Here is a 72,089-nt window from a genome sequence, read left to right as displayed (position 1 = left end):
CACCTGCAGAAGTACCATAACAGGCACTTAGAAGATCTGAGGACAGCGGTCAACTCAGAGTCACAAAGGAGGGTCCCACAACGTCGGAGTCCAACTCAGTGAGTTGGGCAATGTAGGACAGAGTGCTGGGGATCCAGGCTAGGCTGTGCACAAAGGAAGTCTTGGAAAAGTGCACAGAAGCCGGAGCAGCTGCAGATCACACAGTACACAGGTTTGCTGTCTGGCGTGGGGAGGCAAGGACTTACTTCCTCCAAATTTGGACAGAAGGGCCACTGGACTGTGGGAGACACTTGGACCCAGTTTCTGTGCTCCAGGGACCACGCTTGTCAGGATGAGAGGGGACCTAGAGGACCGGTGATTCAGAAGTTTGGTGCCTGCGTTAGCAGGGGAAGATTCCATCAACCAAGGTGAGAATTCTTCTTGGCTTCTAGTGCAGGGTGAAGGCAGACAGCCGTCAGAGCATGCATCACCAGGAAACAGTCGAGAAAGCTGTCCGGATGAGGCGCTACAATGTTGCTGGTAGTCTTCTTGCTACTTTGTTGCGGTTTTGCAGGCGTCCTGGAGCAGTCAGCGGTCGAATCTTGGCAGAAGTCCAAGAGGGAACTGCAGAGGAACTCTGGTGAGCTCTTGCATTTGTTATCTGGTGAGATGCTCACAGGAGAGACCCTAAATAGCCCACAGAGGAGGATTGGCTACTGAGAAAGGTAAGCACCTATCAGGAGGGGTCTCTGACGTCACCTGCTGGCACTGGCCACTCAGAGCTGTCCATTGTGCCGTCACACGTCTGCATCCAAGATGGCAGAGGTCTGGGACACACAGGAGGAGCTCTTAACACCTCCCCTGGGAGGTGCTGGTCAGGGGAGTGGTCACTCCCCTTTCCTTTGTCCAGTTTCACACCAGAGCAGGGCTGGGGGATCCCTGAACCGGTGTAGACTGGCTTATGCAGAGAGGGCACCATCTATGCCCATCAAAGCATTTCCCAAGGCTGGGGATGGCTACTCCTCCCCAGCCCTTCACACCTATTTCCAAAGGGAGAGGGTGTAACGCCCTCTCTCAGAGGAAATCCTTTGTTCTGCTTTCCTGGGACCAGGCTGCCCAGGCCCCAGGGGGGGCAGAAACCTGTCAGTGGGGTTGGCAACAGCAGTAGCTGCAGTGGAGACCCCGGAAAGCAAGTTTGGCAGTACCCGGGTTCTGTGCTAGAGACCCGGGGATGCATGGAATTGTCACCCCAATACCAGAATGGTATTGGGGGGACAATGCCATGATCCTAGACATGTTACATGGCCATGTTTGGAGTTACCATGAGGAAGCTACATATAAGAATTGACCTATATGTAGTGCACGCATGTAATGGCGTCCCAAACTCCGGGGAATTTGCCCTGAACAGTGTGGGGGCACCTTGGCTAGTGCCAGGGTGCCCACACACTAAGTAACTTTGCACCTAACCTTCACCAAGTGAGGGTTAGACATATAGGTGACTTATAAGTTACTTATGTGCAGTGAAAAATGACTGTGAAATAACGTGGACGTTATTTCACTCAGGCTACAGTGGCAGTCCTGTGTAAGAATTGTCTGAGCTCCCTATGGGTGGCAAAAGAAATGCTGCAGCCCATAGGGATCTCCTGGAACCCCAACACCCTGGGTACCTAGGAATTATAAGGGTGTTCCAGTGTGCCAATGAGAATTGGTAAAATTAGTCACTAGCCTGCAGTGACAAGTTTAAAAAGCAGAGAGAGCATAAACACTGAGGTTCTGGTTAGCAGAGCCTCAGTGATACAGTTAGGCACCACACAGGGAACACATACAGGCCACAAACGTATGAGCACTGGGGTCCTGGCTAGCAGGATCTCAGTGACACATATCAAACACACTGACAACATAGGGTTTCCACTATGAGCACTGGGCCCTGGCTAGCAGGATCCCAGTGAGACAGTAAAAACACCCTGACATATACTCACAAACAGGCCAAAAGTGGGGGTAACTAGGCTAGAAAGAGGCTACCTTCCTACAGCATGGCCATGCCCACGGTAGGCAGCCCCCCCTCTTTTAAAAACAAACAAACAAACAGAATCCCTGGAAACTAGTGGTCTTTCTACCCACTGCGGGCCCTATCAGGTGTAAATACCCTATCTGCCCCCCGGGGGAGAAGGGGCAGAAAGACTTTGGTCCCCATTTATGTGGGGTGGGGCCATGGCCATGGCGATGGTGGGCAGCCCTCCCCTTTTATAAAAAAAAATATCCCTGGTGTCTAGTGGGCTTTCTGCCTCGCTGAGGGCAAATTGGGGGTAGTAACTCCCAATCTGCCCCCAGCGGGGGTGGAAAGATTGTGCCTATTTTTGTGGGGGCATTTCCTTGCCAATTCTGGGCAATCCCCAACCATAGACATTTAAAAAAATGTGTATCCCTAGTGCCTACTGGGCTTTCTGCCCACCTCAGGGGGAAGATAGGGGGGTATTTACCCTATCTGTCCTTACGGGGGGCAGGAAGACTTTATGGGGGGTGGGGCATGGCCGTGCCATGATAGGCAGCACCCTCCCCTCTTTAAAAAAAATCCCTTGTGTCTAGTGGGCTTTCTGCCCCCCTGGGAATAATAGCCCCTGTTTGCCCCCCAGGGGGGCAGAAAGACGCTGCTTATTTTTGGGGGGGCAGGGCATTGCCGTGCCCTTCTAGGCAACCCCCACACTTTCCTAAATGAAAGTAATTGTCTCTGGTGCCTGGTGGCCCAGGGGGGCAAATTACAGGCTATTGCACCATCTGCCTTCCAATGGGGGGCAGGAAGACTGAATTAATGCCCAAAACAATTAAGGAGGAGCAAAACCATTGCCCAAGTGGCTGCTCCACCCTCTCTCTGATGTCTAGTGGTGGATCCCTACTGGGGATCGCCCTCCTGAGGTAATCCCAAGCAGGGATCCACGAGGGAAAGGAACCTTTGGAAAGGGGGAACGAATAATCTATCAGTTCTAACCTGAGAAGAGGTAATAAAAGCAGTTTGAATTAAAGTTTTTTGGTAACAAATGTGTGGCTGATAGCAATGGCTTTTGTATTGAATGGGCCCTGAAAAACAGCTTTGCAAACAGGAACGACTAGGTTCCTGGAGTGACTGTGGTGCTGTATATGTCTGGTTTATGTGCCATGGTGCTGCACAAGTTGTGACTCTCTGCATTATTGAATGTCCATGGTGATTTACACAAGAGAATACATGGATTATGACATGACAATGTTGTTTCCTAATTTTGCTAATACATTAGTGTATTGAATACTTTAAAAACTAATGTTTTGGTATGGCAGTTACATTGTACATACTGGGAAATACCAATTCTGGCATTATGCTTTTTGCTTTTCATACCATGGTAGTGTGAAGACTGGCACCAGTTTGATTCTTGACAATTGAGACCTCTGACTGAGGCCCCCTGTTAACCAAAAAGCACATTGGTCAAGTCCTCCGAGTTATCCAAAAGGCAAGATCAATGGTATCAGTGGTTGAAAACTTTGAGATGTCTCCTGGGGGGTATCAAACAAGTCGGGGAAAGGAGACATGTGCATTAATGGGGCTGTTCACAACACTAAATTACACTTATGAGTAAGACACAAGTTCAAGTTTATCATAGACTTTTAATTCTTACACATCTCCAACACCAGAAAAAGGGAGTGGAGCCAAACTTATGAGTGTAAGTTACTACTTTGGCAGTCGGTTCAGCAGCACACATTGCCACCCACTGCAATCTAATCCAATAGAATGTAATGGAGGTAGGGACTTAAACTAAAACCCCACTGGAAATAACTATAAATTCAGTTAAATTATATAAAATACTAAAGAAAATATATATAATAATAAAACATATTTATTGCTTGGCTATAAAATATTTTAACAACCTCTTTTGAATGTAAAAATTAATGTAGGAGTGCATTATAATAAAATATAATTAAGTTACATTAATTAATACTAATTATTTATTTTAATAATAATTAATAATCCATATTACAAACAGTGCTTTTTACTTTAAGTGGAGGTTTACGTTTTAACCTAGAATTCAGTTAAATAATTCTAAATTCATTTAATTTGCTATAATTAAATTAATTAAAGGTATATTTCAAAATTAAGTTAATACTACTGTTGCAATTTTTGTATTTTCTTATACATTTAAAATAAAATATACATTATGAGTTTACCATAAAATGTAATATATTAATATTTTTAGTAACTTTTCCAATGTGTAATAAACATTTTTAGTTTTCCCTATACTTTATCATGCAGAAAGTTCCACTCCAACCTCAGAGTCTCCATAAGGTAAAGTGAATGGAAAATGGAAAAAGTTTACTAGAACTCAAAAATAATTTGTAATTTTTTATGTTAAATATAATTGCAAATTGATTCTATATATATAAACACCCACAGAACTACAAACCTAAGTATGAATTTAAGCTTTTATTAATTTAAATATGTTAAATTAAATTACAATTATTTTTCGGAAGTATAAATTAAAGACTATGGGGGTCATTACAACATTGGCGGTATAAGGCGCTTACTGCCGTGCAGAAGACCGCCAATACACCATCGCGGCCGCGGTAGACCGCCACAGCTATTATGACACACATCACGGAATCCGCCGAAATTCAGACACCCACACAATACCGCCACACCAAAGGTCAGCGATAAACATGCGGAAACAAATCCTCCACCTCCACGCCAACAGAAACACGCCCATGCCATTACGACCCACGAATCCACGTGGCGGTCTTTCAACCGCAGTATTCCATTGGCGGTACACACCGCCGCGCTCAAAATACACACACAGCACCAAAACACCGCCACATTGGACAATTACATATACACACACCTGATACACATACACACACCACTCCCACACACCCAACACAATATAAAACACACACCCACATCACCCACAAACCTCTACTACCACAATTCACGAACGAAGGCCAGAGAGATGGCACAGAACAGACAACCCCATCACACAGAGGCACACAACACCATCACCCACGCAACATCCAAGCACAAAACACCACATACCACTACACTCACCACACTCATCAACACATACACCACCCCACACATCACACACACCACCCCATGTCACGCCAAAGACACCCCCGCTTCTCTGAGGAGGAGCTCAGGGTCATGGTGGAGGAAATCATCCGAGTAGAGACACAGCTATTTGGTTCACAGGTACAGCACACATCCATAGTCAGGAAGATGGAGCTATGGCAAAGAATAGCGGACAGGATCAACGCTGTGGGACAACATCCAAGAAATAGGGAGGACATCAGGAAGAGGTGGAACGACCTACGGGGGAAGGTGCATTCAACGGTATCCAGGCACCGCATCGCGGTACAGCGGACTGGCGGCGGACCCCCACCTCCTCCCCCTCAACTAACAACATGGGAGGAGCAAGTCTTGTCCATCTTGCATCCTGAGGGCCTCGGAGGAGTCGTTGGAGGAACGGACACTGGTAAGTCAAATCTTAACCATCATAACCCCCACCCTACCTGCATGATATCACACACCCCCACCATCACACCCTCCCCTATCACCCCAAATCCTCACCTATCTACCCATGACACCAACCACCCATCCCAACCCCAAGACCTGCATGACATAACTAAGCATGGACACCCATCACCAAAGCATGCCCACTGCACAGACCCAGAACACCCCCCAATCATCAGCACACAAGCCCCCCACAGGAATGCCTGGACTGGGGTTCACGAACACCCAACCATTGCACACCATGAAACACACACATGCAATAATCATGTACTTATACCCCCGCAGGAACCCGAAGGAACGTCACGACACCAGAGGGTCCAGACAACACCACTCCACCCCCAGAAGAGGCCCACAGTGACGACAGCAGCTCTGCCCCACTGGATCTTGATGACCAGCCTGGACCATCGTGGGCCTCAGGACAGTCGGTTCCCCTTGCCCAGCCACAGCCCAACACTGAGCTTACACCCTCTGGTAACACCAGCACAGCACCCACCCAGCGGGCCCAAACCTCCCTGCCCAGGACAGGTCAATCAGCGGTGTGTCCACCACTACAGGGCACCTAGGGTAACCCACCACCCCAACAACAACAGGGACCTGGGGGCAGTGGTAGTGGGCACACGGTCCAGGGGACGGAGGCACAGGAACACAGGGGAACTGGGAGGGCTGCTGTGCGACAGAGGGAGGACAGGCCAAGGGAACCAACTCTTAACGAGGCCCTCTCCTCCATCATGGGAGCATACCACCACTCCCAGGAGACGATGGCCACAGTCCTGGACAAGTTGCAGGAGACCCTGCGTCTGCAGGAGGAACAATATTTGGGGTTCAGGGAGGAGCTCAGAACCATCGGCTCCACCCTGGGCACCATCGTAGGGGTGCTGACGGACATTCAAAAGATCTTGAGGGACACCGTGGCACTCCAAGGGGCCCCTGACACTAGCGACGACGATGAAATGCCCACCACCTCCGCCGGCGCTAGTGGACAGGACCAACACACCAGCAACCCATCCCCTGCAGACGGACAACCACCACGCAAGAGGGCCCTGAGATCCAGGAACAGGACAGAGCAAGATGGCAAGACCCCTGCTAGGAAATAAGACCACCCTGATTGTCCCCCCACTGTCCCACTTTGTTACCCTGCCCAAATCGGAACTGACCCAGCTCCACTTCCAATGCCCAGATGTGCAATGTACCTGTGAGACTAATAGACTGGACTCTGCCATGGACATTCCTCCACCATCACCCATCACCCATCACCATTTTACAACCCACCCTCATTTTTTTGCACTTAACCAAACACCCTTGAAACACTAAAAAAAAATGGAGTCAGTCTTTGATTTGTAAATCTGTATTATCAATGACAGTTTTATAATGGGATACCCATTGGAAGGCTAACATACCTATGTCACACATCACAAGCCCTTCAAGGATGCAAACAGTTGACACGTAGGTTACCACATTTGTGAAAATGAAATGGAAGGGGACAACTCAGTTAACAAATAGTGAGTGAAATGTCGGTACAGGATAGAGGTAGATGTGTGAAAGTTAATGTAATGGTAAAAAAGAAAATGTTCTCACCTGTGTCTCACTGGAAATATTGCTGTATGACTGACTCCCTGTTGTCGTTTTTGTCTTCCTCAGCTTCATCCTCATCACTGTCCACAGGCTCCACAGCTGCTACAACACCGTCATCTGGATCATCCTCCTGCAGAAAAGGCACCTGGCGTCTCAATGCCAAGTTATGGAGCATGGAGCAGGCGATGATGATGTTGCACACCTTCTTCGGTGAGTAGAATAGGGATCCACCTGTCATATGGAGGCACCTGAACCTGGCCTTAAGAAGGCCGAAGGTGCGCTCGATAACCCTCCTAGTCCGCCCCTGGGCCTCATTGTACCGTTCCTCTGCCCTGGTCCTGGGATTCCACACTGGGGTCAATAGCCAGGAAAGGTTGGGGTAACCAGAGTCCCCCAATAGCCATACATGGTGCCTCTGGAGTACACCCATCATATCAGGGATGCTGCTATTCCGCAGGATGTAGGCGTCATGCACAGAGCCAGGGAACATAGCATTTACCTGCGAGATGTACTGGTCTGCCAAACAGACCATCTGGACATTCATGGAAGGATAACTCTTCCTGTTCCTGTAGACCTGTTCACTCCTGCGGGGGGGACCAGAGCTACATGGGTCCCATCAATGGCACCTATGACGTTGGGGATATGTCCAAGGGCATAGAAGTCACCTTTCACTGTAGGCAAATCCTCCACCTCAGGGAAAATGATGTATCTCCTTACGTGTTTCAGCAGGGCAGCCAACACTCTGGACAACACGTTGGAAAACATAGGCTGGGACATCCCTGATGCCATGGCCACTGTTGTCTGAAAATACCCACTTGCAAGGAAATGGAGCACTGACAGCACCTGCACGTCAGGGGGGATTCCAGTCGGATGGCGGATTGGTGACATCAGGTCTGGCTCTGACTGTGTACATAGTTCCTGGATTGTGGCACGGTCAAACCTGTAGGTCACGATTAAATGTCTCTCTTCCATTGTCAACAGGTCCACCAGCGGTCGGTACACCGGAGGATTCCGCCGTCCCAGCTGACGGTGCCTACGAAGGACAACAGCGAAGAAACAGTCACTCTTCCTCCAGGTATGTAGCCACAGTCACACACAAGAGTACACCAGACAATAAACCCTTCCTGTATGTGTGTTGAGTGTAGGCCTCAGTATGTGTGACGCAGTTGAAAATGAATCCATGTGGGCCCCTGAAATGGCAGCTGCCTGACCTCTAAACTGGGACAATGGGATTGTGGGGTAACAGCGCTGGCGTTGCACACCGTCGCGGTAGGCGGTCGTAGAGCGCGGCGCAATGCTGCATTGGTTAACATTATGGGTCCCAGGAGCCAATGAACAGGTGCGCCGGCGGTGATGCTGCGCCCCGCCGCGGACGTCACCGCCGCGTACGTCACCGCCGTTTTCTATCTGTTGAATCACTAGATACCTGACCTTCGACAGGAGAGGACCTACACTGCTAGTGCTGCTGTGACCTCGGTCTGGAAGCGACGATGGCTGCTGCGTCTGGAGAAAGAGCCCCTGCCTTCACTGCACAGGAGTTGGAGAAACTTGTGGATGGGGTCCTCCCCCAGTACACGCTAATCTACGGTCCTCCAGACCAACAGGTTAGTACACAGGGAGCACGTTGTAGGGGCTAGGCCTGGGTGGACAGGGCTGGGTGGAAGAGGGAAGGGGGCAGAAGTCATACAACAGTAAAGCATGGAAATAGATGGGCCACATGGTCAGAGTATGGAGGGGGCCACACACATTGATGGTGCAATTGGTAATGACTGTTCCTCTTCCCTTGTGCATGTCATGTCGGTCAGCGCCCACCAGAAGAGGGACATTTGGCGTGCCATCGCCAAGGAGGTCCGGACCCTGGGGGCCCACCAGAGATGGGGCACCCACTGCCGGAAGAGATGGGAGGACATTCGCCGCTGCAGCAAGAAGACGGTGGAGGCTCAGCTGGGGATGGCCTCCCAACGTGGGAGGGGTGCCCGTTGTACCATGACCCCACTGATGTTCCGGATCCTGGCGGTGGCCTACCCGGAGTTGGATGGGCGCTTAAGGACATCACAGCAGACACAAGGGGGTGGGCTGTGGGTGTCCGTAGGCCAGGGTGAGTTAGTTAGGCAAGGCCCCTCCGTAATGTAGGCCATGTGGCACTCTACCCCACCTCAGAAAATTAGCAAGTTGAGGTATAGTTGCCCCTGTGGCATCCATGTGCGCAGATTTCCACCATTGCCATGTAGGCCACATCCATGAAATTGCATGTGCAGAGGGCAGGAGCGCGGCGTTGTGCATGGGGCTGCTGCGTCTGTCTTGTCCTCCAACGGTAGCGGTATGCCATGCACTAAAACTCTCTTTGTTCTGTCTCCCCCCTTTTCCTGCTCTCCCTGTCCTTTTGTACATCAGCATCAACAGGCGGAGGTACAGTGGCACCGGAGCACGAGGGAGCTGCATCCCACATGGCCATGGAGGGCCACACCACAGACTCTGAATACACCAGTGGGACGGAGGGCGAGGGGAGCTTCACGTCGGCCACCGGATCACCAACCAGCAACACAGACTCATCCGCCGATGTGAGCTCCCCTGTGGTGGCAGCACCATCTGTGCGCCCCACTTCTACAGGTACAGCCGCCACCCCCCCTACCAGCACCGCCCTCCCAGCAGCCCCTCAGCGTTCGCCCCGTGCCCGCTCACCCAGGAGGGTGGGCATCACCTTCGCCCCAGGCACCTCAGGCACTGCCCCAGTCACCCCTGCTGCCCTCAGTGAGGAGGCCATTGACTTCCTCAGGTCACTCACTGTTGGGCAGTCTACCATTGTGAATGGCATCCAGGGTGTAGAAAGGGCGTTGCAACACAGTAATGCATTCCTGGAGGGCATTCATTCTGGTCAGGCTGCCCTTCAGCGAACCCTGCAATCTCTGGCCTCAGCACTGATGGCAGCAATTGTCCCTGTGTCCAGCCTCCCCCCTCCAACTTCCTCCACCCAGACCCAATCCCCTGTACCCCAGCCCATCCCAAGCACACCTACAGACCAGCATGCACACAAGTCAACACACACAAGTAGCTCAGGCAAACATAGGCACCACACATCCCACAGGCACTCACACAAGGATCACACCCATACAGACACAGCAACATCCACTGTCTCCACTGTGTCCCCCTCCTCCTCTTCTCCCTCCCAGTCTTGTCTACACACACACCTGCATGCACCACATCTACAGGCACTAGGACTCGCACCAGGACACCCAGCACCACACGCCGCTCACCTGCACTCACCACCTCCACTGCCATTTACACGTCCCCTTTGTCCTCTCCCAGTGTGTCTGTGACGCCCCCTCCCAAAGTACCCAAACGCCGGCAATCACTCACCCAACATCCATCCACCTCACAACAGCCTCCAGTACCTGCACCTGCACCCAAAACAGCTAAAGTGACACCTCCTACAACCACCTCCTCTTCCTCCACTCCCAGACCCCCTCCAGCTACCCATCCCAGTGTTCGTCAGAAACTGTCCCTCTGTCAAATTGACCTTTTTGCCCCCCCCCTCCAATTCATCAGTCCCGTCGTAGCACCTCAGCCAAAAAGCCCCCAGTACCAGTGGTGCGTGTTCCAGGTTTTTGGAGTGCACCGGCCACTAGGGCAGGCAGTAGGACCCGGAGCCAAGGCACTGGCAGCCCACCCCCTGTAAAGGCTCCGAAATTGGAGAGTGGACGACGGGACCGTGTCAAGACTCCTGGTGGGACAACAAGTGAAATGAGATCGAAGGCGATTGGTGAGTCAGCTGTAACTCCAAAAAAGGTGGGGATGGTCCAGAGGAAGTCTGCCCAGCCTGTTGTGAGTGTCACGGCAGAGAAGTGCGCCATCATTTCCGGCGGTCCAGACACAACTGCCAGCACCGTTGTCACTGGTCCAGAGACCACCGCCAGAGTCACAGCCCAGGAGGGCCCAAGTATCGTCACTGGTCCAGACACCACCGCCAGAGTCAGTGCCCAGGAGGGCTCAAGTATCGTCACTGGTCCAGAGACCACCGCCAGAGTCAGTGCCCAGGAGGGCTCAAGTATCGTCACTGGTCCAGAGACCACCGTCAGAGTCAGTGCCCAGGAGGGCTCAAGTATCGTCACTGGTCCAGAGACCTCCGGCAGAGTCAGTGCCCAGGAGGGCCCAAGTATCATCACTGGTCCAGAGACCACCGCCGGAGTCACAGCCCAGGCGGGGCCAGGATGCCACAGCCCCGCTGGGCAATGATGGAACGTCATGCCACACACCAATGTCCAGTGTGGAAATCGTCATGCCACACACCAATGTCCAGTATGGAAATTGTCATGCCACACACCAATGTCCAGTATGGAGATCGTCATGCCACACACCAATGTCCAGTGTGGAAATCGTCAAGCCACACACCAATGTCCAGTATGGAGATCGTCATGCCACACACCAAAGTCCAGTGTGGAAATCGTCATGCCACACACCAATGTCCAGTATGGAAATCGTCACCAATGTCCAGTATGGAGATCGTCATGCCACACACCAATGTCCAGTGTGGAAATCGTCATGCCACACACCAATGTCCAGTATGGAGATCGTCATGCCACACACCAATGGCCGTATCAGAACCCCCATGGCAAAGCCCCGCTGAACAGGGCAAAGACCGCTATGGCAAAGCACCGCTGAACAGTCCTGAACCGCCATGTCAAAGCACCGCTGAACAGGGCAAAGACTGCCATGGCAAAGCACCGCTGAACAGTCCTGAACCGCCATGGCAAAGCACCGCTGAACAGGGCAAAGACCGCCATGGCAAAGCACCGCTGAACAGTCCTGAACCGCCATGTCAAAGCACCGCTGAACAGGGCAAAGACCGCCATGGCAAAGCACCGCTGAACAGTCCTGAACCCCCATGTCAAAGCACCGCTGAACAGGGCAAAGACTGCCATGACAAAGCACCGCTGAACAGTCCTGAACCGCCATGTCAAAGCACCGCTGAACAGGGCAAAGACCGCCATGGCAAAGCACCGCTGAACAGTCCTGAACCGCCATGGCAAAGCACCACTGAACAGGGCAAAGACCGCCATGGCAAAGCACCGCTGAACAGTCCTGAACTGCCATGTCAAAGCACCGCTGAACAGGGCAAAGACCACCATGGCAAAGCACAGCTGAACAGTCCTGAACCCCCATGGCAAAGCACCGCTGAACAGGGCAAAGAAAGCCATGGCAAAGCACCGCTGAACAGGGCAATGCACCGGGTAGGAATGAATGGACCAACACATCAGGCATCCTTATCCCATGTGCAGCTGGGACAGTGACAGGACACTACCTTTTACGGGGAGGCTCAACCAGTCTGGGCACCAGTCACCCCCCAGTACCAGTATGGAGCTGCATCAACTTGTGAGACTGTGGCTTTGCACTCCCCAGGATTGAACAGTGGGCAACCCACCCACTGTAGAGACTTGTGAGACTGTGGCTTTGCACTCCCCAGGATTGAACAGTGGGCAACCCACCCACTGTAGAGACTTGTGAGACTGTGGCTTTGCACTCCCCAGGATGGTCCAGTGGGCAAACCACCCAGTGTAGAGACTTGAGAGACTGTGGCTTTGCAGTCCCCAGGATACATCAATGGGCATGGAGCCCCGTCGTGGATCTGGCTTTGCATTCATGTGGCTGAGGTGCCCACCCTTCCCTTCCCCCTGAGTTGCCTGTAGTGTTTCTATCTGATGCCCCGGCAGTGTTCTCTCTGATTTTGGTCAGGTATCTATTGTGGGCCTCGCCCATGCATTTTTGGACTGTTTGTGCACGGACATTGTTGTGTACATATATGCACTACTTCTCGGATTATATATGTAAATATGAGTGATTTTAGAATACATATATTTGTATATTTTTGTACGACATGTATAGTGGCACATTACAAAGTTTGACCGAAATTCGCATTGTCTTTGCATTCTTCCGGGGGGATTGTGGGTTGTTACTGTTCTTTTTGTGACTGCATTGGTGTGTATGTTGTAATATGCGAGGGTGGGGCCGGGGGTGTTTGGTGGGTGTCCCCCTAACTTTTGCCTTCCCCCTCCCCGTGTCGTAGATGCAGTACTTACTGGTATCTTCTGCGCCTACGTCGCTGTTGGTCGTGAAGGAGCAGAAAGACAAGGGCAGGTAGTATTTGGAGTTCCGGGTCCATGGAGTCGTCGTTCCTCGTGGAATGTGTAGAAGGTGAGCGTTTTCCCATAGCAAAAGCTGTTTCCGCCGTGTTTTTATCCACGGTGAATCTGCCCCGGAAAAGGTGGCGGATTGGCCTGTTGTGATACTGTGGGCGGTACATTGTCTTCCGCCTGTCTGTTGGCGGTGACAGCCGCGCTGCTTGTCTGTACCGCCGTGGCGGGCGGTGTGTTAAAGTGGCTGTCTTTGTTGGCGGTTTCCCCAGGGTCATAATTCCCTTTTTTTGTCCGTCTGAATGTTTGCGGTATTACTGCATCTTTAACACCGTCCGCCAGGGTTGTAATGACCACCTATATTCCTATCTAAAGTAAAACATAATATTTTTTATTTTGCATTAATAAATACTGAAAGTCAGATTCAGTATTAATTAAAAGTAATTTAATTACATTTTGGTACAATTTAATCCTTGATTAAGATTTCAGTTTTACCAAATGGTTTTTAAGATATCTTTGAATAAATAATAAATATGTTTTATTTATATATTTTGTACACTAAACTATCTTTATTTTTATATTTTAAATGATTTTAAATAATTTAATTAAACATTATTCCCTATGACGTTTTATTTTAAATCCCCACCTACAATGATTTACTTGGTAGGATGTGGCTGAACCAGTAGTTGCCCACGTGTGGTGTTGGACTTACTTCAGCTGTGAACTGCAGTAATCTACCATCATTTTGGGTCCCTTTCTGGCTGTTGTAACTTTCGAACAGTTTGTGAACAGCATCAGGTGTACTTTTTTGTAGGTGGGTGCGTCACACTTGCGTCATTTTTTGACACAAAAGCATCATAAACACAAAGGGCCATATTTATACTTTTTGACGCTAAACTGCGCTAACGCAGTTTAGCGTCAAAAGATTTTGCGCCGTCTAACGCCATTCTGAAGCGCCATGCGGGCGCCGTAGTTATGGAATGGCGTTAGCCGGCGCAAGCGGACCGGCGCTGCCTGGTGTGCGTGGAAAAAAACCACGTAGACCAGGCAGCGCCGGCGTAGGGGGAAAATGGCGTATGGGCGTCTTAAAATGGGGCAAGTCAGGTTACGTCGAAAAAATCGTCGTAACCCGACTTGCGCCATGTTTTTTCGACGCCCATCCCCCATCAACATGACTCCTATCATTGTAAAGATAGGAGTCATGCCCCCTTGCCCAATGGCCATGCCAAGGGGACTTCTGTCCCCTGGGCATGGTCATTGGGCATAGTGGCATGTAGGGGGGCACAAATCAGGCCCCCCTATGCCACAAAAAAAAAAAAAAAAAAATACTTACCTGAACTTACCTTAATGTCCATGGGATGGGTCCCTCCGTCCTTGGGTGTCCTCCTGGGGTGGGCAAGGGTGGCAGGGGGGGTCCCTGGGGGCAGGGGAGGGCACTCTGGGCTCATTTTGAGCCCACTTGTCCCTTAACGCCATGCCTGACCCAGGCGTTAAAAAGCGGCGCAAAAGCGCCGTTTTTGGCCACGCCCACTCCCGGGCGTCATTTTTGCCCGGGAGTATAAATACCACGTAAAGGCCTGGGAGTCATTTTTTAAGACGGGAACGCCTCCCTTGCATATCATTAACGCAAGGAAGGGGTTCACGCTAAAAAATGACGCACTCTCCGGGCACTTTGGCGCCCGAAGCGTCTAACGCCATAGTATAAATATGGCGTTAGTTGGCGTTAGTTTAGCGTCGAATTTGCGTCGAAAAAAACGACGCAAATTCGGCGCAAACGGAGTATAAATACGGGCCAAAGTATAATTGAATTTTGTACGTTTGCGCCGCTTTTGCATTAAAAAATGACGCAAATGCAACGCTAAAAAAGAAAGCAGAGGCATACCTGCCACATGCAAGTTTGTGGATAGCATTTTGTGCTATAGCTGTAGAACTATTGCACTAACACAAAACATACCACAAAATGCAATTTGTGAATAGGCCGCACAGCCTGTCGATCATGTGCTCATACTTGTAATTACTGTGTGTGATGAGAGTTTATAGAAAAGAACTCTCAAAGCAAAAACGGATTCAAAAACTTTGTGATAAGATAATATGTAAATGTGTCAAAATATTGCAAAACCATAATTTACTTTTGCTGAAACATTTTTTTTAGCCAAGGTTATACTTTATTTTGTCAAAGCTGCATATGAGGCCTAACACTGCAAACCATGTGCAGGGGTGACCTTTAACCTCAACTGGTGTTAGTTTCCATGAAAACATCTTAAATTAGACACCCCAGGTCGACACCCTGGGAAGGGAGCAGCTGTGGAAAACCTTGACAGATGCTGATATGATTGTTGGTTTTCTATAAGTACTTGGTCTGTTTCCAACCCGCACACAACCGGTCCGTGCAAACATGCGCTCTCTGCTGCTCCTCGCTCTTCTTGGCGCTGCCGGTAAGTTCGATACTGAAGTGGACAAATAGTATTTTTATTATGTCTTGCATAGCCTTCAAAGCCCCGAGCTTCTGTTTATTCACATTTCCAGGGAGTTTCCATTGTCACATGTTCTATGTTTACATTATTTTAAGCCATACCAGTTTAAGTTCAGTTCTAATCTGGTGTCAGAACTTCGATAGTGCATTCTGAGGGAGGGTAACTGATTTACTGTCAGTATGGAGGGCCCGGGTGTAAGGTATGCTCGCCACTGATGCCCACTTTTTTTGAAAAGTTTGAAAAGAAACAATAAAAGCCTGATTTATGAATCTTAGCCATTTTCGCAAACTGAAGAAACAGTTTTATACAATCGAGATTAAGCACTCATTATTTTGAAAAAATGTCGACCTTGTTTTGAAACAGGTTCATATTCATGTAAAGGACTTTGTGCTTGTCGAATACTGGATTAAGCGCTTCGGGGCATCTTTCTATAATGTAAGGCTATTGTCAGAAACGTGTGTTTCATCCCTTTAAGCAGCGGAGCCTGGGTCTTCCTCAAGGACTGAGGTTTATTTAAAGAGACATTACCCACACGGAGGCTCCGGCCCGCAATAGGAGCCCCTTTGCCACAATCTCAGGGTGCAAGTGCAATACACAACTGTTCTGGCTCCATACGAGGCTCAGCTGGCCAGCATGTCCCGGATGAAGTCTCCTTCAGTCCTTCTTCTATTTCTCGTCCCATTGCACTGCCCCTTGCACCAGGGAACATCATGCATTTCATAGCGTGGGGTTTGAATCTGCCTCATACATGACCCTCTTCCAGTTTGCATCCAGCTGGATGCCCACCTCCGTCACCACACCTCTGTATTTCTGAAAGACAATGGGCCTGATTTAAGAAAAGTGACGCTCCCGCCAGTGCAGTGCCACTTTTCTTGCACCCCTTAGCGCCCCCCTGGCGCCACTGTGTGTGCTTATGTGACTATATAGAGGCGCACAGCTGTGGAACAATATCAAATAAAAGGAAGGGCTTGAATGAGGACCCAAAATACTGCCAAAAAACGAGACATTTCCAAGGCTAAGGTTATTACCATTTGAGGGCAGTCCTTTAGGTCCTCATTCAAGCCCTTCCTTTTATTTGATATTGTCCCGCACCTCTACATAGTCACACAACACCTTGGTGGCTTGCAATATCCTTATAAAGCTTGGTTGGGCTTTTCCATCCACCAAAGTCCGACCAGCAGGTTGCTGCTAGTGTGGCCTCCTCCTCATGGCCCCATTAAGAATTTCCCGCTGGGTCAGTGGTCAAAAACTGTGTTTCCACCTGTTGGCCCAGCGGGAAACGGCCTACAGCGTTGTCTCCGGCTCATAATATAGCCAGCGGCAATGCTGTGGTGCATAGGGTGCACTAGCACCCGTTGTGATGTTCACTGTCTGCACAGCAGACAGTGAACATCACGACTGGGCTGGCGGGGGGGCCCCCTGCACCCTGTCTCCACCATGTAATTGCTGGCGGAGAAGGGACTCATAATCCCCAGGCAGCGCTGCCCTGGTGGATTAGGACCATCAGCACCGCCAGACCGACGAAAACTCGTAATCTGGCGGCGCTGGTGGTCCAACCGTGGTGCTACTGCATTGCAGCAGTCCAACCGACACCATGAACCTTGCTTTCTTAAGACCGCCAGGGTCGTTATTGACCCCTTTGGTGTCTAATGTAGTTCTTAGAGGGCTTGATCCATGGCACACAATGGTGCTAGAACAATTTTTAAACTGGGGGTGCCGCCATCAATGTTACATCACTGAATTAAAAGAGATTCTAAAAACCAATGCATCACCCAAACAAGAAGTGTGGCCACATCCAGTCAGCAGGAGAGTGCTAAGTGGGTATTATGTACCCCATGTTGCATTTAGCTGCACATTGTCACAGATATATCAATAAAGCATGGCGTGGTAGCACACTGTCGTTTACAGAAAGCACATTTTCCATTGAAATGACTGCTGCATTTGCATAGACGTACATTTTTATAGATAAAACTATATGGTACACAAATGATAATGTACGGAAATTGGGTTTCAGTGACCATTTGTCATTTGCTCATCACCCATTAAAATGACTTGATTTGTTTTGGTCCTACTGAAATCTTTGTTTACGTCAGATTGCAGAATTAAAAAATAAACGCTTTAATTATGCTTTCCTAACTTTATTTATTTTGGAATATTTGTACTGTTCACAACAAACTGGCACAGCACAGTGCTGCGCCAAAATCAGCAGTGCTGCGTTGCACCAGTTTTGAAAAGCAGGGATGCGTTGTATTTAATAGAATACGGCACATACCTGTGTTTACCCCTGCACCGGTGCTAAATTAGCTGCTGAGCGCCAATGCAGCTAGCCTTGCGGCATCGTGCAAGGATGGCTGGGTTGTAGGGGAAATTGTTTTTGTGCAGGAATTAACACCTTCCTGTTAAAAAAATCTTCAATGGTGATTTGCTCTTGCTATGTGTGCTGCAGAACGCAGGACACATAGAAAGAGCAAAAAAACTAAGAGAAATGAAAGCATTTCTCCTTGTTGCGCCCTGCTGACACCACCCCTGGGGTGGCGTTAGATTTTGGCCCTGCCTCGGGTTTACGGAAACTCGTAAATCTGGGGTAGCATCAGAATGTAATGGGAGTTGCTGTAGCACGCTCACAGCAACATCCATTGCATGCCCCTTCCATCCAAAGTGCTGCGTGTGAAGGGACCGTATTTACAAAGGGGTGTTAAGCCACAAAAAGTGGCTTGATGCCACCTTGTAAATATGGCACAGGGCATAGTGCCACCAAAGTGTCACTAAAATTGACCCTCCAGTGGCGCTAGGGGCTTGTCCATATGACCCTAATTTCTATAATAAAAGAATATACAGCAATTTCTCAAAACTCTGGACTGACATTTGACCTCTGTCTTTGAATGCACAACAAACATGACAAGATAAACATAGAATTTAAAGTCACCTGTAAAGAACATTCACCTTGGAACTCCAGCACAGTTATGTTCAGGGTGGTGCAGCACCTCCTCACCCCCACACCCTTACTTACAGCGTCTATAGTGACGCATCGTCAGGATAGCCCCTGACTTTATATAATCGTGTTATGTCCATTCATTTCATTTAAATGTGTTTGCATTGCACCCTTCTGCTTGCTAGACTGCCAGGCACAGAAAAATGACTAAAAAATACTTCTCATCTTATAGTTTTTAGGATCAGAAATGGCTTCATTGGCAAAGAGGGAATATTGCTTAGAGAGACAGAAAGGACTGTGGTGATATGCAGTGCTTACTATGAGGCATCAATAATTATTCACTCCATTGCATTCTGGGGTATTTATTTATTTTTATTTTTTGTTTTCAGTTGCTTTCCCTCTAGAAGATGATGACAAAATTGTTGGGGGATACACTTGCGATCCACACTCCGTCCCCTACCAGGCATCGCTGAATTCTGGCTACCATTTTTGTGGCGGGTCCGTCATTAACAGTGAGTGGGTGGTCTCGGCTGCGCACTGCTATGAATCGTAAGTTGCCATCAGAGTTTTATATTTTTCCTGTATAGTCCAATTTCACAAAAGCCGTGCCTGAAGGTAGCCACAAAACTACAAACACAATACCAGATTCTGATTCAGAGAATTAGGGTGTGTGGACCTCTAACCTAGGAGATAAAAAGAACCGCTCTGGATTATTTACAAATATGTTAGATTTTGGAACCCTAAATTTAGCATTTAAAGAAAGACTGTGGGTCTTACCAGACTGGGAAGACAGAATGTTACTTAGCACCATCAATTCATACTTTCAAGAGTATCCTCATTGCTTACGAAGGAGGGATAATGGGAACCCATCAAACTATTTTAAATTCAAAAACATCCATTGATACTGATTATATTTGTGTTGCTGAAAAAAAGTTGGAGGGAAAGAATGGGCATCATTTGAGTTTTGGCGGATGAAATAAAGGCAGACAGAGTGGCGGAGAATGTAGGGCACCCTGCCTTTACTTTGTCAATCAAATTGAGGGAGGTCCACTTGCCCCATGGACATCTCTGTACGTAGGTAAGATCTGCCACGACTGTGGTTCCTGTCTGTCTTGGAAAAGTTTGACAGATGGTGTTGTCAAACACAACAGCAGGCCTTTACACCTTTCTGAAGTTTTACATATAACAAAAACCTCCCAAAGCAGGTCTATGCTTTTGATAAATGCAAAACTAGAGCACCTACACCATAGGAGTTAATTCCCCATGGTGTGGCAATCATTTGTAAATTTGTACTGCCAATCAGATTGACAGCATCGAAACAGTATTCCAATCATCCGCTCTAAATTGAGTGGACTTTGGGTGTCTTACCTCTAGCAGCTCGTACTCTGTTGGGCTGTAGGAGTATGTAGGTGGCAGAGCCAAAATAGAATACAAAGCCAGAGTAGGCTCCATCTTCAAATGAGTGTGGGTTTGACCAGCCCTAAACTGGTGGATGGACCGAGAGTTTGGTGGTGAGGATGTTCCCTGCCAAACTCTAAATCAGGGCCTTATTGCCTTACAGGACCGGCCTGGCACTGGGTTGCAGTACCCAAGGTTATGGCCTTCGAAGCCCATGGAATCATGCGAGTTGAATGACATTGAGGAGGGAAGGCTCCTTCTTTGAGGACTGCCTTGCCAGGCTGAAGAAGAAAGTTCTCTGGGTATGAAAGTCAATAGTGTGAATGGTCCACTGTGCCACCCTCACTACCCTCTTGTGTTTTGTCCTGTTGGATATTGGCCCCAGCCAACACTGGCATCAGAAAAGGAGAAGATGTACACCCTAGAATGTGTCAAGAAGCTCTCTGTTTATGTACCTCAAGGGCCGCAGATGAAGATGGAGGTTAAGAGGGAGGAAGGAAAGACATGCAAGGGCTCTGACAATAGTAACATTTCCTCAGAGAAAGAGAAAGGATGTGCTGTGGAGCTCTACATTCACCCACCTACCACAAAACAGCCTCCACAATGAAGTTCACCTCCACAACCGCGAAAGCAGGCTCTGAAATACCGGGGAATAGTTTGTTTTTACTTTAAAATCTGCAACGCATCTGTTAACTGGGAGGCTACACAGGGCTATTTAAAATGAATAAGGTGTTGGATTCCAGAAACAATCATATTACTTGCTGTGGCAGTGGAAAACATCATATAATTCAAAAAATGGCTTTCAGTTTTGGCGGAAGAGGTCCAGAAAATCAGTCAACCCTTTTGGGATATACAGGTAAAGTTGCAAAATATGGTAAATATCTCTGATGATGTTGTGGGGATAAACTAAAGAGATTGTGCATATTGGTCCATCCTGCATGGAAGGTCACTAGAATTAAGTTTGTCTATACTACTAGGGGTAACAAAGGGAAATTTGCATTAAGTTAATAGTTCAGATCTAATGGCAAACCCTTGTGTGTTTTATCCAGTCCTCTTGCTCCAGGTCAGGCTATCTCCAGTGCTTTATGTAGAGCTTCCAGGGACCAGTCCCTATTGTGTGAGCATATAATTATTCTATTCACCATTGATCCATCCATGAGCCATAGATTATGTACAGAATTCCTAGAGACACCTTCAGCTGGAGTTGCATATTAATATGGAGGTAATACCCTTGGGCAAGAAAACTTTACTTTTCAGCTTTACCTCCAGATATATTCAAAGCAAACAAATGGAGGCTTGTGTGCTTTGACAATGATTCCATATTTTTTAGAAGTATTTAGAAGTAGTTTTGTGCTAGCGAAATGCAATCATGGGTTTCCGCGCTCTGATGCAGAAACACCAGATGAATAATGTAGCATTACTGCATTATGATAAATCTGGTTAAGGGCTCAAAAGAATTGAGTGGTAATTGTGTACTGCATATTTTTGCGATGAAAGCCCTAAAATGGTCAGTCAGATCTCAAATTCAGACAAGGAGAATTAGCCAAACTGAGAACTTGGTAGACATGGACTAATTCTTCCTATTGTGGATAGATCAGTACTTTAAAAGCAATCACTGCCAGTGTATAAGGAGAAATGTAATCTGAGTTACAGAAAACTATCCTGTTCCTCTACAGGCGAATCCAGGTCAGACTCGGTGAACATAACATCAAAGTTATCGAAGGCAATGAAATGTTTATCAATTCTGCCAAAGTGATCAGGCACCCAAAATACAACTCCAGGCTGTTGGATAACGACATCATGCTGATCAAGCTGTCTTCACCCGCAACCTTCAGTTCACGCATCCAGGCCGTCGACCTGCCCACCAGCTGCGCTCCAGCCGGAACCGAATGTCTGATCTCAGGATGGGGCAACACTCTCAGCAGTGGCAGTGAGTAAAAGTGTAGCAGGCTAGACACATATCTCAACATCTTTGTAGCTAATGTGTCTTTTAGAAAACCTTATCTTATTATTTTCTGGTTTTAGATGTTTCATTTATTTAAAATGTTTATATTCAATGACCTAGGAGCTGAGGCAATGGGGCACTTTACAAAATCCAACAGTAAAATAAGTAACAGCAGCATTACAAGAGAGCATCATCACCCGGATGCCAGTCATTGACATTGTAAGGTGGAAAAAATGTTGCATGTCTATGGTGGCGCTGGGTGCAGGTTAATTGTGTAGATGTTTGTCTCCAATTTAACAATGGTGTTGTAATGGCATATGGACTCAATCTTCAAAGTAGTCTTCCTACTGGTGCAACACAGACTATTTTCTTTTTGATTAACCTATCATTAAGGACCATATTGAGTTTCCTAGGCACATATGATGCTTGATTCTATGTATCTGAAGGGATTTTGTTATTGTGTAGGGGAAGAGAAATTACTCATTCCTCACTACTGTTTATATAGGAATTGATAATATTTTCTAGATAGGGGTTATTCAAAATTTTGGATGGTGTATCCTGGAAACTTTTGTACAATTCACATTTTAATAATAATCTTCATTAGTATAGTTACGCCTATCTGGAAAAAATATGATAAAAATGTGTCAAAAAGGTGGAACAATGCTCCTTTAATTCAAAAAATTTAAAACAATTTGAAAATGATTCTGTTGAAAAGACCTCATTAGAGTGGGTGATAAAGGGAAACATTTCCACAAATGCCCTACCTCAGTACAAATATTGGAGAAGTGCTTTGTTTTCATTGGTCTGGATTCTGACATGATAAATCTAGTCTCAGTGAGCAGCTCAGAACTTTCTTGAGACCAAAGTATATAGGAAAGGCAATGTGTGGTTGATTCCTGAAATATGACACGCCTTTGATGAATATTAAGAACAACTGTATGCAACCCAGTTGTTAGTGTGCTGCAATTGCTATGCTACAATATCTGGCGCAAACTACAAAGGCATTGGTAGGACAACATGACAGGGAACCGCTATGGTAGCTCTTATAAGTGGCTGGAATGAGAGGAGTCATCATTTACACACTTCCCAAGCAAAACTCCTCATCTATGTTGAGGAGAAACCAACAAGCACAAATCTATTAGCTTTGCTACTAGCAAAAAGGATGGTAGTAGTGAAATGCAACCACTAGTGGTGTAAATGTGGTGGCTTGCATACTTGGAATATTGTACACAGCCTGATGAATTAATTGGCGAGAGATAAGCAAATGGTTTGCAGTGGAAAGAGTTTGATACAGCCTCACGGTGGCATGCAGGGCTGTTGTCATAAAAATATAGACAGCTTAGGAGGTCAAACTGGTGACACAAAGGTGCTTGGGATATAGAGTGGGAGTGCTCTCACATAACTACACTGCAAAATAATTAGACATAAGATAGAAAGTGTATTGCCTGTCAATATACACCTGATATTCACTTTTAGAATGTACGTAAAGTTGTGAGCCAATAAAATGACAACACCATTTTGTCTGTATAAAATGATGCTGCCGGAATGTACTTCCATTTGAAATATACATAAAGTTCAAAGGACATTTTGTTGACTGACCCACGTGGCAACAAGCTGGCACTGCAGTTTCATCAAAAACACAACTCTAAATGTTGTGGGTGTATTGCTCCATGCCAGGTGATGTTGAGGCCGCACTGCTCCCACGGTTTGTCTGCCACCCAGCAAAGCTCCACCCAAAAGCTATTTGTGTGTGGCATAATTTCTTGACTATTGCTACAGCTCAGGTATCTTGCATGATCACGTTGGAGGTCCTAAAACGACTGCAAATTACCAGGGAATAGCTATGTCCCTGGGTTATTCTTTTGAGCCACTGTGTTTTTAACAATTACTCTCATAGTCTAGTTAATAATTTTCTGACATTAATAAACTTAGTTTATTTTTCACTTGCCCTGGCCTACACCATTGATTCAAGTCTTATGTCTGTTATTGACTGTACCGTCATAGTTACCTCCTCAATATTGTCAATTTCTGTAAACAGATTATGGACCCCTCAAACATTTAGGCATTTGTATATTGCATAAATATATATGTTCATTGTGTCTAACTTGGGTTTCTGGTTATGTTCTTCTTTTTAGTTAAACAAGTGTTGTATTTCCCATTCTAACTTTTTTGTGTCAAGGTCCTACATATGAGTGGAGCAATTTGGAGTCAGATACTCTTCACTTTCTGTTGCATATTCTGATTATCAAAATTGTTTATCAATCGGATAAGGATATTACTTTTGCTTTTGTGCTCAGATATTTAACAATACAAATTTAAAAAATACATTTTAGAATCTTATTTGACTATGGGTGTGTTCCACATCATAATCTTGTCCTACAGGTAAATATCCAGATCTCCTTCAGTGTTTGAATGCCCCGATACTGACAGATAAAGAATGCGAAAATGCCTACCCTTTCCAGATCACAGAAAACATGATCTGCGCTGGATTCTTGGAAGGAGGCAAGGATTCCTGCCAGGTAATCAATTGATTTGTCTTCATGGACTGCAGGAATGTACAGATTGGAAATCTTTACAAAGATGAGTTTGAACACCCAATATGAACATCTGAAACCTTAAAAATAAGAGAATATATACCTAAGCAAATAGCATAGATGATATTAATGAAGAAAAGTACTAGTTGACTTTTACCTGAGCCACTGGGTTAAAGGGGTGAAAATAAGGACTGTCTCTCCTTTCCTGACTTTAAAATACAAACGTAAACCAAGGGCGTTGAACAGTACTTCTCAATGTCTATGACATCAGAAATGGGTCAAATACTGATACTAGAAATGTTTGGCACATGCTAACAGACCAAGTCAGAAAGTACTTTATTAACAGGAACCAAAGTGTGTTTTAAAAGAAAAAAATTAAAACAACCCTGAAAATCTTCTTCAGGACGAATTAACACATTTTCTGAAAATTGGATACAATGCATTTAAACTTTAAGTCTCCAGTAATTAAATGGTGTCAGCTACCATGTTGTATAAGAAACCTTTGTGCATCTAGATGAAAATGGCATCACTTGCTTCAGACTCAGCACTATGAATATTTTAGCATTAACACGTGCATTTATTACAAGGTTCCCATGAGAGAGAACCACGCCATGTTAGGCTTTGGAGTAGTGTGCTGTATCAATGTGACTGCTTAGGACATTTCATTGTTTTATTGAACATTAGGAATAGCATGCAAGACAATCAATTTAACATGGCTAAAGCCGTATAGTAACCATCACAGAAGACATTGCACATTCTGACGGTGGTCGTGATCTTTGCAAGGACCTGACTTTTAAGCTGTAAGATGTCAAGGAGTATGCGGACCATCGTGTTTCTCAAAATGTATTGCGTTCTATAATTAAGCTATAAAACAGCTGAGGAACAATTGATCAAAGAACCTCACCTTTAGAAATGTAAGCACATAGCTAGTTGTGTGTGTGTATGTCACCGTAAAAGGCATTCATGTATACATCCACTTTCAGCAATATGATATGTAAGAGTCATAGATAATCAGTAGTATTTCATATTCGCAGTTACCAAAAGCTGCCAAGATTCTCAGACAGACAGAGGATAGGACTGCAGGCATGCAGCTACAGACCAGAAGAAAAGGCCAAGATACTTCTCTTTCATTCCTGCATGATTGCAACTTAGCTGAGAAGGTCTGACAGTAGCATTTATGGACTGGGAGAACATTAGAATACCACAGGATATATCTATATTTTTGTGGCAGAGCCACGAGGAGGGGGGTAATGGATCACATCTGAACACTTTCTGTGCCAGGCAGCCACAAAGATCAATTAATTAATTTAGCCAGCATGGAGACCATCATACTTCTACAGTAGCTTCAAAATATGTCTCTGTTTCACTTACATGCTACATTAGTAACCTAAATAAAATGATAATTTGTACCAGGGTATCTTGACAGAATTTTGTGTGACATAAGTCCTGGGTTGTAAACATTATTTACAAAAATATTGCCCACTGCAGTTAGTAGGACATTTACACTCAGTGGGTGGGAATGTCAAAAAATAGGTCTATACCCGATATTCTGATAGAGTGTCAATTAAACCAGGAAGGGAGCAGAACTGAGCAGATAATGCCCACACCAAACATCATCAGCATTGAAGATTCCTGCAGAACACTTAGGCTCAACTTGCTTCAGTAGGTGACCAGTGAGTAGGCATACCTTTAAAGTGACTTGTACGTTTATGCAGGTGGCCCTCGTGCTCCCTCTTCACAGTGAACGTTAGAGGCAGTAAATATGACATTGTGTGGCATGTCTCATCATAGGTATAACAGAGATGTATGACAATATATTGAATGTAGCCCATTTTCAGAACATACAGGTATTAAAATCTAACCTTCAAAAATGAAAATCAAAGATCTCTCACAGACAGAATACTACTGCAAACAAATATCCTCTTTTACGGAATATGATACAGAGTTCTCTGGACATTTCCAACCGGTGTCATTTGCAGGTGAGAGCAAGGAATGGCCATGAAGTCTATTCATATCTGGGACTTGGTTATCAATGGAGTGGCATGAGAAGAACCTAAATGAATTGAAATAGCCAAGACCCTAACAGTTTAATGTTCACCTTGGCCAGAATCACCCTCTGAGGAAGCTATCTATCTAAACTTGATACATTGTAGAAAACATTTGCAACACAGGTATCCAAAATAAGGTAATTTTAAAAGATGCAGGAATTGAAAAGTGTTTCAGGATGGAGACAAAAAGGAAACATTCAGGAGAAAAAAGATTATGACTTGGAGGAAATTCATTATTAGCCTTTTACAATAATACCTATTTAGAGGATCCTTGGCATCAATATCATCTAGCCCAGAGGTTCTGTAGCACATGGAAATATGAAACAAATATCTTAAGCACTGGTCCAGTAGAAGTCCGTATGCCTCCTGCCCAGGCCATTTGGGAAGATCACAGATCATCGTGGTGAGAGAATGAAGTGCAGGTCATATTGTTGCAATGAACGTCAAGCACCATGACCTACATACTAAAGAAACCTACGGCTGACCCGAGCGACCTGAAAAACTTCCACCCCATCTCTCTCCTGCCTTTCCCAGCCAAGGTAATAGAGAAGACCGTCAACAAACAGCTGACCTCCTTCCTGGAAGACAACAACCTGCTCGACCCCTCACAAACCGGATTCCGAACCAATCACAGCGCGGAAACCGCCCTCATCTCAGTCACAGACGACATCAGAACCCTGATGGACAACAGTGAAACAGTCGCCCTCATTCTCCTCGACCTCTCGGCTGCCTTCGACACCGTCTGTCACCGCACCCTAATCACCCGCCTCCGCTCCACCGGGATCCAAGGCCAGGCCCTGGACTGGATCACCTCCTTCCTTTCAAACCGTTCCCAAAGAGTTTACCTCCCTCCGTTTCGCTCAGAACCCACCGAGATCATCTGCAGCGTACCTCAAGGCTCATCTCTCAGCCCGACACTCTTCAATGTCTACATGAGCCCCCTCGCCAACATCGTACGCAAGCACGACATCATCATCACCTCCTACGCCGACGACACCCAACTTATACTCTCCCTCACCAAGGACCCCGCCAGCGCCAAGACCAACCTACAAGAGGGTATGAAGGACGTCGCAGATTGGATGAGGCTCAGCCGCCTAAAGCTGAACTCTGAAAAAACGGAAGTCCTCATCCTCGGCAACACCCCGTCCGCCTGGGACCACTCCTGGTGGCCCACGGCCCTCGGCACCGCCCCGACCCCCACAGACCACGCCCGCAACCTCGGCTTCATCTTGGACCCTCTTCTCACCATGACCAAGCAAGTCAACGCCGTGTCCTCCGCCTGCTTCCTCACCCTCCGCATGCTCCGCAAGATCTTCCGCTGGATCCCCGCCGACACTAGAAAAACCGTGACCCACGCCCTCGTCACGAGCCGCCTGGACTACGGCAACACCCTCTATGCTGGGACCACAGCCAAACTCCAAAATCGCCTGCAACGCATTCAAAACGCCTCGGCCCGCCTCATCCTCGACGTACCCCGCAACAGCCACATCTCCGCACACCTGAGACACCTGCATTGGATCACCTTTCGACTTCTCACCCACGCACACAAAGCCCTCCACAACAAGGGACCGGAATACCTCAACCGACGCCTCAGCTTCTACGTCCCCACCCGCCTCCTCCGTTCCTCTGGCCTTGCGCTCGCTGCCGTCCCTCGCATCCGCCGCTCCACGGCAGGTGGGAGATCTTTCTCCTTCCTGGTGGCCAAGACCTGGAACTCCCTCCCCACCAGCCTCAGGACCACCCAGGACCACTCCGCTTTCCGGAGACTCCTAAAAACCTGGCTTTTCGAGCAGCAGTAACCCCCCCTTTCCCCTAGCGCCTTGAGACCCGCACGGGTGAGTAGCGCGCTTTATAAATGTTAATGATTTGATTTGATATGAGCCCGATCAAAACAAGATCAGAGACTTTGGAGACAACTCTCAGGAACTACCAAAATAAATTGGTAGGGAGTTGAAGGCGAGACAGGTGGGAACTTAGGGAAGAGCCAGGGAGAGATTAATGGGAAGGCATAAGCGGATTCTGTGGTACCTACAAGGGAGTTATTTGCGGGGATGCCCATAGGAAATCAGCTATGATGTCCAGTCAACCTTACAGAAACAAAGAAGTACCCTCTTTGAATTGATGTCTTTGCACGCTTTACAACTCGAAAGTCCCTAAGAAACGTTATTTGTGCTGGTTACATTACCATTTGTAGTCCACTTTGCAGAACATGCAAGATTTTTAAATTTACGTTTTAGTCCAATATCAGACATTCACATTGGTATTGAAGGCCATATGGGGAGTGGTTTTATTTATAAAGTGGGTTTTTTTTTAGACAAAAAAGAGACAGTTTTTTAAGACCACTGATATGTTTACAGAATGTTACGTTTATATAATGTCATCAATTGACACAATGCTTTTGCCACCCCCTCAGGAAACATATGTGTTTTCTATTTTTTAAATAAATTTGAAACAGAATTGAAAGTAAAGCGAGCCATTTTATGCTAAACTAAAAATTGAGCATCATAATTCAATCTTCTGCTGACACAGAAAGTTAAACTATTTAGGGCCTGATTTAGAGTTTGCCAGATGAATTACACTGTCACAAGCATGATGGATATGCTGTACACCGTATTACAATTGCCATTGGATATCATGCATTTGTAATATGGCCACAAGATACCCGTCATGTATGTGAAGGAGTAACCCATCCTCCGAACTCTAAACCAGGCCCTTAGTATTCCAGATTCTTTTCAATGTGATCCAAGGCCAATGATCTGGCCCTGCCTACTCAACACCAGCCTGTAAGCAATACGCGTAGTCCGGATGTCAGTTTCTTAAGGTACATTTCTCATGCCTGACGTTGTGGAAACCACCTTACTGTTCCATCTTTTAGTAATTAAAGTGTGCAACACCAAAGGTAAGTCGAAATTCCTAAATGTTTAGGTCCCCACTGGGGCAATCTCTCTCCATAAAATGGCACTTATGTTTTTAAATGATATGATGATAGCAAACAGTGAATATGCAGGGGAAACACATTATATTCAATCTTGGAACAATCAAAAGTTAACACCTTGTGGGATGTAGGAACACACTCAGGATCGAGCTATAATGTCTTCAAATAAAAAATGTTGGGAAATCCTGAAATGCCCCACCCCCATCTTCCTCCTCCTGCCTCGTCAAACTTTGCCATTCCATCTAATGCAGATGATCATGAGATCGATTTTTGGAAAAGAATTACAGCAAAATTGTAGAAAATGTGGCTAAAATTTAATTTCCCAGCAGACTTAATTGTGCTTCCCTTGTCAAATTTCAGCTGCTCCTCTTATCAGGAAGAGGTTCATAGTTTGATGTGTAGTTTTGCTGTTGGTTTCGAGTGGCGACTATCCCCTGGTAGTGATTTGGTGTTTGATTTAAAATTCATGGTAATCCATACTAAAGGGTCAGATTTGTTTTAAACGTAAATATCAATACGTTTTGTCTTAGGAATCATTGTGCTCCACCTGGACACTTTTGAGAACGTAAGAATGAAACCAATGTTGAAGTAAAATTCTCTTCCATTGTCTATAGAAACACCCACATCTAGCCTGCTTTAATACTGCAAGTTGGCAATAGACCTTTTAAATCTAGTCTTATTTCTTATAATATTGGGCACAAATCTTACATTCAATGAGAACCTTCACGTAATTCAACAACCAGGTGGCTGTGTAGTGTCCCTTCCAAAAAATGGCTGTAGAATCCCTTAGAATATGGTCAAATGTTGACCTGAAATAAATTCTATTAAAATGTAACAAGACATTCATCATTAGAAGGACAGGGTTTCTTTCCATTGGTGATCTTCCTAGCCCAGCCCAACTCAGCCCTAATTTAATTCAGTTTTAGTTTACTGGACATGTGCTATGTAGCCTAAATTGTGGTACTAGCTCTGGAGATCCTCTCTAATTTATTTTCCCCTAAGAGACTCATAAATGAGACTTTTAAATGTTCTGCAAAGAAACTCCCAGGCACCAAACTCACAGCTCATTGAACAGAACAGCAGCATCCAACAAGATTCCCACAGGAACACAATATCAGGAGCATATAACCGCTGGATGACCAGACGTCAGCCTGCTTTGAACCCCTCATAAATGCATACAGTGGCACCCCTACACAACTGACAATGCAAGAAGACTACACTAAACGCAGACTGTCCACTATGCAAATTCCAACAATATTACATATTGTCATGTTCACCCTTTGATGAAATAGCAGTATAATTTCCAAGAGACCATATCAAAGCAGTGTACAGTCAAAAGGTTTGCTTTCTTGTTCTCCCACACACTTTGCTGGTCTGCCAGCTTGACACACTGAAAGTGTTTGGATATGACAATGAAATGAATGATTGTTGGGCTATACCGATGATATGAATGATTGTTGGGATATGACAAACGATATGAATGATTGCTGGGATATCACAATGATATGAATATTTGTTGGGTTATCCCGATGATATGAATGATTGTTGGGGTATCCCAATGATATATATGATTGTTGGGATATCACAATGATATGAATGATTGTTGGGATTTCACAATGATATGTATGAATAATTGCAGGGATATTCCAATGATATGAATGATTGTTGGGATATCCCAGTGATATGAATGATTGTTGGGATATCACAATGATATGAATGATTGTTGGGCTATCCCTATGATATGAATGTTTGTTGGGGTATCCCAATGATATGAATGATTGTTGGGATATCCCAATGATATGAATGATTGTTGGGATATTCCAGTGATATGAATGATTGTTGGGCTATGACAATGATATGAATGATTGTTAGGCTATCCCTATGACATGAATGATTGTTGGGTTCTCCCAATGATATGAGTGATTGTTGGGATATCACAATGATATGAATGATTGCTGGGAGATCACAATGATATGAACGATTTCTCTTTTCCGTAGGGTGATTCCGGCGGCCCGGTGGTCTGCAATGGCGAGCTCCAGGGTGTCGTCTCTTGGGGGAGAGGATGCGCTCAGAAAAAGTACCCAGGTGTCTACACCAAGGTCTGCAACTACGTATCCTGGATAGAAGACACCATTGCTTCTAACTAAAGCATGCTTGCTCGGTGTTCCTTCAAATGTGATTAGTGTATATATTGCTGATGATGTAGAAAAATAAAATGAATAAAGTAAGTGTTGTGTTGCAGAACATGTACTTTCAGTCTTTTAGGATGTCTTATACCAGACGTAATAGAATGTCCAGTTTCATACACACATTGTGGCATTTGATCGCTTCCAAAGTGTTGAATTTCCTCAGGAAATTATGAGAATAATGTCTAATTTCTCAGGAAATTATGAGAATAATGTCTAATTGGATGAAAAATTCTGATTCAGGCCCCACATGTGGGACCTATAGGATGTTTTTTGCTATTATAAGAAAACAGTGCCGTGCAGAAGAGGGAAAATTTGAACAAACTCTCTAGGAACCCCCTCTGAAATTCAGTTTCTTTCACAAGAAGGATTTAAATTTCGTGAAATAATCATAGAAATTTCAGAAACTTTCTGAAATGTTCCATGCAGAGTAACTATTTGCACAAGCTCTTAAAATATGAGAGTGTTTTTCTTTTTCAGATTTATTTCAGGCAGCGGAATACTGCATTACATATATTTTACAACAGCAACATCCGAAGGCCCTAATTTAAAAATTGAATTCTACACGTGTGTCTTCACAGTGAAAAAGTGCAAAAGTGTAAAATGTCCTCCTTTGCAAGCAACCCTCTGAGTCTACCAAACTTGGTGCTCGTGGGCATTCTAGGGCGGGGGGTGAGGAATGCAGAACATTCCTCCTTCAACGAGGGGAACTAAGACCGTTTAATTTTCCCGCTTCTCTTTGTGGAACATCCCAACACTTTTTACAGGATAAATTGGAATAATAAGCAGTGTGGTCCTTGTTTGAGCCCTAAAAATAAAAAATGTCCTTTGACCAATATATTTTTATGTAAGTATTTTAATTCCCCCAGCAAGTTTGACTCATAGGAGTGTTTTTTGCAGTTATGGTGGTGGTGGCTTCTACTTGACTGGAAGTACACCTTGTTTCGCATTTAATATTATTTATCAAAGTATCTGGTATGATGTCTTCTATGCAGCTCGAGGGTTTCACAGACGTAATGGTCTTGTTGAGCACTTGAGGTGCAATGAGGATGAACTGAGTCCAATTAATTATGGATTTGCAAATGAAAGTGAGGGTTGTCTTTGATCGTGGAGATGATATTGTTAGAAGTTCCGTGTAATCTTGCTGGCAAATTAATATTGAGTTTCAATTTTCTCTAGAATGTCGAATAGTTGGTAAGGGATCTGTGTTTAAGGTTTTTGTGGACTATTGGACTATTTCACTATACAAATTTGGGTCTAGATCTGATTAGTTGGGATTTATTCATGTAATTTTGAGTTCAGCGGCTGGAACAAAAAATAAACAATTAATTGTTCATAATCCTTTCGACACATTCCAAACAGCAGGTCAAAATAAATCAGTACCGGAATTGAGCAGTTTTATTTATTTAAAATAAATAAAAAATTATACAGTGTTTCAAGGATGGAATGTTTGTTAGCATGCTTTTTGGTTTCCTAAAATCCAAGGCGACGCCTAAATGTAATCCAGAAGTAAATGTTAATGACTTTCATACATAACCTCTTCAAGTGTGTTAGTCAAAAAGTGGAACCGGGCATGATTTCATATGTTAAAAATAATGTATATATCACTTTTGTGTGGAGCTGATCAAACCACAATTGGTATTCGAACAGGCAAAATGATATTAATTTCCATCAAGTATTTATGATGTAAAAATTATTTTATGTAAACATGTGTGCAAATTCTCTTATTTGCAGATACAAACAAATTGGGGTTTGTCAAACATTCATTTTCCAATAGTCGTCTTACTGTTATGAAGACTGCATGTTTAAATGTGAATAACAAAATGATCAATTCTGAGAATTGGCTTAGACCTTAAGAGATGTTTAGCTACAAACTCGTCCTTCACTTGATCTTTTAAATGGTTTTCTAGAAATAGATTAAAGAGTGAAATGCAGACTGCACCTGGAGTTTGAGCTCTTTTTTCCAGTAACCACCCACAGTCACAGGATGCACCACCAGCAGGCAGCTGTGTCTGTGCGTAGACATGCGGCGCGCACATGCAGGATGTGGTGGAGAAGGAAGGTAGGTGTATCTATGGGGTGCGCTTTTTGTATGAGTGTGTGAGGCCGTGGGGACAGGGGGCACTGTGATACATTTCAATGAGCTGCCTTTACAAAAACCCTGCATGCTTCTGAGTACCTCACAGTGCTACGGAAAGGGAGTAGTGTTGGTTACATCAGCAGATACTTCCATGAACCTCCGCAATGCCCGCTCCTTGGATCGCCCTCCCATCACAGGACACATGCTACAAGAAGACACAAGGTTATGTTTAACAGATGCAGAGACAACATACCAAATGCAATGATTTCCAAAATCAGGCTTTCCAAAGTATTGACTTTTGAATGTGTAGTGTGGTAAATTTCCACACTGGATCACTGGTTAGGCTCTGCAGCCATAAGGACATTTCTGTTTGATATTTTGGTGGCTACCTACCAACAACTAGACAACTGTGAAGGAGCTGTGTTTTCACTGTAAGACATGTTGGAATATTCTTCTGGTTCTAGCAGGTTCGCGCAGTCACAGAAGTAGTTCCAGGTCAGGAAGTGGTTGGGTTAGTTACAATGCCATTGCGACAGGGCATTCACTGATGTGATAAATACAGCAGCAGCACACTTTGGAGCAGGAACAAGGCTTGTTGTTTTAGGTAAGAATTAGAAGCCATTTATTAAGTCACAATAGTTTAGGTTTCTTGCCTTGGCTGTGCGAAAGGTCCTTTCCAAATTTGTCGTAGTTTTTGATGTAAGAGTCACTAGTGTGTGAACACTCAAGCTTACTTTGGAGAAGGGACCAGGCTGATTGTTCTAGGTAAGAAAGAGTGATCTTTATAGGTATTGTTCCAGGTAAGAAAGAGTGATCTTTATAGGTATTGTTCCAGGTAAGAAAGAGTGATCTTTATAGGTATTGTTCCAGGTAAGAAAGAGTGATCTTTATAGGTATTGTTCCAGGTAAGAAAGAGTGATCTTTATAGGTATTGTTCCAGGTAAGAAAGTGTGATCTTTATAGGTATTGTTCCAGGTAAGAAAGAGTGATCTTTATAGGTATTGTTCCAGGTAAGAAAGAGTGATCTTTATAGGTATTGTTCCAGGTAAGAAAGAGTGATCTTTATAGGTATTGTTCCAGGTTAGAAAGAGTGATCTTTATAGGTATTGTTCCAGGTAAGAAAGTGTGATCTTTATAGGTATTGTTCCAGGTAAGAAAGTGTGATCTTTATAGGTACTGTCCCAGGTAAGAAAGAGTGATCTTTATAGGTATTGTTCCAGGTAAGAAAGTGTGATCTTTATAGGTACTGTTCCAGGTAAGAAAGAGTGATCTTTATAGGTATTGTTCCAGGTAAGAAAGAGTGATCTTTATAGGTATTGTTCCAGGTAAGAAAGTGTGATCTTTATAGGTATTGTTCCAGGTTAGAAAGAGTGATCTTTATAGGTATTGTTCCAGGTAAGAAAGTGTGATCTTTATAGGTATTGTTCCAGGTAAGAAAGAGTGATCTTTATAGGTATTGTTCCAGGTAAGAAAGAGTGATCTTTATAGGTATTGTTCCAGGTAAGAAAGAGTGATCTTTATAGGTATTGTTCCTGGTAAGAAAGTGTAATCCTTATAGGTATATCAAGGAACAATTGTTTATAATTTAATGTTGCTTATTACCTATTAATCAGATGTCACTCCTGGCATGGCTTCAGTGTCTGAAAACCCCACTCTCTATTCCGACTGCTAACAATGACCCACACATCTCTCTATGATGTTGGCTTGTATGGGGTTGTATAACTTGTATTAAACAAGTTGTTCTTGACTCAAGATACTTACCCAATGGATGCCTTGATGGTTGGTGATATGTCAATATCGCCCCCTACGCAAGACCTTCATTGTGGCAAAATGCTGTGGCTTCGGGTAAGTGACAATATTGTTGTCTGATCCCCAGTTGTGTTTGAATCCGAGAAGAGGATAGTTGTGCTCAAGTACTGTAATGACTGAAGAAAATCGAAAAAAAAAACATATACAAAGGGTTCGAGAAAATCCTTGTGATCCAGGGTTCAGCAATAAATGAATCATAGCCACACAAAGACAGAAAAAGCTGTAAGAACACTGAATGCAAAAGCTTAACCTGGATACATTGATAAATTAAGCATCCTCTTTAAAAACTAAATGATGCAGTTAATGATGAACGGATTGTTCATGGCAGATAGTTTAATTGATGGAGTCTGGTGGTGCCATGAGACTTCGGGGAGTCCTGAGTCGGGCATGTGCAGGCCAGCCTGGGTGCATTGTGGTTTTTGGGTGCATTGTGGTTTTTGGGTGCCTCGGGTGTTTTTGTGTAGTCCGGCAGCACTGTGAACACCGAGAAGCTATATTTCGGCGCTGGGACCAGATTAACAGTGCTAGGTAAGGTTTGTGGTCGCACAGTGTGCTCTGAGGCTGCAGTGGGCCCAGGGACTCCTCACTGGCTCGCACAAAGTGTGTGTGGCAACCTGCCAGGGTGGGAAAGGCGAGCTCACTGTCCGCTTTGCTGGGCACACTGCCTTCGCTTTGTGTCTGTGGCGGGGTGCACACAGGCCGGTGGATGGGAACCCCACTCTTACAGAGAGGGAGTTTAAATAAAGGGTCGTGCGCGGAGGCTGCTGGGAGTTAGCGGTAACAGTGAGCCCTGTGCCTGGTCTAGGATGCGAATCTGGACATAAGAGTCCTGCCAGTAAGTAGCACTATCAATAAGATTGATTTAAGCTTCAGATTTCCAACAATCAGGCTGGCATGTAAGGCTAAAATGCATTATTTGACCAGCAGAATGAATGAGGGGGTCTGGGGGCAGTATAAACGGACAGGGGTGTAAACTGATAGGAGTACTAAGTGACAGAAAACATAATATTTTGTAAAATAACCAACAGTTTTAGGGTTTTACAAAACAGTGGGGGAAAGTGTGCTTGTTTCTTTGTGTTAAAGTTGGTGGTGAAATCCGTCAGACACCTCCGACTGCACCCAACTGTTTATCAGAAAATGCATTTAGTAAGGGGGAGTAACACCCCCTGAAGCTGCGGCCCTGAGTCCTCAGGCGGGTGCGGTGGCTCGGAGAGACCTGTGCTGGGCCCCCTCGGTGCCTCGAGGCAGGGTAGTTTTGCCACAGTCCCAGAGCACTGTGTACCAATCGAGAAGCTCACTTCGGCTCCGGGACCCGGCTGACGGTCTTAGGTAAGAAACTCCCTGCGCACGGGGCAGCGCCTCCCTGCACCACCCTAGAGGTGAGAACTGGGGGACACCGGCCACCCCTGCGCCCCGGTCACTAGCCACGCTAGCCCGGCAGTCAAAAGTAGATCCTGAAACGTAAGTGAACGCAAACCAGGCGAGTGCGCTTCTTCGGGCGTTTCGGCTTCAAAGCGCTTGACCACTGAGCAACATAAAGCGCCTGTCAATGACGTATTGTATGCTAAATTATCTGGGAATATAGAAACAGCGATGTAGAGCAGAAGATTAGCGCGCAGCTCTGGCAGGAGCAGGCGACGGCCCTGCTTCCCAGTTTGTGAAAACCGTGTGATCTTGAGCTGATCTCTTTTTGCGTTTGTACATCAGTTGAATGGTTTGAAGTCATTCGGAGGAGAGGGGGGAGCTAGAAAGAAGCTAAATGCCACTGTAAAGAGCTATGAGGGAACATGAGGGGATTTACTGAGACGCTCAGTCCTGAGAGTCCTGTAACCGTACATGCCCTTTCCCCACATGTTCACAAGTAGTGGTGGACCACAGGCAGGGCCGCTGAAATTATTCGATTGTACGGCCACAGCAATTTTCCCATAATTATAGATTTGCCACATAATCCATAATCTGCCGCATAATCTACCTCAAACGGTTCAAAAGTTACTAAAATTGCAACAGCATGTGTTGCTCCATGGTGGAAGGTTTGCAAAACTGGATTGGTCACCTTTCTTTTGCCTGTTACTATACTTGGGTATTAAATTGGTACTAATGAGGTACAACCAATGCCCAGACAGTGTTACCAGGTTTAAACATGTCAAAATAATGATAATGATAATTTTGTAACCCTTACAAAATGTGCCACCATATGCCACACAATTTGCCTTTTCATGCCGCATAATTTACTGAACCCTGATGCATAATTTGACCCTCTCCTGCCGCATAATTCCACTGGCCCTGACCATGAGCGGCAGCCGCGCTTGCACCCTTAACAAGCGGCATGCTGCAGACTGCAGGTGATGCTGGGAGGATCCATACTTTGTAAAGCCTCGTTTGCTTTTTCCTGAGATTGAACCCGCGTCTTGTAGGTCTTTAACAAGCCCCAGCGCGGGCACTGAACCAGCTGAACTATCTCAACTGCCAATCCACAACGCACGGCTTAAAACCGGAAGATCTGTGTCTGTTTCCCACAAAGTAAGTGAAGACATCTGAATATTGCACACTCAGCATCCCTCAAAGTAGGCAAAAAATCCCAAGAGGGTTCTGAACTTGCAACACAAATACCCGACCCTAAATTAGCGAAAAAAAACACCCGGATGCAGTAGAAATTGTTACAGACGCAAATTACCTTTTCTTTTTCTTTTGGGCATTATATTTACGCAATACTTCCAGGCAAAGACAGCCTTTTCTCTTCCAGTTTCAACACTTACCCAAGCCATTGTAGCCTCTAAAATGTGAGCGAACTGGGTGTAAAGTGCACTTTGGGAGATTGTGATCACTCACATGGGGACCGATGATTTTGTAAGTGTTTCCTGCTGCCACGGCTCTTCCCGGGGGTTTCCACATCCCACCCTAACTATAAAGCCTAGCATCACCGGGGCACAGGTGTTTGCACCTCCACAGGTGCTGGACACGTCACCAGATCTTTATTCTCTGCCCCAGGAGGATGTGGTCCTGTCTGTTAATAGCTTTACTACTTTAAAAATACAGTTTATTTCCCGAGGGGTCTGCAGGTCAAAGGTTGCGATGCTGGCAGGGCTGCCTCAGCCCTTTCTCTTTCCAAGGACATTAAAACGAGCGTCATTAACGTGAAACGGCAAAACGTTATGCTTCTAGTTCTGCGAGACATAAAGTACATTTAATATTCATTATGTAAATATCTCACGAGGTAGTGTCGCAAGAAATTGGACCTTAAAAAGAGATACAAATTATTTATGATTTTACTGATGTCTGAGAGATTTGTTGAAATAACTGATGTTCTGAAAACTATGCAACGTGAACATAATTTTCTGCTAATATTGAAATAAAAGATGTTGACAGTGTAATAATCACCCAAACCGCCTCGTGTCAGTTAGCATTAGGCACTGACGTTTTTCATTTCTGTGGCGGACAAACTTGTGTGGGCAGCTTTGTCAACCATTTAAAAGCCACTTACAAAGGAAAGTGACCAGTTATCATCTGTAAAGGGTCTGGTGTGGGCTTTCATCTCTTGTGTGGACAAAATCTAATATATTTGATCACTTTCAAGCAGAAGCAGTTTTTGGGAAAATCTGGAAGTTATGCTGTTGATGGTGAACTTTGTGTCAAGTGCGGCGCGTTCACATGTAGGTGGAAAATACTTTCCCAGTGGTACCTCTCCATGATTGAGAGAACGCCCCGAAGAAATAGAGGTGTGCAAAGGTGCAGAGCTCCTTCTCACGTTTTGAGTCTTTGCAATCTTAATTAATTTCGAGACCGTTCCAAAGGTAAAACAAATTCTACAGTAGAAGAAGACCTCAGATAAAAATCAATGTACAAAAGAAAGCTAATGCAGAAAAACAAAAAACTCTTTGTCGTGAGAATTATCTCGCAAAAACCTAGTGACGTTTTCAGTAAAGTTTCCCCACAAGTGAAGTTGGTAAATTCAGCAAACTTCTCAGACTGGTGAGGCAGAGAGTTTGCCAACTTGTTGCCAGTCAGACAAGGGTTTGTAAATGTTTCTGTTGCTCAAGGTGTCATGTTAGACCTTCCCAGAACTGAACATGAGACATCACTGGTGAACAAGCCAAACCCTGACCTGGATGTACACAACCAATGCCTTCCCAATACACAGGCGGAGAGCCACAGCAAGGCATGGGCCGGAGAGCCACAGCAAGGCATGGGCCGGAGAGATCTCTGAGGAGATGCAGTAAATCCTTAGTAAAGCAACTAAGGATAAACACAAATCCAACGTTTAGAAGGTAAGTCAATCTCTTTCTAACTCTACGCAACCATCTTCCTTCCACCCTTGAACAATACTTAGCCATCATCACCTAAAAAAATCAAAAGAAGCTTTTTTAGGTAATTCATAACACCTGCACCCTGAAACTTTCTGGTTCTGTGTATATAATCAAAGGAAGTAATCATTCAACCAAACAACCAGAATTGGTACTCCATAAAAATGTAAACATTCTACCAGTTTAGCACCCACCAGGGTTTGGCACTAGTCACTGGACAGAAACTTCAAAATTCTAGACCAATGACCAGACTCGATTTGTATTTCATGAACAAAGTTATGCCTTTTGATTTTTTCAAATAGAGCTGAGAAGGTAAGACAAGACAACCCCTGTTCACGCCTCTTCAAGAGCCAGTTTGGTATGCCTCCGGGTTCAATCCTGACACCCACTTGTTAAACCTAAACCCAGAAGTTGAACCCCTAAACACGTAGGTGGTCTGAGAGGATTGCACTGTCAGTAGACGGATGATACGCAGTTATAAATACAAACTTAAATAACCAGGCTCCAGAATCTACGACTAACTCCTAAGACAAAATGTAAACTTCAGTGATGTTCCACAGATATCTAAAGTTGAATGCTGGTAAGCTTCATTCCTTTCTCCGGTCCCCCATCAAGTCAAATAGGATCCCAAACTTGATTTATGGACTAAAATCCATTTCGACCTTCCCATTAATGTAAAAGTCCTTGCAGTTTTACATGGTCCATAACTCAACTTTGGGTCCCCATGAGCACAGGACCTACTTCTGGGTGTGACCAAACCTGGGCCACCTGCTCACTGTCCCAGAGGACTCTGGCCACATCTCACTAAAGAGGCTCAAACAGGCCGGAACGTGTCTGCGGGTGCTTGTGTTCTCAATTAGACGGGACCTGGTCTGGCGGTTTGGACTGGACAGTTCCCACTGAGGCAGGACCACTGCTGATTTGTGAATTGCTGATTCCTTTCCGTGGAGGCATGGTGGGCAAAAGAATGATGAGCTGAGATGTGGCTAAATTTCATCCATGCATTCCACCCATCACATATGTGCTGTTTTCAATAACTCTACTTAGAAATCCGCATTAGGAATGTGGCTAAAGGTACTTCCATTAACCACAGTTTGTGCAAAAATGTACGATTTTCATCTTCAACTGTGACCTCAACATGGAGAGTCACGTCCTTATTATCTCACATTTTGATGAAGGTGACCCCCTTCTGAGGGGTCTCCCCAGAAGTCACCGGCTCCTCTCAAGACTACTCCATGTTCAGCTGCCAAGTACTCTTCATTCAACCATGCCCTCAGTCTCCTAGAATGGCTTTGAAATGAACACCGTATCAGCTGTGAAACTGCCTTCTGAAGCTACAGGGTCCTCAGAAGGAACACCCCTCAACACACTGCTTAGCTAGCCCATAAACTCTCTTTCTCAGGGGAACACATAGTGGCCAAAACACCATGTCTTAGAAAAACATCTACAGAGATACTTTCTTTGAAAATGTAAGGTTAATTCTTGCCCACCTCAGTTTGGCTTCTTTGCTCTTAGGGCTTAGTTCACAAAGGTAAATTTGCACATGTAAAATTACTCATATAAATTTACTCATGTAGATTTAGTCTTACACTTGGGTGTAACTCTACACTCTTACTATCCTCCATTTCCGAGTTATATATACACCTACGTGCTAACTGCATTGTCTCCAACCCCTGCTGTTCAGATGGTGGAGAGGAGACAGCTAAGGTTGAATGTAATAAGTGTAATGTTCCTACTAGAAACTTTTGATAGATCGTGGGGGGGCAGAGATCTTCCCGTGGTAGAGTAGAGCGGAAAATAATAACAGTTAACAATTAACAAAATGTAATTATTATTAGCCTAGAACAAATAAAATAAAAAATTACATCACATTACCTAATCAAAGTAAATGTTCATGAGATAATTCAAAGATTAATTTAATTTATAAGTATTAGTTTTAATGAAGATTAAAACATAATACTCATAAAGTAAATTCATATTCTAAAGTTATATTTGTTACATTTAATTAGGATGTGTGTGTTTTTCTATTCATTTTAAATAACGTTATGTTTATTTTTAAAGATTTAATGTTTCATTTTATTTATTTAAAATAGTCTAATTATTATTTTTAAAATGACAAAACAATACTTGTATTTAATCTATAAGCATATAATAGCCATACGTGATGCTAGATTTACTCCAAGGCTGGGCTGGAGTACATTGACATCTGTTTTGGGACTTTGTAATTTTAGAAGTGCAGTTTGTGAATAGCAATGGGCATACTCCTGTGTGGGTGGGGTGTTTTATTTTTTGCACGTCCCTCTTAAACCCCTCCCTCCTTAATCTTTCCTATTTAGCTGTAAGTGCTCCCCATTTTTCAAGCACTCACCCATCCTTCCCACATTTACTACTAAAAGGTGGATCTACTTTTGTGGAGATCTGCGCACAGAAAAGACAGAGTGGCAGAACTCTTCACACATAGGTTTCTGATGTGCATTTTGCAGTACCTGTGGAGCACTGCTCTGGTACTAGCAAACACACTATAAGATGCAGTGTGTGTAATGGTCTCTCAATCTTTTTCCTACTAATGAACTACCTGCCTAGATCCTTCCCCATCCACTCTTATCTCCCTTCACATCTAGAATCAATATCTGTTTGCTACACATTAATTCCTATACACTCTTGTGTAATTTGCTTCTTTTTGTTGTTTACTGCAAACAAATACATATTTTCAATCTTAACCCATTTTTAAAAAAAATGATTATTGTTGGAGAATGTGGTAGCCTTTTTTGGGGTCTAACTCGTGCTCATAGAAAACTCTCTGAGAAATGTACATTAATGGCAAAGTGGATATTTGCTCACCCCTAATTGCAAAGTGATCAGGAAAGTGTTATTCTGCAAGACATTTTCAGTTTTCTAAATTAATTTAATTCTGTCAATGTTATATGTTTTTCCAGACTTGCCTGAAAGTTATGGAACCCCAATACAGATTGTTTACTGTTGCTTGTTCTCAGCCTTGATAAACACCAACAGAACTAAACGTGTCGGCTGCCCTGATTGTTTTATGTAATCAACAGCTCTTCCGCAAGTACTACATAAGTGTGACCTCTTGCAATGAAATACAAATTAATTTAAATTGGTGCACTGACCCACATGTCCACCATGGGCTTGATGATTACTTTTGTAACTGATTCTAAGTGTTCTCCAACGCTTTCCTCATATTTAGAGTGGACCCTTACGTTTTAAGGACCCCACACACAACACCCAGGGTAGCAGTTGTTTCATTTTGTTCAGGGCACCACTGTTTTATTAGTGCAGATCTAATTTCAGTTTATATGTCACAAGTTTCTCTCTTTACTAATGCCACAAAGTTGCAATAGGATGTCCAACTAGTTTTTTGTCACTGCTGCCATTGTAAAAGCAACACCAAGTTACCAAGTGAACTAACCCGCTTTCGGTCCCTACCACTAAAACACTGAGGACTTCCTCCAAGTGTGTGACTGGGTATCCTATCATTGGAGGACTCGCTACTGCTTATAGAGCCATTACAAATAATAGGGGTCCAAGCACAGGAGGAGAGCAGAGGTCTTGATGTTGTACTCACAGACACAACACTGTCCAAGTCGCCCTTACTGAGCAAAGGCCTCTCGATTCCAAAAGAACATGCCATTTTTGCCTTGTTGCTATTGAGATGGGATCTGAAATGAAAAAATGTGAAAAAGTTACCCAAACAGACATTTTTGTCCAGATATGTGCCAGAGAAAAAACTATTTGAAGAAACAAAAACAAATATTCCATCTGTCCACTCCTATGCATAATTGCAAAGAGACGCATCTCATGTGTCACATCTACTGGCTTTTAGCAAATGGGACTTTGCGTAATGGGACATGTAGGTTTTGCTTTTACCTTTTTATAGACATAACTGTCCCAGGTCTCAAATTGCTGGTACCAGAAAATCCACCACTCTATTAGGGGAACAAACATGGACTGACTCTAGACCTCATCTATCACCAATGGCAGAACCTAATTCAAATGTTCCTCTCATCACTTTCTTCTCGTTAAGTGTTAAATGCGTATACTTGAATCCTGGTTTAACCTGGCTGAGGATGGCCGACAAACTCTAGAAGCTGCTTTGGTCTCATATTAATTATAACTCACAGGTTAAGGACAGGTGTCTGCAGGGGTCACAGGGTCTGGAGGAAAAGTCACTGAGGCACAAAAAAACTTTCAGGACAAGGTGCTGGCTTTTAGAAATCCAAGGCAGGGCAAAATCCCCCAAAGCAGGAGGTACAGAAAAGGAGATTTGGGTGAAGCAAGAATAAACCATCTCTGGCCAGATGGCATAGCTGGAAAGTGGTCACTGGACTCAAACAAAAAACAGAAGCCCACAAAAAGAGATAGAATGGCTCTGGGGGTTGGAATAACATGCTGAAGTATACTGCTGCTGTGGTACTGATAAACTGGAAGCCTTATATAGTACAAAACAAAAAACAAGATGGAAGGAAGGAAGATGAGTGACATGAAAGGACAGCCATCTTGGATCGGTTGCATTCAATAAACCATAGAGAGAAGGTACCTGTCCTAGAATGTTTCAGTAGTCAGGATAGTTTCTTGGATTGGAACACCCTTGATGCGTGCAACATGAGAGCTGCACATGCTCAGAGAGTGCCCTGTCTGCCTCTTGGAACTTCAAACAAGTTACCATATCCACATCAGGCAAACCCTGTACTGCCCACTGCTCCCCACAATGGGCGACGCTGAAGAAACAGTGTCCAGGCAGAAAAGAACTGCAATCGTAGGAAAGCCACCACACAGACATCCTGAGCATGAGTACAAAGTGGTTGTGCCTCCAAAGTCCATTGGAAGAATAAGTATGCAGAGCAGACCCCTTCCACATATTTGACAGAGTGGATATAACATCAAGATGCCATAACTATAATCATGTGCTCATATGTGTGTTCAGTGCTCACTTTGCAACAAGACTCTAGCTATACCTTCCCGATGAAGCACAAGAAGATGGAATTCAGTCTTGGGCTGCCTGTGTTCCTAGTTAGAGTCAGCTTGGCATGGCTGGATCCATCTCATTGAAGAAGGGCATGACAGATTTTGACATGTCTGGTCTCTGTAGTATGAAAATGAGCAAAGCAGAATGGACACAGCATACCTGAAGCTGAGAGGCCCCCGCCACCTTTTGGTTTTTCCAAGTGCTGGGATGGGAGTGTAAAGAAGCCCCGGACAGGTTTACCCTCATAAGTGAGTCAGTATAAGTATGAACATCTCCAAGAGAGTTAATGGGGTTCTCCTTTTAAAAAATGAGGGCAAAGGATTCACTTTATAGAACAATTTCCCATATATAATGCAATAAGGAGTACTTCTTACAAGACGTTATGTAGGTAAACTCATGAAATACTCCATTACTTCAGAAAGATTATTTCTACGTTATAGCAAGTCATGTAGATGCCTATAAGAACATTGTGCCCCACTGTCTCAGAGCTGTTTTCTGAATGCCGGATGACCCCCCAGCCCATTCTACCTTCAGAGAACTCCAGTTATCAATGGAGTTTGAAGCATTGTTCTTGTGTCCCTCATGGCTGCCCACATCCAGCCAAAGGCAACACAAGTGCTAGGCTTTTACCGCTGTCAGACATGTAAAAACTGAGGGACTGATTGCAAAGTAACTGCTTCCTGGCTTTAGATTGTTTGTCTACAGAAGAACCGGTAATGATCACAGGTTGCTGATTGTTCATGAAGAACCGCTTCTTTCTTTTTCAGAAGAAGATGTACCAGTCAGAGAGCCAAATGTTGTGCTGTTCAACCCTTCTGAGCAAGAGATCAGACAAAAGAAAAAGGCCACTCTTGTGTGCTTGGCATCCAACTTCTATCCAGGCCTTTCAAAAATCACATGGTCGGTGAATGGTGTGGAGAGGACTGATGGAGTGAAGACAGATGATGACCCGACTCAAGGTGAAAGGAGTAGGATGTATTCAATGAGCAGCCGTCTCCGACTGTCAAGGAAGGAATGGGCAACCTCCTGGAAATCCTTCCAGTGCACAGTACGCATCTACTATCCCACCGAGAAGGAAATACAGAAAGAGATTATGGGGAGAGAAGGTAAGTTGTGACTTCTCACAGTGCTGTATCCAGTGTCACATATGTCCAGAAAGTTTTGTGGTACATTAGCATAATTAACAACATTTATCACCTATAGAATAAACATATGATCCCTTTTACAATGCATTGTGGGTAGTCAGGGACAACCCTGAAGACTATAATATTTATAAGTCGCCATGGATTGCCACCATTATATCAAATCCATACTTACCTCCCACTTTCAAAATAACCTCTAACATGTTTAGGGCCATTAATATTTTATAATGTTTACTTAGGTCTAATCATTTTGTAGCAATGGGAGAATCAGATGCCATGTGTGAGAAATCCAGGTCAGATCCACAGGCAGCCAGAAGTTACTTAGCCCCAATTGTTACAAGATGAATCTTTTGCCTTCGGGTGGTGCTGTGGATTAGAGACTCAGAACTCAGCAGCACAACAAACAACACAGCTGGGGATTTTACTTTTAAAAGCAAATGCAACTACAAGACATACAAGACCAAATACTACACACAAAATTAAAACTACATACTGATTGGCAGTTGGAAATACCAACAGAGACACACTTTAAAAAGGCACACCGCATGGAACAACTACAATGATCAAACAACTTCCTAATGGAGAAACTCACCCCTATGCTGGAGGTACCTTTAATGGGTTGATTGCTAGCAGAGAATATGCCCTTAAAATATGAAAACGTCCTATGTGCCCAAGACAACATGTGATATGCAACCATAAAATTAAGGTCTACTGGTTCTCAAAGTTGATGATGATGATTGGATCTCTGGAGGGAGCACACTGCTTCTGACAGCCCCCAAATATTGTGTCTACCTTCTTCGGTGCCCCTGCCTCACATGCCATTGCAGAATCAATATGCAAATTGACTTCCACCCTGGAGGCTTCTGGGCTGCTCCGCTGCCTACATGCGATCCTTTTGATGCACAGGCTCTCTCTTTCCTTTATTTTTGCCTAACAGTTGGCTTTTTTTCAAAGCACCCTTTTAGACAGATGCATGATATGTTCCTTGCTCTACTGAATCAGTGACCAGGGACTTAATCCATCCAATTGTCTAACCTACCCAATCATTCATTCTGGAGTCCACACAGCTTTTGAGTACATCAAAGTCCAGTTGGTGTCTCCCATGACCCCCAGATCATTGCATCAGGCCGATCAAAGATACTGTAGCACTAACCTTTAGTGCACATATTGTAGAAAGTCTGTTTACTCCCAAACATCGCTTAACTTTCTTTTTCCATTTTCCGTTTCCCCATCTCCTTTCCTGTTGCTTTGTTTACTGGTCACATGACAGGATTTCAATGAGAAAGAGAGTCAGGGCCTACATTGTTCTTGCAGGAATAATAGCACTTTAAGGTCACTGCATTTGTCTTTGTCAGGATAGTAAGCCCTCACATAAGATCAGTGATATGGTCAACCAAGGACTTATGCTGCATGATTTGGCAAAAATGCTGACTTCCCTTCAACAGGGCAATAGGGGATTAAGATTAGCATTGAAAGTGTTCCATAATAAAACAACAGCTTCATCTCATCAAGTTGACAGTTTTCAAGTAAACGTCTCATTAACAATAGCAAATCCATGGCCTTCCTCAGTCAGTGTATCCCAGCCAAGGCCCAATATACAGCTCTGCAATGCAATGCTCCAGTCCTATATTTTCTTTGAATTCTGGGACTTGTATTCTTGTTTATGCCATTATACAACAGGACTACACGTCCCAGAATCCAAAGGAATAAAAGATTGGACTGAAGCAGCACATCAGACATGGACCTGGAAACTTGTCTGCTATGTATGTCCAAGGACATTATTTGTTTCTTCGGGAGAGCCTCCCACCGTTATCACACAGCCTACAGCTTCAGTAATGTCATCAACCCCGGTTGCGCAGGTGGACACATCATCTACAATATCATTAACTCCACCAGAATGCTTTTCGGGAGGAGTATAAAAATGACACTTTATTTGTTGTCTAAATTATTACCCAGATGAAAAATCTATATAACATTTACACTGTTACATTTAGGAGGTACAGCAGCATCTAGATATATTCCGTTTGGTAAACAATTATCTGCCTTCAAGTGAGAAATGAAGAACATATTGATAAGCAGACAGTTTGAAACAAGTAAATAATAACCTTGTGATGTACCTGAGACCTTTCAATCTGTTGGTTGCAAAGGTGAGATGAGAAAGGAAAAAGGGTCTATTTTTTTTATCAAGGCTTAAAAGATGACTTGATCAGTATTTTAGCCCAGATAATGGATCTGTCTGAGAATTGTGAAGAATTAATTGAATTAGTAGTTACATTTGTCAACGAATTGTCTGAGAGATTAAGTGGAAACGGGAGATGGTATCACAAAGTGCCAAAACTGGTGAAGTTAATGAACAAATGAAAATAGAGGGGCCAGAGGGCCCTAATCTATGGAAGAATGTGAAAAATGGAGGACACATAATTTGAGTTTATGTTGTGGTAACACTAGGCATTTCCTTATTAAGTGTCACCAAAACCAAAAGTTAAACTGAAGTTGACATCAGTTGCTCTAGAGGAGCTATACCCATTGATAGCCATGGAGAGTAGGGAGAAATCAGAACCACTGGTAGCCATATATTGTTAGGTCAAATTACATAACATACAAGGGCAGAGACTCTCACAATAACCGGTTATGAGCGGAAAGTGCTCAGCTTTGATTCACTCCAGTTCTAAGCAGTCTCTGTAATTCCTTGGTAAAACTTCATAATCCTGAGACTGAATAGATTGTCTGACACATTATTCTGAGATCTTCATTTTGCAAGTCTTCTTGTTGGAACTCTGCAGAAACAAAAGTAAGTATAGGAAATATACTCCGCCTAGTTGATCTGTTAGATAATGTCATAGATACGTTATTATCCAAGGACCAGGATTTCCTCTCACATTTTTGACAAAGGTAAAGCAGTTCCCTTTAACCTCATACACCTTTTAACTGTAGGATTAATCTTCAACCTGGAACATAGATGCAGTGCAACAGGATGTCTGCCTTAATTTAGAAGGAGAATGAGCATTTAAGAGCACACCTAGACAAGTTACTTGAAATTTTGTGTATTCACCCATCCCAATCATCATCTTCCTCAATGAAACAATTCTCAAATCTCAGGTCTCATGTCAGGTTAGAACCATAGCTCAGAACAACTAATGGAAAATATTAGGTGCTGTAATTAAACATAACGGCGCCCCACTTTTAAATTTGGTGGGAGAATTACTATATTAGTGGTACACTCCTTCACCATTGCAACGTATTATATATATCTCCAAGATGTAAATCAGACCCTTTGCTTTGCTATGTGAAGGCAAGGTAAGTTGTCCTATCCAAATCTGTCCTTTAAGGAGTTTATGTATCTTATTGAAAGTAAAAAGGTCACCATGGAAAATGTGCATTTGGATATTATATTATTATATATTATAATACGTGTACCCATCTTATTTTATTTCAGAATGTGGACTCACAGAAGGTAAGCCTGTCATTTAATGTGATTAGCATTCATTGACCATACAAATTTAGAGAAGCTTAGTCTTTGCTTCTAGGTAAACATCCTCCTTCCATTAACCTAGTGGAAAACAAGTCACATGCACATTTACTTTTGTTTGCTGTTTCCTGACAAAGAGGGAGTAATGCAACTTCACTATTATATTGGATTTTAATTTACTGTTAAAATAAATCTTTGAATAATGTTCTAGCTGTTCCCAAAGTTAAGTACTATATGTTGTTATAGTGTAAGCCAGTTTTAACCTATGCGAGTACCTCTGTATGGGTGTTGTACTGCAGCACTACTGTCAAGAATAGATGACCCTGCAGAGATATACATGGAAATGAAATGCTGTGTCTACACTGTTGTGTCACTTCTGTTTTTGTAAATGATGATATCACTGACAATGTTATATGTATTATCATCAGTGGTATCACTAGCGATGTCATCTTTGATGTCTTGTGCAAGAGATCTTGAGCAGTGCAGTGGTGCATTCTGACTGCACAGAGAACAATAACTGTGATATTTCAGTTGCTTTTGGGTGCTGTAACATAACCTAATCAATCTGAGTACACAAATATAGTATCCATTATCTTAAGGTCTTTCAGTGATTTTATTTGATTTTGTAGTGATTTGCTTTAATAACCAAATAGTAATGCTCAGCAACAATGTTAACAGTGCCTGTCTAGCCAAGCCCATGCCAAAGCCACTACCCTGGTACACATTGGACATTGTCAGTGGCTGTGAACATCAGGCTCTGGACCACATCTCGTGTCCAGTGCCACTTCCTCCAGAACCAGCTGGGAATATTCTGCTGATGTGTCTGGCCTTTCCCTTGCCCTCTGTGTCCACCTGTAGCCATGCCCTGCATCTAAAGTCACTGCCCTAGTACCCATTGGGCATTGCAGTGGCTGTTCCCATCAGGTTGTAGTCCACATCATGTGCCGAGGACAACTTGCTCCTGGATCAACTGTAAATACCCTGCTTCTTTATCCATGTTTAATGGCCACAACGTGATGTGTTTATCCATCTTTTCCCAGTACTGCTGGCCCTAAAGGTCTTTATCTATGGACTGAGCTCACTTTCGGTCTGAGAGGTAACTGGACTTGTCCCTTAGCCTCTCTTACAAAGTTCTAGGTGAGGGCATATTCAATGGAAACACCATACACTGCTTGCCGAGTGACCTCTACTGCAGAACGTGGCCTTTAAAAAGAAAAAAACAGAACACTTTCCCTTTTACCACCAAACACACTGGACAAGGCTTTCTGCATTCAAAGTGTGACCATTTGCCACATCCTTAAGCCCGCAGCCCACAGGACACAGTCTTTTGTAATTTCCAGTGGGGCTTGGGAGTTGTGTCTGACCTTGGCTGTACACTAAATTTAGACATCTAAAAAATCTCTTTTTCTCAGATATATTGATGAGAGTCAATGTTTCATAAGATGTTCTCAGGTCACTTGGGTAACGTATTGGAGTAGGACATCCAGGTGCATCGCCCTATTTTGACATTTTCTGCTAGAGCTCCTTTCATAAAACAACTAGCCTAATTAATATTAATCAGGCGCGACAGTTTGTAACCACCTGTGATTTTTTTACCCTGCCCATGTCCATTACAGTGACTAGTGCTGTTCTCTAAAAAAATGTCCAGTTGTGAGGACATAGGGGAGAGCAGGCACTGGCCTTCTGGGGAAAGGAGATGTCTCGCAGTGGCAGCTTTCCCTTTGCATATCAAACACCACTCCATTTCGGGTGCTGGTATGTGATCAATGGTGTGCGACCTCAACTGCGCTCACAAACCATTGATGCACTCCTCCCTCAATAGCAAAAAAAAAAGCAAAAAAGATGGTGATGTCTTTTTCATGGCGTCTCCTATTTGTGGTTTGGCAAAGGTCACAAAAGCCATTTTATGAGTTGGAAAAAGTTTTAGAGTTCATAAACAGGCTTTTGTAATCAGTAAAAAGGTAATCTGAAGTAAAAGCAATATACCTTTGTCACAAGTAAGAAAAGAGGACAGGAACTTTAGTCAACTGAGTAAACATAAAACTGCTTTTTTATATCTTGTGCCAGTAACTTTTGTGAGCCTTTTTAACAGGTAGCACACTTCTATAAAAAAGACGAATGTTGCACACTATTTATTGAAAATAGTAAGTGTGACTCATCTCTCGCTAGCCCCTCTGACATACGTTACATTTTTTATATCACTCCACGTAGTTCACTCACACTTAGCCGCTTATTTTGAGTTTGGCGGGCAGAAAAAGCTGCCGGCCAAACTCTCATGGTCAGGTTACCGCTAGTGCGGTCCCCTTCCTGCGGCCCCTATTAGGAGTTTCCCGCTGTGTTTCTGTCCACTGGCCCAGCGAAAATAAGCCCACAACATTGACATTGGCTCATAATTCAGCTGCCGGCAAAGTTGTGGTGCGTAGGGTGCACCAGCACCCATCGTGCTTTTCACTATCTGCAAAGCAAACAGTGAATAGCGCAATGCTGCTGGCCATGGGAGCCTTTGCACTGCCCATGCCAATTGCATTGGCAGTGCAGAGGCCCCCCTGAGGCCCCTTTCACCCCGTCTCCACCAGCATTTAAATTGTGGTGCAACTGGCATGTAAACGCCGGCGGAGAGAGGGATCGTAACCCAAGGTGAACGCTGCCCTGGCAAATTGAGACCGTTGGCACCACCGGCGGAAACGTGGTGGTGCCAGCGGTTCCACTGTGTCGCATTCGCCACAGTCGTAATGTGGAGGCCAAACCCATTAGGTCTCAAGATCGCCAGGGTCGTAATTAGGGCCTCAGTTCTGTGATCTGCATAGTACACGTTCTTTACAGCAGGCACATTAGCCCTCTGCGCTACTTTATGATGAGTCAAAACACCCACTAGACAAAATTGCATTTCTTGGCAGCAGGAACATTAATCACCGGAGTTATCTTGACATTTTTATTGTTGCCTGAAAACTGCTGGACAGACAAGGAAATTCAGTTAAACCAAAAGTTATTTTTAAACCCACCGCCCCCCACTAAAGTCAGCTCGAGGTGCGGCTGCACCGGTCACACCGCCCTAACGCCGCCCCTGTGACTCATTATGAACATGTGCTAGACATTCAGTCAAGTATTAGTGAAAATGATGAACCACAATTTTGACTTTTCTGTTACAGATTCGTACAAAAGACATGCAACTTCTGTGAAATTCACATACGTTTTACTTCTCTGCAAAGCAGCACTGTATGGCCTCGTGGTGACTGGCCTCACCTGGACCTTTAAGGTAATAGACATTTATCAAGCACACGTTTACTGCTCTCTCTTTGAGCCACATTGCACACACCTCGCCTTGAGTAACTAAAAGAAGCAGACACTCACTTGCACTGTTTTTCTACTTCAGTGTTAGGGACTGGAGCAAACAGGATTTACCATTCACACAAAAAGAATAATAAACTACACATTTGTCATATATTTTTGTTGTTGCTTGAAACATGGATTTCCCATGTTTGCTTTGCTTACATCAATAGGTACCAATGAGCTTTTAGTGCAACATTGTGCACCTGACACTATTATTTATGGCATTAAATGCTTCCTAGCAGATTGCTGTATTTACCGAAGTCCTTTTGCAGGCGTAAAAACGATATTCGCACATTTGAGACTTAGCTGGTCATCGCTATGTGAATGGGGTCATGCATTTTCAATAGGCCTGGGAGAAATTTTAATTATGCTGGAGTAATCGGAGTAATTTCAGTAGGTATGCACTACTCTTGTCAGGCAAAATTGCTGCCAGTACACAAATGCACCAGCTTGAGTAATTAAGGGGAATATCTGTGAGAGGCTTGCGCCTCCGGAGCACCAATTTTTGTGGTGCTTTGGCTGCGTAAACCTCTCTACCATATCTTTGCGTGGCTTTGAATGGCCTCATAGGTATGGAGTATGACAAGGCAGCGCAAATCGCCTATGGATTTAGACATTGCCCCAGATTTACCTAATCACGTAAACCTAGAGAAGTGCAAAAACCTTACGCACCCCGAGATGAGGCGTGATAAGGAGATATATCTTTATTTCTCCTCGTTTTTTCCTCTTTTCATGCTGGAGCACACACGGAAAGAGGAAAACACCTCTTGGGATTGTTTTTGTGCAGGAAGGTATTTCCTGCACAAAAACAATCCTCCACCAATGCAGGCACCCTAATACCATGGCTGCTGAAACAAATCCAGTGCAGGGGAAAGGAAGGTAATGCCTCATATTGCATAAATACAGTAGATCCAGCCCATTCCCTTTGGCACAGGGCAGCGCAGCACGATGACTTGTTATGGTGCTCTACAGCAAAGCCCCATAAATTTGGCCTTCAGAGTCATTTTAGGCAAAAATCCTATGGCAGGAGCAGATGACCAACATACTAAGAGATTACGAAGGGATGCTGGCTACTGCTGATCATGTTCTGCAGCATTTAGTGCTATTTTCTCTGGGTTATTTTGGATGCAAGGGAGTAATTCTGGGTAATTTAGTGGTAATTACAAGTAATTACACTACAGAGAATTGTGCCAGTACAGTACTTTACTATGTAATAGTAAAAAAAAAAGAAAACATAGCTCAGCAAAATGTTCCTTTGTATAATCTGGCCCCAGTTGTATGAAGGGGAATAGGATGTCAAGCTGTGATGAAGAGTTTATAGAAAATTTAGATTTTAATATGTAGAGGCCTGGGAGTGAAAAGGTCTGCGCTGAGATGTAATATTTAAAAAAATACAAAGCTGATACATTCTATTAATTGTAACATTAATTGAGTGGAGCAAGTAACTTTACCTGAAATGCATAGAGGACCTCATGAGGCCCAGGATACTTCACTTGAGCATTTCACCTGCTGAAAGCACCTGCTGAGAGCAGGTGAAAAGTCTGGGAGAAATTCTGCTCGAAATTGGGAATAATGTCAGTAATCAGCACCGATCCCTACAAGTTATTCCACATTCCAGGAACAAGGATTGTCATACAGTAACCACACATACATACACAGACTCACAGACACACACACAGACACACCAACACATACACACACACACAATTTACATTCCATCTGTACAATGCTCCTTGTTAGTGGGCCTAATGTGTTCCAAATTTTACAATGACTCTTAACAGACAACATTATGTATAGCTTGCACGCCACAGGGTATCCTCCAAAAAGTGGTGGCTGTACTGTTCACTATATTTTGAGTGCATAGGACTTAAGTGCATTCTAAATAGGATAGATGGTTCAGCCACAACTTGGTGACATTTTCACATCCACAAACTGTAAATAAGACCCACATCATCACAGTCGGGATTGACAAGGAGTAGTCATTAACTTCAGTTATTAATACATTATATTTATAACTCTGCTAATTCCTGGTGAGTTGAGAAGTCATCTTTTAGATGCTGGTCTAAATGGTAGTTGACTTAGGTCAGAGCACACGCGAAAATATATTGTATTTGTGCTTGAAAGCACTTCCTTTAGTTGCATAGTCAGAGAACATAGCAGCAGGCCAAGTTATCATGTCCATTGTAAACAGAAATCTGAATCCAACCACCTGGAAGATGCAGGTGATTTAAACTCCCAAGTACCGCAAACCTTTTGAGCCTTTCCTGCTGTGTATGTCAAACACTTGCTGTTGCGCTCCCATGGCCTCCGCTGTACCTGATAAACATGGACCATAGGAGCTGTGAAGGTGGACATCAGTCAGTCAATAATTCTCCTCTGGCTCTGCCAAACTAACTGCTTTCCTTAGCTTGGTAGAGGTGAGATGGGAGAGTGACCCACTCTCTCCTTCTGCAGCTCCAGTGACACTGTGAACCATGGTAGACTTAAGGGGAAAAAATCTCAAAGAGTGTCCTTCCCAACAGCTTTCTCTCACACTCTGTTTCCAATCTGTGATACATATAACCTGAGAAGATTCATGGGGTGTGAGAGATGCATGGGGTGTAGGTGTACGTTAGGGCATTGCAAACCCAGGCCTACACAGAGTTTATTGACTGCTATTACTCTTCCAGTGGAGCAGTCAACGTACAGTGTCCTAAAACTTCATAAAACCAGGAGCTGTCTCCACAATGAGTCTTGATGTCTTATAAGCAAAGCAAGACTTGAGTTTCTTCTGTTATTTAGAGTTGTTCACTCTGGGAAGAGGTTGCAGTTCAAGGGATTACATACCAACCAGCAAGCACCAATTCATTTCTTACCAATTAGCATCCAGCAAGTGTTAACTATTCAGCTACCTAATCACCAGTAAATCTACATATGAATTAAGAGTCAATCGAAGTTTATTTTATTAAAATGAATAGCACATAACAAATGTATACTAAGCAATATCATGCATAAAGTAGACTACATCACTCTGTTATTAATTATCTGACTACGGATTTGCAAACTTGGGATAGGGATGCTGCTTTTGTAATTTGCCAACATCTGCTGTGTAACACTTGACAAATGATTTCAGCTTTGGAATTATACATTTCTGTTTCACGTCAATGGGATCTTAAAATCCAGATTATTTGTCTATGTTTCCAGCCTCCTCCCTATGCCATCATGCATTCTGTAATGTGCTCTTGACCAGAGCCCACCCACAATTCCTCTGAACATATGTGAGAATACATGTTGAAGGCAGTCCTGCTGTAATACAGATATTCTCTGTAAAGAGCTTGACTTCTATTTGAATCTAGGGCTGTCCGTATTGAGCACATTAAAACATATATTAACTGATATTATCTATTGTTCTCTTTAGGTGAATGGCAAGCATTTCAGCTAAGATACAGTGGGACTGACAGTCTAAAAGTGCACTGCCGTGCGCTAGGACAACACTTTTCGGCACAGATTTAGTATTTTATCTATATCTGCACTTAAATTATATTTTATCTTTTTTTTCGATGTTGTGTGGCAGTCATATCCATCTGCTCCCACTTGATGTCGTTTACAGAATGTACATATTATGATCACAGTACCCGTTAGCATCATGCACTCCTACCCGATAGTGTCTTAGGTGGTAAAAAGACATGTTCAGATTTTAATGCCATACAGTCAAATTGTATGGTACAGTTCAACATACCGAGTGCATTATATTGAGCTCTATTTCAAATGCAAGTTTGTAACCTAAAATGTTGATTTTTATGTAAAATTAACTGAGCTTGTCTCATCTGCTGTAAAATATCTCATCTAATTCTTTAAACTAATTTTACCTCTTGTAACTGCATTACATTACTCGTGTGACCATGTCCCTCCAGGTCTTTAAGGACATTGTTTCCAGTCCTGGACTGTTGTGTGATAGCCTAATGGTGCATGTTCTTTTTAGTCTCTTTGATGCTATTGAACTTTTTTGACAAACATATCTGAAAACAATGATTTGTAGGTGAAAGGTTCAGGAATGAAGACTTGGAGTGAGGTGATTACACTGTGTGTTACTTTCAATTGTTTGCTGGCAAGGTAGGCATCTCTGGTATCCTGAGTTTGAGAAATGTATTTTTAAATGTTTCAAATTCTGAATTTTTAAAGATGCTTATCTTCAAAACTCCACCAGGCCTCTGAGGACTGTTATCAAGTAGCACATATCACATGTGTGTTTGTGTGCAATTCTTGCTGTGATGTAAATAAAGCTGCAACAAGCTGGGGTGGTGCTTCAACAATCAAGGTCACAAAAAAGGAACACACACACATATGAGTTGTCATATTTTTTCTTTGAAACTAATGTTGATTTTTATTATTGCAGGATATAGGATTTATATGTATGTTTGATTCCCCTCTGCCTCACAAATACAATCAATAAAATGTTGCAACAAACTCCTGTGAACAGGAATCAAAACTGAGAATGGTATGTACAAAATTGGGTATTAGTGGAAGGGGATAAGTAACCACCTCAAATAACCACAATACGTGTCAGGTAAACCTATGAACTTACGAAATTAGCCTGAGGTCAACCTCCTGATAGCTATCACAGTGCAGAAAGGCTAACTTAGAAGCAATGTATAAAGTATTTAGGCAGTACTCAAACAGTGATAAAGTCAAAACATAGCACAAGAAAAATGTTAAGCCAATTTAGAAAAATAGAATAATGTTTGGCAAATATTATGACACCAAAATAACAAAAATCCCAATAGCGGAACTGGAGTTATGATCTTTTAAATTTCAGACTTCAAAATAGTGTGAAAAAATGTTAAACGCCAACTGTGGTAATCTGTTCTGCACTTGACTGGGGCAAAGATAACATGTACGCTGACCATGGTGGAGCGCGGGTCATATACAGGGACTACATTGGTTCCAGGAAAAAAAATTGCTTCCAACGTGGTAGCCTTCAGTGAGAAAAAGCATTGGTTGGCATCAAGAGAGGGAGGCTCAGCATTGACAGATAATGGTGTCGGTAAAGGAAGAGGGCCAAAGAAGTTCAAGCTTCACATCTCAGACGTTGATCAGATCCCTTTTGACAGTGGTGCTGGTGAAGCTGCGGTTTGGATTCGAGGAGGCCTCACCATTGATGGATTCCTGGATCAAGAGACGCATATAGTGGGAACTACGGCAAAAGACAGAGTGGTGATGCACCCATGTCGGATCAGCTGTTAGTGGTTCTCCAGGTAAAAAAGTTAGCAGACATTTTCTAAGTCTCAGGATTCAGGACGAGTTCACTCTGACACTGGTCAAGGGGGACAGCACTTGGGGATCAAGACTCATTCCAGCAGAATCTGACACTGTGATGTCAACAGAGGGCCCACAGTGATGGGCGCTGGTCTGGCTGAATAGACAAAAGAAGGGTGCAGGCCTGGGTGTTAGCTAGATCTGCTTGTGGCAAGGTAGGCCTCTTTGAATGTAATTAAGTCTTTTGGTCCAGCCCATGCTCCATCCTGTTAAGGTCACAACAATACCTTTCCACACCTAAGGCCTTTTGTACTGGGAGCAAGTACACAACACATTCACACCATTGAAATGCTTATTACTGGCTGGCAGAAACCAGAGAGCAAAATACAAATTTAGCTTCCGGGGACTTAGGGCAGGTCAAAGTTAACTTTTAAAAAATTACTTTTCCGTAATATCTACAAAGCAGTTAGACTTCACAATTGAAATGGATTTTTAATAACTATCAAAAATAGTTGTTTAATAATTTTTCTAGCTAGCCCTTTCCCGAAGATATAGTACTAGTATTTAATATTGCACCTTCTATGGAACAGTGAACCCTGCTGCAGTGAAAATATCCTTGAGGTGCTAGTCACTGTGCAGACATGCTTAACATTACCCTCTACATTTTCTACTTGTAAATATCATCCACCCAGCCTCAGTGGTTGGTAAGGCTTGCTTAGGGGTGAGATAAATATTTAGAAGGAGTGTTTTAAATGGTTGAACTTGTAGTTTAAACCTGCACAGTAGGCTACTGGTAGCCGGAGTGCAGTCGTGTTTGCAATGTCACTGCAGTAGGTGGCACAATGAGTGCTACAGCCCCTTTTAATTTATCGGTCCTGGGTACATATTGGGCACCATATACTTGAGGCTTATAGTTATGTTAAAAATGCCAATTTAACCATGTTGAAAGGAGGAGTACATGCACTTTACTCCTGGGATGAAAAGCACAGAGTTCGACTGCAAGCAAAAATAAGGTTCATCAAATAGGCAAAAAATAATTCAGGGCAAATATCCAACAATTAAACATGGGCCAAAATATGAAAAAAAACACAAGCGTTGGGTTCATTTGCAGGTGTGATGCGCAATTTTAAACTAATCCTGGAACTGCCATTTGTATCAAAGTACAAAGCATTCTTTTTGTGTAATACTGTGCACATTTTGAATTTGTACATATGAGGTCATACATGACAGTCTTTTCTGTCACAGTGCAGAGCTGAGTGCCTGTTTTATGCTCCTGCTGTGTGTAAAGTAAATTAATTTAACCCTGTGTTTCCTTGAGTTAGTACTTAGTTATTTTCAGACAGCATAGCTCAGAGTGTTCGTCAAATTACAGGCTGTGTTTCAAGGGATTATCAGCCCCTAGATAGCAGAATCCAAAGCATGCATTATGGCCATGCCAATGCAAATCATCATGGACCAATAACATGTTATCTAGAGCAACTGTATTTATAAATGCATGATCACAGATTTATTACTACACTGCAAAGGTCAAATTCCATGTTATTACCATAATAAATTGGAACTGACATGAGAAAAGCACTGTTTGCTACATGGCAGATTAGTGGACATACTATATTACATCATGCATAATTAAGGTCTATGCATTGTCATAATTTGTTTTGTTGATTGATAAAGATTTCTAATTTATTCATACATAATTTACCACATCGCAAATCTCCTGAGCAAGTGCATGAAATTCATAAAAGATGCTCTTTCCCTAACCCTTGTATGCACAATAGATGCAAACCAATAGTTAAATAATATCAGTTTTTTATATCTATTACTTTTTATTATTACACACAAAAATATATATATATATATATATATATATATATATATATATATATATATATGTATATATATATATATATATATATATATATATACATAATATAATATATAATACAATATATTATAATATAATCATACAGACAAGATATATTGCATGAATACTCATCATGTGATGCCTCAAGGGGATTATATTTTCTCACCATCTGTCTGACACTCTAGTAAGAATACTCATTGATCTTAACTAAATTAACAATTACAAGTGTCCATATGAATGAACAGACTATGCACTGATACATCTCTCTTGACATAGATGCATTTGCATATCTCTTTAGCGTGCTTAGTTCAAATATTTCAAATCAGCCCCTCTGCATTTATTTTACAATTCACTTGTACTTGTCATATGACTATTATTGAAATCGACTTAGCAACGATTTAGCATTTTCCTCATTTAACCAGCAGTTTAAACATGTTATATTTTGAAGCAAAATTCTTCTGTAGGCTGAGCACTGTTTTTTCTTTTTTTGGTGGAACATGACAGGATTAAGTAGGTTTTCAATCACTCAATCAATCAATCACATTTATAAAGCACAGCAAATCACCCATGAGGGTCTCAAAGTGCAAAAACAGCCACAGGTAAGGGTGGTACTTCATTTATGAGACAAGCCCATGAGTGTGCCTTTGCAGCTCCAGCTTCTATGTTTGCTTTCTGTACTTTCCTAGAATGCCTTAGCCTAGGACCAGCTTTAGACTGGTGGTGCTCGGTGCGACAGTCCTTTTTGGTGCCCTCTGCCCCCCTCCCAACCTCCTGCTTGGATTGCCTCACTACCAATGGGCGAAAGTGTCCCTCATCTCTCCAAAGCCCTCTCTCACATACAGTTAATTTGTTTTAAGGCACTGGTAAAGACTGGTTTTACTAATAAGAATGTATATCTACCCAAACCAATGCTTTGTAGGAACATTAGTAATAGATAATGAAAGACTGAGGAAAAAAACATAACATCCTAACCCATTTATGCAGTTTGAGTGCAGCTCTTTGATGACAGTTCTTAGCAGTCACTGTTCTGTATTAGGTTTGTATCTTGTGAACTGCGGTAACAAAAGCAAATCTGTTGGAAAAGCAGTCCACTCAGCTATCCACATACAATTCAGATCTGTGATCTGCATATATGATACTTGCAGCAGGCATATTAACCCTCGGCACGACTTTATGGCGAGTCAAAACTGACAGAAGACAAAAGTATGATTTTTCTCTGTAGCAGGAATATTAGTCAGAAGAGTTGTCTTGGCATTTTTATTCATTGATGCTTGAAAGCTGGACACACAAGGAAGGCTGCAGCAGGTGTTTTTAAATGGTGAGTAATTGCTAAACACAGCGCCCCCCTGAGGTCCGTGCCCCCACTTCCCAAGTAAGCGCTCAGTGCGGCTGCACCAGTCGTACTGCCCTAAAGCCAGCCCTGATTTAGCCATAAGTCAGAAGAACTGCTGAAAAATTGGTTAGGGCCCATGGTGGGACATTAGTGGTCTAGCAATAGACCCTGTGGGATCCCACTGCCACTGGACTTGAAGAGACAAGATGAAGAACAAAGATTTGTACTGTCTGCTGTCTAAGTGAGAAACATCTGAGCTCCTGGACCCTGCTCTCCCTTGTTCCCAAGATCCAGAGAACAGAAAACCATCTCAGGAGTGTGTCCATTCCGCCAGGGAGAGTAAAACACTGGACTCTGATGATATTGGAAATGGGAACTTCTAATGGGAACCATCACAGAAGATTCCCTCAGCACTCCCAGAGCAGATGTAGATGGGGTCAGGTTTGGGGAGGAAATGCCCCATAACAACAAATGGTCCAGCGACTCATATGGACAACAAGCACGGAAGTCTGAATAGGGAACAAAAAGTTGTCAGATGCTATTGTGCTAGTTTGCAGCCTTTTTATAGAAACCCTAAAGCACTCTGCTAGTTCTAGTAGCCCAGACAAGGAACTGCCTGTTATCCCCCCTATGTGTCCTGGAGTGGGGCAGCTGCCCAGAGACGGCCCTCAACAATATTCAGGTCCTTCATTGCCTTTCGTGTGTTTCTCAGACAGAATCGAATGGTCATCTCTATGCGCCTCATTTCCTCCATACTGCTCGATGAAATCCTGACAACCTGGCCTGCTGCAGCACACAGGGCACTAAAGAACAAGAAGCATATTTATGGAAAGGTTCTTGCAGACAAGAGAGAACTAGTTTCCCAAGGATACTCATATCTCCTAATTCTTCCTTAACAGCTTTTATGATGTTGGTCATTTCAATCACATTTTCTTTCTTTCAATGCATTTGTTTGCAATTTTCCCCCTTAATTTCTTCTCTTTAATGTTGTTTGGCTGCTGCTAAAATGTTTTACCTACATTTTCGCTGAAGGAGGCCTGCTGCATTAAGTCACATATATCAGGGTTAAGATCAGGATTCTGTTATAAAACACTGCTTTACTTAACAAGGCACTAGATATCTAGCTTTGCGGCACAAAATACTCTATTCTCCTCGCAAAAAGTAATCCAGTTTGTTAAAACATGAATATAGATTCGAGACACGGTGCTCCTGAAAATTAGCCTTTCTTGCCTTTGCAAAAATAAGGAACATTTTCTACTCGTATTTGTTCTTAGTTACCAAACAGGAATCTGCTCTCATTGGATGGATGTGGAGGGAGTGAACACCTACTGCTACATCAATAATATCTGTGGGGCACATTACCTCTTTGGACCAGGAAAGATCATTACTGCCAAGGCCATTGATGCTCCTTACTGACTCCTGCCATTGATGTTAAATTCGGCCTGTGCCATTGATAATCATTACTGCATGAGACACTGTATGCTCATTACTGCCTGAGATTATTGATGCACTTTCCTTTCTGGTGCCATTGATGTTCCATACTACCGAGTGGCACAGATTAACATTACTTCTTAGAGCTATTGATGCTCATTAATGCTTGGGGCCATTGAGACTCTGTATATCCTGATGCCATTCATGTTCACTGTAGGCTAATATTAATGGCCATCACGGCCTGAGTTCACTGATCTTCATTACTGATTGTGGCCATTGGTGTTTATTAATGCCTGACGCAACTGAGGGTCATTACTGCCTGGAGTCATTGCCGTTTATTACTGCCTGGGACCAATGTTGATCATTACTGCCTGGGGCCATTGATTGTCACTTCTATTTAGGACCATTCGTTTGTTTACTACCTTGGGCCCTTTACTGCTCTGCTTAATTGATGCAGATTACTGTCTGGGGCACATATTGATGATCATTACTGCCTGAGGTCATTGTTGTTCAAGATTATCTGAGTGGCATTGATGGTGATTGCTACCAGGGGACATTGACATTTGCACTGCCTATGAGCATTAATGAACATTATTCTTTGTGACTGTTGAAAGTTCTTAACACCTGGGGTCATTGAGTTCCAATAGGAAGTAATGTTCTTTAATGCTGTAAAGTGTGTAAGTACCTACTGTAGAGTTTCCTCACTCCATATATATATGGGCACCGGTTAACAAATAGGCTGAAGCCACTGAGAAATGTGTCACTTATAACTAAATTCCCACTGCAGTAAATTCACTGTGCCACACCTATGTAATATATAGGGTATGGGTTGCAGACTATTGAGCTATTTGTTAGCCATTTCAGAGCTCTCCCTCCCCCATACCATGTGCTTTGTACTCTTACTGTGTGCACCCTGTGGTGTGCATCACCGCTTGTCATGATCCTCAACCACATTTCTCTTTTCTGGACTGTCAACATCCACTGTGGTCCTGTAATCACTTTGCTGCCTCTCTTGCCTGGTCATGATAGAAAGCAGCAGGCTATGGCAATCTCCTGATCCAAGATGCCCTTCCCATAGGATGTCCTAGAGCAAGAAACCATCACAAGAGCAGGAGAGAGGCAGACTGGAGTGCCCACTACTCCCATAGTAAATTAGGCAAAGTTGACAAATGTCAACAATCATTTCCCAATTCCCAATTCCACACACATATGTTCTTTCATAAACCTAACCATCCATAGAAATAGGCAGTAGGAATGCACTTGGTTATATATTCTTTGGACTCAATAACACCATTTAGTTGATGTTGTTTTGCTGGCAACTAGGTAATGTTATGATTTGTTTCTACAGATGAGGTGTCTACATTCTTGTCCTGTTAGTTACTCAAGGTGGGAAGTTAGCAGCAGGTTGAGGCTTTGCTATAGTGCAGTCGCTCATCTCCAACCCAGATGCAACATTGACCATGGGACACAGGTGCTCACTTTCCAGCTTCTCTGACATGACACTCGCCTACATACTACTATATAAAATGTCAGCTATTTTTTTTTAAATCAGAGGAACTTGTCTTGACACATTCCACGTACTGCGAATGTTGATAAGGATAGGTGTGCTTGACAGAAGCTCTGTATAAGTATCAGAAGGATGCCTCAAGACTCCCTTACTGGTGGATCAGTGGCAGCAGCAGCACAAGTCAGGCAGTAGAGGCTAAGCTGCAGCCAGGAACATGATGGGACCCACCAGCAGACGCCTGCAGGGAGTCACAACTTCTAGGTGAGGATGTTTGTTTTAAATGCTGAATGTAAGGGAAACAACACAAATGAGTGGCAAATTGAGCCAAAAGTAAGTCCTGCCTCATTTTCTCAGGGAAATAACTATAATAAGGTAGGTTTTGGTTGGAGAACACTGGATCAAGCAACAGCATTTAACCTGCTTAAAGATCTTAGTCGACACCAGCTAAGATCAAAGCCGGGGGGGGCTGTCATCAAACTTTTTAAGCACGGTTCAAGAATTTGGGTCAAAATTACAGTCCAAAAACACACACTGGCAGAGACAGCTTTAAGCTGGTTTCCAAGAAGGACTCGGATACAAAAACAATCAAACATCTGTGAAGCCCTTAAGACTCACTTTGTCAGTAAGATCTTATTTTAGACTATCTAGCCACTTGCAAAGCATTACTGCAAAAGTTACCACCACAACCCTTGATCAGAATTTGGAACACACTTTGAGGAACTCAGAAACTTCTATAACACTAACAGAACCCAGCAGAGGGGTCCCTGGATTCAATGTCAAGAGTTCTTTGAGGGGCCTACTACCCCATCCAATGGAAAATAATTGTCACCTGTCACCAGATAGCGGCCTCTTAACAAATGCTCCACTTTCCAGCAAAGCAGAGGAATTTTTCCTATGGGCGTGCTCTATTGTACACAGTGATATTTTCATATCAAACAACTTTGAACCTTTATCTGAGTTGAATCATAGGGATGGTAATACAGGTTTAGACCCATCACATGACATACCAGAACATGAAGAGGGACCACAAATCAGATAACAAATGAGATATGACCTCATTTGGTGACACAGCACAATTTACAAACACAGCCGCAATCTCCAGCAAGACAGTCACCACATGACCGGGCCAGATATGGAATGCAGTTTATTTTGAGGGAAAACCATAGTGAAATCAAAATCAGCTTTGTGATATCTGAGGGAAACCTAAGAGATACAAGGCAGGTGGAAGATGCTATTTAGGGAAATTGATGAGCAAGCTGGTAGAAAGAAACACACAAGATTTAAAGGTACATAATCCTCAGGATAAGACTACTCAAACAGCACTAGATAGATAGGAAAATCAAGACCGAAGAAACAATATCCAGATTCTAGATGTGCTGTAAGGAACATAGGGACTAAATTTAAGACATTTGTTACTGGTTTAATTCTAGCTGGCCTTTTTGGTAGAGTTGTGCAGAGAGACACGAAGCAGTAGATTCAAAGGGAACATTGAGAAAAGTACAGGCTTAACCCAAACAGAAAAAAAAATCCAAGCAAAAGTGTGGTACATTTCCATACTTTCTTAATTAAAGATTCAAATCTCTTGAAGATTCTAAAAACAAGTTAATTATAATAATATTTTTTCCTGCCCGTTAAGATCTCTCTCATGTCATGCAACTGGGGAACGGCAATAGGTTGTTGGGAACAAAATGGTGAAACTGCAGACTCTAGTTGAACATTCTCATCTACTCTTAAAGTTATGTTAGGTAATAAATGCACTTTCTAAAAAATGAAACTGAGGCTGACAAACTAATAGAATGAAAAGGCTTGATTAACACTTCATAGCAGAATCTCACATGTGACAAACAGCACTTAAGAGTCACAATGGGAGTGGGGTGACACAAGAGGGCAATTTATTAATAGCATGAAAATATACATTAATTCACATTAAGTGAACAAAGTACAGGGTATGTTGAGGGAGCGCACTCAAACAGCTAACATAAACCTAGATGCAAAAAAGTTTGGTGGGTTTCTTAGGAATAATTGTTACTAAGTGTTAGAAATGGGGTTCCTGGTTGGCTGAGATATAAGCCAAGGTCAGGCAGGGACCACCACTCTAGTCAGGTTAAGTCAGAAACACACTTTAAATTAAAGTGTGCTCACCCTCTGGTTGCTCGGCACAGAGCAGGCAGGCTTAACTTGAGAGGCAATGTGTGAAGTGTTTGTGCAACACACACACACACAGTAAGATAATGAAAATACCACAACAAGACTCCACTTAGGTTTAGAAAAATAGAGAATATTTATCTGAGCAAAATAAGACCAAAAAACCACACTTCCAATTAGTAGGAGTTGAAGTATGATTTTTTTCAAGAATAAATGCAAAAATAGAGCTTAGAAGTCATTAGCATTCAGAAGGTTACAAGGGACCAGATCAAATCCAAAGTTCAGGCTGAACGCAATGGAGGGTAGGCCGGGTACAGAACCCACGCAGGGTCCGCTGTAACTGTACCTTTGATCAAGCAAAGCTTCAACAGCATGATGTGTTGACCTTTTCCATGCAGTCGCGTCACTGCTTTGTGGCCAGGCTCCGTTGAAGTGAATGCGATGCATTGTCGTCAAACCGCACAGGCTATGAATCCGCTGTCATCGAGCAGTCTCTGTATCGGCATAGAAAGGCGATGTGGCGAACCTTCTCCCACAGTTGATGTGATGCATCAATTTTTGCAGAAATCAGCTGCAGAACCTCTTCTGAGGCCCAGAGCTTGGAGGGGACAACTCAGGCAAGGGTAAGACTCACAGAAGGCAGGGCCCAGAAGTGCCAGCAGAATTTGAAGACGTCTTTTGTGTTCCTGAGACTTCAGACAAGAGGAGGCAAGCCAGGAAGCCCCTGGAGCTCACTCAGAGGGAAGGCAGATGCCTTCCATCAGAGCCATGAAGCAGCAGGCACCAGGGCAACAAGCAGAAAAGCAGTCCTTCCACACAAGCAGCCCAGATGAGTGATTTAAGATGCCTTCCATCAGAGCCATGAAGCAGCAGGCATCAGGGCAACAAGCAGAAAAGCAGTCCTTCCACACAAGCAGCCCAGATGAGTGATTTAAGAAGCACAGCAGTCCTTCTGACAGAGTTTTAGTTCAAGATTTAGAAGTGTCTGATTTTAGGTGGTCAGAGACCCAGTACTTATACCCAAAACTGCATTTGATGTAGGGTGGTTGACTTCGAAAGAACTTTCTGAAGTGCACAAGAATCCCTTTTAACCCAGTCCTATCTGGCAGTCTATCTTTGGGGAGTAAAATCACAAAATAAAATGATGGACGGAGTGTTGAAACTTTTCAAACACTCACCCCCAGTCACAGATCTGGGTTTAATCCATCGTTATTTTGCTTGCCACGCCACCCCATACCCCAAGTGGGATGGGTATACCCAGACGTGGGTCCCTTGCTCACTGTGCCACTGGAATCAAGCTAGCCTGGCTGAAGAAGGGTGATACCCTGAAACCGGTCCCAGGATGCTTGTTTCCGGTCCAGGGAGGACCTGGACTGGCAGTTCGGGCTGGACTGTTCCCATAAGGAACAAGGTCAAGACTGATTTGCATTTGGCTGGGTCAGACTGGGGTGGCATGGTGAGCAAAAGATTCCAGATCTGTGACTGGGGGTGAGTGTTTGCATTGTCAGCACTCCGTCCATCATCCTTTTGTGTTGCTAAAGTTGCCCCAAGTGGGAAGGGTATACCCAGACGTGGGTCCCTTGCTCACTGTGCCACTGGAATCAAGCTAGCCTGGCTGAAGAAGGGTTATACCCTGAAACCGGTCCCAGGATACTTGTTTCCGGTCGAGGGAGGACCTGGCCTGGCAGTTCGGGCTGGACTCTTCCCATGAGGAACAGGGTCAAGACTAATTTGCATATAGCTGGGTCTAAACTGGCGTGGCATGGTGAGCACAAGAACGATGGATTAAACCCAGATCTGTGACTGGGGGTGAGTGTTTGCATTGTCAGCACTCTGTCCACCATCCTTTTGTGTTGCTATCTTTGGGGAGTAATCAGTCCTTTGTGTGGGGTGTATAAGTTTCTCCCATCATTCCTGCCCAGGAAGCACCATCAGTATGTAGATGAATGCAGATGCAGTTAAATGCCCTGTGTTGTGGCTGTCTGGAGGGAATGCAGAAATGTAGCTGTCACCCAGCCCAATCCAGAAGTGTATTTTGAGACAGGCTATCAGCCACACAGAGCAGTAAGTTCAAAGAAATGACCATTTTCTGAAAGCAGCATTTCTAAAATAGTAATGGTAAATCTGACTCACCAGCAAAGGGGATTCATCATTAACATTCTGAAGATATAAAACATGACAAAGCTACTCCTTTCACATCAGGAATATAAAGGAGTAGGCTGTGCAGTAGTGAAAAACAAAATAGGCTGCTTGTTGCTGCCAGGATATGAAAAACCTAAAGGTACCTGTCCTACCTTTAACCTACATAGCATCCTCCCCTTCTGTTATTTAGGGTCTAACTTAGGGGTGACTTATATGTATTAAAAAGGGAGTGTAAGACTTGGCAAGTTGTTTTAAATGCAAACTTGAAGTGCAGTAAACTGCTCATACAGGCCCTGCAGTGGCAGGCCTGATAAAAGTTTGAAAGGTTACTTATGTGGGTGGCACAATCAGTGCTGCAGGCCCACTAGTAACATTTGAAGTACAGGCCTTTGGTATATGGTATACCACTAGAAGGGACCTACTAGTAATTCAAATATTCCAGGCAGGTATACACCAACATCATCGTGTTTAGGGTAGAAGCACATGCACTTTAGCACTGGTCAGCAGTCATAAAGTGCTCAGAGTTCTAAGGCCAACAGAAAGAATCATCAAAAATAAGAGAAAAAATGCAAAAGTCTGGGCAAAGACTATCCTAAGGATGACATGTCTAACACTAAGGGTGTTTAAAATGTGCATAATTTACTTTCGTATAATTATGCAAAGTTATTACACAAAGGGCCATATGTACGAAAGCTCTTTCCCATAGACACAGAATGGGTAAAATCCTTTGGTACATCTGGCCCAAAATTTGAAGCAACTATGTGAAATACAAATCTGTCATTTGAAACTTATATTTTAGTGCAGAATGCTTCCTCACGTTGAGTTTTGATGCAAGGATGCAAGGATTCATTTAAACAAAGAGTACCAGAACCAACTGCTGCTTTTGTTTTGTTATTGTTAGTTCACAGTAAATGTTTCACCACAAATTACAGTGAATGTTTCCCTTCATTGTAAATATTTACTACGCATGCAGCATAATTATGCCAAGTGGTGTCTGACATACAATTGGGAATTTTGCATAACAAACATAGGTCCTCGTTACAACCCTGTCGGTGGCTGATAAAGTGGCAGTAATACCGCCAAATTATGACCTTGGCGGTGATAACTCCCAAAGACAGACAATGTACCACACCAACCGCCAAGGCGGAAACAAAAGGCACCACGGCGGTAGCCGCCGAATGGCCAGGTGGGAGACAAAGTACCGCCCACCACATTAAGACACACAAAACCTCCACCTTTTTGGGGGCGGTACCAACGCTAACAAAAGCCTGGCAGGAACAGAGCTCAGAAGTGAAAGGACTCACCATTGGAGACACAGGGAAGAACCACGCCGCCATGGAACCGAAGTGCATTTTTCCCAATGATCTTCTACGTTATGCTCCACCTGCCGAAGACGACGATGGTGAGTACAGCCGCCTCGCACACAAGGGAAGGTGGGAGAAAAACGAGAGTGAGATACACGCACCATACACACAACCAGCTGCACACAAAAAACAATTTGTCCCTGAAAAACGGCAGAATAATGCAAGGACAACAGGAATGGATGAAAGTGATTGTAATCAGATCAAACTCAATAATTCGATTTGTCAATGAAACAGACATGTACACATGTACACAAAGAGACACTGCCCAGTCCAATGTTCAAAGTCCCACATGGCCACAGGGCCCAACTCGATTCCTGACCACATTTGTATAGTACACTGCAGGGGCATCAGTTTGCAAATAGGCAGGCATCTCAGGGGGACGGGGGAGCACCTCAGCTGGATGCGGGAACAAGCCCACTGGATCTGTAGGGGGCAACATGCCTATGGGTTTGTCCTGGGGAGTGCTCTGCCACAGTCTCTGGAGTGGGTGTCTTTCCCACTGGTTATGGAGGGGGCAACGTACCCATTGCATTGTCCTGGGGAGTGCAAGGCCACAGCCTCTGGAGTGGGTGTCTTTCCCACTGGTTCAGGAGGGGGCAACATGTCTATTGCATTGTCCTGGGGAGTGCAAGGCCAGAGTCTCCGGAGTGGGTGTCTTTCCCACTGGTTCAGGAGGGGGCAATGTGCCCATTGCTTTGTCCTGGGGAGTGCAAGGCCACAGTCCCTGGAGTGGGTGTCTTTCCCACTGGTTCTGGAGGGGGCAACGTGCCCATTGTTTTGTCCTGGGGAGTGCACGGCCACAGTCTCTTGAGTGGGTGTCTTTCTCACTGGTTCTGGAGGGGGCAACATGCCCATTGCTCTGTCCTGGGGAGTGCACGGGCACAGTATCTGGAGTGGGTGTCTTTCCCACTGGTTCTGGAGGGGGCAACATGCCCATTGCTTTGTCCTAGGGAGTGCAAGGCCACAGTCTCTTGAGTGGGTGACTTGCCCACTGGTTCTGAAGGGGGCAGACTGCACAGCAACCCCTGGAGGGTGGCTTACATGGCGTCTGCCCGCGGTGACGGCTGCACTGTGGTGGTGGTTAGAGGAGGCTCCTGGGCAGTCCCTGTACTCACTGATGGCTGCATGATGGTTGTTGTTGGAGGAGGGCCCTGGGCAGCCCCTGCACTCACTGATGGCTGCACATCAACAGATGGCAGTGGGGGCCCCGTGACTTCTGGTGGTGGTGGCGGTGTTTGCCTGACAGCTTCCGCTGGCATAGAGTGCCCGTCTCCTCCTGTTCATGGGTCGGGGAAGCCTTACCCTTCCTGGCAGGGGGGATGGGCTCTTCCCCCCCTCTGCCTGGTGGTGCAGGCTCCTTCCCCTTCATCACAGCTAGTGCAGGCTCCTTCTCCTTCCTCACAGCTGGTGCAGGACTCTTCCCTTTCATCCCTGGTGGTACTGGCTCCTTCCCCTTCAGTGCCGTAGGTCTGGTATCCTTAACAGCACGAGTAGATGGTGCTACCACTGCCCCCATGGACTGTCTGGCTGACGTGCTGGGCTGTGCCCTTGGAACCCTGCCCAAACGTGCAGGATGGGGGGAGGTGGAGGGAAGAGGTCAATTTGGGAAAGGAAAAGCTTTTAAGGGACATTGGGGCGGGAGGAGGGCGGAGTAATGGGTTGGAGGATGAGGGAGTGGTTGTTGGAGGTGTATGTCTGCTGGATTTGAGGGCAGGTGCATAGGCAGTATGCTGATGTGAGGTGGATGGCTGTTGGGTGTCTGAGTGCTTGTGTTTGTGTCCTTTAGGAGGGCACGGTGGAAGAGGACACAGGGGACGCATGCATGGTTGTTGTGGAGGCGTCTGCCAGTGTGGTGTGTGCTCTGTTTGGTGTGGTGATAATGATAGTGGATGTAGATGTGGTGCATGCAGGTGTGTGTGTGGATGTAACTGGGAGGGAGGTGGAGAAGGAGGAGGAAGGGGAGACAGTGGAGGCTGTGGATGTTCTTGTGTCTGCAACGGTATGTTGTTTGTGTAAGTGCCTGTGGGATGAAGTGTGGTGCTTGTGTTTGCCTGTGCTACTCTTGGGTGTTGCCTTGTGTGCATGCTAGTCTGTCTGTGTGCTTGGGATGGGTTGGGGTTGAGGAGAATGGGACTGGGAAGTGGAAGTTGGAGGGGGGACAGTAGAAACAGGGACAATGGCTGTCATCAGAGAGGAGGCCAGAGCCTGAATCGATCTCTGTTGGGCTGCCAAACCACCACGAATGCCCTCCAGGAATGCATTGCATTGCTGCATCTGGGAGGCCAGCCCCTGGAT

At 44.0% G+C, this 72,089-nt stretch overlaps 1 protein-coding gene and 1 gene segment (V, D, J or C); both read left to right on the top strand.

Moving 5' to 3' along the window:
- The first annotated feature begins 15,586 nt into the window (after positions 1-15,586).
- On the top strand, positions 15,587-31,867 carry LOC138247127 (trypsin-like). Its single transcript, XM_069201868.1, has 5 exons — positions 15,587-15,641; positions 19,002-19,161; positions 21,687-21,940; positions 24,338-24,474; positions 31,470-31,867. The coding sequence occupies exons 1-5, from the start codon at positions 15,602-15,604 to the stop codon at positions 31,617-31,619; spliced, it is 741 nt and encodes a 246-aa protein (XP_069057969.1). The 5' UTR covers positions 15,587-15,601; the 3' UTR covers positions 31,620-31,867.
- A 1,828-nt stretch (positions 31,868-33,695) lies between these two features.
- LOC138246736 (T cell receptor beta constant 2-like) lies at positions 33,696-57,211 on the top strand. The segment is given in 5 exon segments: positions 33,696-33,720; positions 45,600-45,938; positions 49,411-49,428; positions 52,593-52,699; positions 56,171-57,211. Coding segments are annotated over 5 exon segments (513 nt in total).
- The last annotated feature ends 14,878 nt before the right edge of the window (positions 57,212-72,089 follow it).

Source organism: Pleurodeles waltl, chromosome 7 (genome assembly GCF_031143425.1).
Source record: "Pleurodeles waltl isolate 20211129_DDA chromosome 7, aPleWal1.hap1.20221129, whole genome shotgun sequence".
Classification (NCBI taxonomy): domain Eukaryota; kingdom Metazoa; phylum Chordata; class Amphibia; order Caudata; family Salamandridae; genus Pleurodeles; species Pleurodeles waltl.
Note: the sequence above shows the minus strand (reverse complement) of the source record. Positions and strands in the feature narration are given on the sequence as shown.

What these genes read in the sequence shown, in the direction of transcription:
- LOC138247127 (XM_069201868.1), top strand. Translation starts at nt 15,602, where the DNA reads ATGCGCTCTCTGCTGCTCCTCGCTCTTCTTGGCGCTGCCG. An exon ending in CAACACTCTCAGCAGTGGCA is followed by an intron (nt 21,941 to 24,337) that starts GTGAGTAAAAGT and finishes CTTGTCCTACAG; the next exon opens with GTAAATATCCAGATCTCCTT. An exon ending in GAGGCAAGGATTCCTGCCAG is followed by an intron (nt 24,475 to 31,469) that starts GTAATCAATTGA and finishes TCTTTTCCGTAG; the next exon opens with GGTGATTCCGGCGGCCCGGT.